At 48.0% G+C, this 67,591-nt stretch overlaps 1 protein-coding gene across 3 annotated transcripts; it reads right to left on the reverse strand.

Moving 5' to 3' along the window:
* Positions 1 to 28,094: 28,094 nt before the first annotated feature.
* On the reverse strand, positions 28,095 to 59,958 carry LOC140902546 (nuclear receptor subfamily 2 group F member 5). 3 transcript variants are annotated; one of them, XM_073322722.2, is made up of 3 exons: positions 59,559 to 59,958; positions 37,719 to 38,243; positions 28,095 to 29,430 (listed from the first exon to the last, which is right to left on the reverse strand). In XM_073322722.2, the coding sequence occupies exons 1-3, from the start codon at positions 59,953 to 59,955 to the stop codon at positions 29,156 to 29,158; spliced, it is 1,197 nt and encodes a 398-aa protein (XP_073178823.1). In that variant the 5' UTR covers positions 59,956 to 59,958; the 3' UTR covers positions 28,095 to 29,155. The 3 variants fall into 3 exon arrangements, with proteins under 3 accessions (XP_073178823.1, XP_073178825.1, XP_073178824.1); XM_073322724.2 differs by lacking the exon at positions 59,559 to 59,958 and adding an exon at positions 45,776 to 46,428; XM_073322723.2 differs by lacking the exon at positions 59,559 to 59,958 and adding an exon at positions 40,105 to 40,196.
* Positions 59,959 to 67,591: the final 7,633 nt, after the last annotated feature.

The raw sequence follows: 67,591 nt of genomic DNA on the forward strand, positions 1-67,591 counted from the left end.
CCTGTTCTTAAAACCCTCCGGTGACGGGGATTCCTCAACCTCCCTTGGAAGCCAGTTCCAGAGCTGAACTCACCTGAGAGTTGGAAAGTTTTTCCTAACATCAAACCAAAATCACCCTTGCTGCAGATTGAGCCCATTGCTTCTTGTCCTGCCTTCAGTGGCCAAGGAGAACAACTGATCGTGGTCCTCCCTTAACACGTTGGAAGACTGTCATTAGGTCCTTCCTCAGTCTTCTTTTCTCAAGACTAAACATACCTGGTTTTTTAAACTTCTCCTCATTGGTCAGGTTCTCTAAACCTTTGGTCACTTTTGTTGTTCTCCTCTGATTTGTCCTCATCATTCCTAATGATCTCCTGTCTCTTACACACGACGCTCCTGTCAATACGCCCCAGAATGCTTTTCATCGGTTTTGCAACGGCATCACCTCGTTGACTCTAGTGATCCACTAGAACCCCCAGATCCTTTTTGCCCAGCCAGTTATCCCCCCTTTTTGAAGCTGTGCACTTGATTTTTTCCTTATAGAATCATAGAATATCAGGGTTGGAAAGGGAACTCAGGAGGTCATCTAGTCCAACCCCCTGCTCAAAGCAGGACCAACCCCCAACTAAGTCATCCCAGCCAGGGCTTTGTCAAGCCTGACCTTAAAAATATCTAAGGAAGGAGATTCCACCACCTCCCTAGGTAACGCATTCCAGTGTTTCACCACCCTCCGAGTGAAAAAGTTTTTCCTAATATCCAACCTAAACCGCCCCCACTGCAACTTGAGACCATTACTCCTTGTTCTGTCATCAGCTACCATTGAGAACAGTCTAGATCCATCCTCTTTGGAACCCCCTTTCAGGTAGTTGAAAGCAGCTATCAAATCCCCCCTCATTCTTCTCTTCCGCAGACTAAACCATCCCAGTTCCCTCAGCCTCTCCTCATAAGTCATGTGTCCCAGTCCTCTAATCATTTTTGTTGCCCTCCGATGGACGTTTTCCAATTTTTCCACATCCTTCTTGTAGTGTGGGGCCCAAAACTGGACACCGTACTCCAGATGAGGCCTCCCCAATGTCGAATAGAGGGGAACGATCCCGTCCCTCGATCTGCTGGCAATGCCCCTACGTATACATCCCAAAATGCCATTGGCCTTCTTGGCAACAAGGGCACCCTGCTGACTCATATTCTCATATCAAAGTAGTACTTTGCACTGAGGAAGGAAAGTCTTGGTTGTGAACACGTAGGTGTGAGCATGGGAGCGAGCACGAATCGGCATGAGTGCACGAATAAGTGTGAACATGCGGGCATGAGCGTGTGTCTGCGATTATGTTAGCCTGTGGGGGCGGGAGCTCCCAAGTGTGTAGGTGTGTTTGTGGGGGGGGAGGAATGGGATTCCAACCGGATTCCATTGGGCACTAGGAGTCCTGGAATATCACCGAGGCTGATGCAACGTCCTGCTACTGTGAGCTCGCACGGGGGTCATGGCCTTATGATACCGTGGCACTGCGGCACGACGGGTCTGCATCCTGATGGGATCGTGCTGGCTCTGCGGCGTGGCACGACACCGATGCAAAACCTCATAGTGCAAAGGCTGCTGACTTCGTGACACCTGCCACGTATAGGCCACTCCCGGGGAAACCTCTTGTGACATGATCAGTGGTGGCAGCAGGGGGTGTGTGGGAGGGGGTGTGTACGCACAGGGTTAGACCATGAGGTGCTGCTGACCCTCCAGCCAGTCTGCAGCATATTAACAGTGTGGCCCACAGCTTCCCCACAGAGAGGTGGCAGGGGTGGGTCAGCAGGGCCCCCCTGGAAACCCAAACAGCTCAGCCATCCAGCCCCATAGCGATTCCACTTATGGAACCTTTTAGGGATGAAATAGGATTTCCTTGCGGGAAGGCGTGGGGTGAGCTTGGAGCCCGCCATGGCAGGGGCCCCATGCTGCCCTATCCTGTTTCTGTTCAGTTTGGGTCTTTAAGATTCTTTGAAACCATTTAAAGAGGCTCCTTAGGGATGGTGAAAGGGGCCTTCATATATCTCACAATGCACAGTATGGGGCTGTACTGCCTTCAGAATAGGGGCAGGGAACGTGCAGTGCTTCCTAGAGTACCCTGTGATTTTCACCTGATCCCAGGTACCAGCAACCCATATCAGACCTGCTACTTAATGAACTACAGGAGCTAAAAATTCCTGCTCAACACCAGCAGCAAGGCCAGCATCCCAGCTTTCCAACGCTGCCAGGTGGCACCTTCTACCGCAGATGGTTCATGAGAAGTCAGACACCTCATTATACAGACTATGCTCCCACGCTGCATTTGTATAATGATACCACCACCTAGCTCTTACCTAGTGCTTTGCATGAGTCGATCTCAAAGCACTTTACCAAAGAGGTCAGTAATTATTATTTCCATTGTACAGATGGGGAAACTGAGGCACAGGGTCAGTCAGTGACTTGCCCAAGGTCACCCGCCAGCAGAGAAGGGTGTGAGGTCTCGTGAGTCCAGGTCTCGTGAGTCCACATCCAGTGCTCTGCCCACTAGATCACACTGCTCTGAAGACGAACCAACCATCCTACAAACCAGAGAAATATAGCTTTGCAGGAACTGTTTACAAGCAGGTGGCTGCATCTCAGTGCTGGGGGAATGATCTTTGTATAAAAAACAGCTGCCACCTCCCACCCCAGAGGTGACTGCATTGTAGCTTCAGAGGCATTGGTGCTGGAACTAGGTTGTGCAGCCACACCCCTCGTTGAAATGGTTTCCGTCATAGACAGGGGTTTACAGTTTGGTTCATTGGCTCTCAGCACCTCCACTACACACATTGTTCCAGCCCCTCTTGCTCAGGGACGCAATCCCTATGTAAACACCTGCCACATCCCACCCCAGAGGTGACTACATTTCAGCAAAGCGTTGACTGATCCTGTATCCCAAGGGTTTCTTTGGGATACAAAGCCCTACAGAAATGTGAGAGGGTTTCCAGAATCCCAATATTTCTGACCCCTCTTCTGAGCAGTACAAACATCTACTCCCTTGCTTAAAAACAACAACAAGCAACCCCACACAAACGATTAATCTGCACTCAAGTGCATCTACTTCTGGCCTGGAGCATGACCTGCTCGTTAAAATCCATCCAACCTAGCTGAAGACTAATTGTCAAGCAGTCCAGGTGTCAAGTGGGAGTGCAAATGGAAAGCTTGTTTGCAGAGCTCTCTGGAGAAGGAGTGAGAGGGGGGAGAAGAATCAAATTCCTAATTAAGAAGGAAGTAAAGTCAACAAATCAAAGGAAGTGTTTCAAGGGGAACTGAGGTTCCTCTAGCAGGACCGGCACAGGCGAATGCAGCTAGGTTGATAGGAAGCACCTGTGGGGTGGCAAAGCCAGGCATGCCCCTCTGACTTCCAGCACTTGTCTTTGCTTTGCTACTGTAATAGGACCGAGGAGGCATTTCACGAGGGATGAGGCCCAACGCGGACAATGGTTTTGGTGGAAGGGAATGATGGTCTTTCTGGCTGATGCACTGGAATGGGAGTTGGGATGTCTGGGGTCTGGGCCCAGCTTCGGGTGTGGGAATGGGGGTTAGACTAGTAGCCTGGAAGTCAGGAATCTTGGGTGCTAGAGGGAATGTGGGGCTAGTGGTTAGAGCGGGGAGGGCTGGGAGTCGAGACACCTGGATGCTGCTCTGGACTTGGTGAGGGAGTGTGGTTTAGTGACTGGAGTCAGACTCAGGGGGTATGTTTACACTGCATGCTAAGCCCAGGCTCTGACTCAGGTTTGAGCCCAAACCCTGTTTCGGTCCACACACAAATCAGTCTGACTTGGGTCAACAACCACTCAGGACTTGGGTCTTAGCGTCTTAGTAGGGGGTGAGTTAGAGCCCTTGTCCCACTGTGACTCGGGTCCAAGCCCTGTCAGTTTGCAGTGTGGACGCAGCTCAAGCCAAAGACCCAAGTCAGTAGGTCTACGTAGTGCCATTTGGATGTGTTAGCACGGCTGGGAAACAAAGGTCCAGCAATTGTAGCCCAGGTTTACAATGCAGTGTAGACCTCCCCATAGCGTCTAGGGAAAGCAGTCTACTGATCAAAGAAGGGACTAGGGAATCAGGACTTCTGGGTTCTACCACAGATTTGCATGCCTTGGTTTTCCCATCCATAAAATGGGAACAGGAACATGGCCCTATCCCACTGGGGGGTATGTGTGTGTGTGATGAATTCATACAATTAGACAAGCTGGAATTGGACAGGACACCCAAGCTAACAACCCTGACTCAGGCAAAAAAATGCCCTGGGATCTTTAGTGACCTACAAGCAGTTAGCGGCTTGTGTTTATGTCTCCGTCAGTGGTGCAGCCCCATAACTTCATTCTCAGAGGGAAGAGCGCCCTCCCCCCCCGCACCTTACCACCATCACCACTCCCCACAGCCACCAAGAGGTTGCAAAACGCTGGTGGATTGCAGCATATGGCTCCAACCTCTCCCGCTTTCTGTTTTCACTCCCCCTCCCCACCACCACACAACCAGCCAACCGTGCGTCACCGTGAGCGCGTCTTCATTCTGCATCAGCCGTTCTCATGGAAATGATCGCAGGGCCACAACCTCAGGGTGAGGAATTGTGTGCCTGAAAGAGAAACGTAGCAGATGGACTTTGAAGGGGGAACGGTTCCATTTAGCCCTGCATATGTTCAGCAATTAGTCCCAATTGCAGGGGGAATTCAAAAACCCCACAAATTATGTTACAAAGAGGCAGCCACCTCGCTTTGCTTTTCTTTCTCTCTTTCCACAAAGTTATTTTCTGTCTTACGAGCTTTGGATTGGTGCAAAAGTTTCCTCAGCTACAGGGCTTTCTCTTTCGCCATCACCAGGTGCTTTTACAATAGGGAAGGATTTAAGCCTTCTGGCTTCTGTGGCGAGGTGGTGGTTGGTGAGTCAATATTGTTATCCCCATTTTACAGCTGGGTAAACTGAGGCACCGAGACTTGGCCAAGATCAGTGGCAAGGGTGAGGAAGAGAACCCAGGAGTCCTGAGGACCGGCACTTGGATGTAGTGGTGTTAGAAGTATTAGAATTCCTGATTCCATGATTCCATCTCCTGTGCTAACCCATCAAATCACACATCCCTCCCAGCTGCAGGAACAAAACCCAGGGATCTCTGACTCCCACCCTATCCTCTGCTCTAGCCACTGGAAAAGACTTCCATCCTAGAGCTGGAAATGGAACCCAGGAGTCCTGACCTGCTCTAACCAGTAGAGCACACTCCCCTCCCAGAGCTAGGAACATAACCCAGGAATCTTGACTCCCAGTCCTCTGTTCTAGCCCACTAGATCCCCAAAGCTGGATGCAGAACCCGGGTGTCCCAACTCCCAATCCTTTCTTCTAACCAGTACATAGCCCTTCTACCAGGCCTGAAAGTCTTGGTTTTAACCAAGCCCAGTTTAACAGGTTGCTTTCCAGTTTGGTGGGTGGCACTTGGCAAACGTTCCTCCGCTAGAGACGATCTTATGCCAGAAACAGTTGAACAACAAAGTTAATGGAGAGGTGGGAGAGGTCACCCTCTATCTGCATAGCCCCCTCTCCCCCCGCCTTAATGTAGGACATGACATGGTGTAATTTATAAACTGCATTATGGAGTCACTAATCTGCTAATGGAGAAGAGCCTCCCCCGGCTAATCCTTCGCTCACACATTAAGAGAGCTAATACCATCGCAGGTCATAAATATGAGACCCTCCCATCCCATTGCTCTCTGCTTTCCTTAGAAAGCTGGATCCGAAACAGAGCTGGTTTCAAATTTTCCATCAAAGCATTTCCCCCCCCCACTGGAAAACGCCATTTTGAGAAAACCTGACATTTTGTGGGGAAGGGGCAAAATCGGATCGCTTTTGACAATTCCTGGTGGAAAATAAGAGTTTTGAAAACATCCTATTTCAACGTTCTCGGAAGGGGGAGCGCAGATTTTTCATTTCCAAACGACTTTTTGTTTCGCAATCGACTTCATAGATATGAGGATCAACGTCAAAAGGAAATATTGGGAATGGATCAAAAAAGCAATGTTTTGATTGAAAAATTTCAAATTTTTGGCTTTTCGCCTCAACTTGGGACCAAAAAAAACCCTTTGAAATCTCAATATTTTTTGGGGGGAGGGAGGAAGAGCCATTTTCCAGCCAGCTCTAAGCCAACCCTAAAAAGGGCCCAATCCTGTGTTGTCTCCTTATGGAAATGCAGCCCAGAAGGTTCAGCCCAGGGGGAGCTGTGGATTCTGAGCAGCAAACAGCCTCCAGTGTAAAGTTAGAGCAGCCACGGGGCTGCTCTAACTTGCATCAGCCTCCCTTTGCCTAAATATGGACCCAGAACAACCCCACACAGTGTGCTGCCCCTTGCACCCACACTAGCATGCCCCCAACGCTAGGGCTATGAAGTGGGGTAGCATTGCGCCATTTACATCAGCCCTACACTGCTCCTACACCAGGGGAATTCTCCCAAGGCCCCTTGCAACTCATTTATAACCTTTAGATAGCACAGGAACATGATGGGATGCCCTTAAAGGGCCAGGATCTTTGACTCAGTTTGGATCAGCACCTGATGTTCAGCTGCCTCTCTGCCCCCCCTCCCACCCCTGTGTTCTTGGATCTACCCGAACGAGAATCCTGCAGGACAAGCCTTTCCTCTGAGATTTTCCCCTTCCAGATCCCAGCAGCTGCAAGGAAGAAAAATGAGGGTAGGGGGAAAAAATTCTCAAGTGACGTCAAACTTTTTCAAACCTCAGGAAAAGTTTTGGGGGCTGGGTGAAGATTTGCCAGCTGGTTCTTTATGTATTTGGCTGCTTTGACCTGGCCTAGTGTTATTTTCAGTGTTGTGGTTGCCTGAAGAGGCCTGAATTGAGATCAACGCTGGGCAGAGTTCTGCACAGACACCCTGGGTATGTCTACACTACAGTGGTCGCACTGCAGCTGGGCCCCTGTCGTAACAGGTGTAGCGTAGTCTAGTGAGCTGTAGGTGCTTCTTACATCAGTGGGAGGAGTTTTTTTCCATCAATGTCATGAATCCACCTCTGCATCTACACTGGGGATTAGGTCGAGCTAACTACATTGCACAGGGCAGGTATTAGCAAGAGCATTGGAAGCAAGATACGAGCAGTCATTTGCTTCCGCTCTACTCAGCACTGATCAGGCTGAGGAGGACTGTGTGTAGTTCTGGGCACCACGCTTCCGGAGAGACGTGGACAAATGGGAGAAAGTCCAGAGAAGAGCAACAAAAAGGATTAAAGGTCTGGAAAACGTGAACTTATGAGGAAAGATTGAAAAAGAATTGGGCTTGTTTAGTATGGAGCAGAGGAGACTGAGAAGGGACGTGACAACAGTCTTCAAGTAAGTAGCGAGTAAGTATTATAAAGAGGAGGGTGATAAATTGTTCTCCTTAACCTCGGAGGACAGGACAAGAAATAACAGGCTTAAATTGCAGCAAGGGAGATTTAGGTTGGACATTAGAAAAAACTTCCTAATTGTCAGGGGGGTTAAGCACTAGAACGAATTAGCTAGGGAGGTTGTGGAATCTGTGTCATTGGAGGCTTTTAGGAACAGGTTAGACAAGCACCTGTCAGCAATGATCTAGATAATACTTAGTCCTGTCTCAATGCAGGGGACTGGACTAGATGACCTCTCAAGGTCTCTTCCAGCCCGGCATTTGATGTAGCTATGTCAGCCTAAGTGTTAGGTGTGGACCAGGCCCTACAGAGAGACAGCCCCAGCCCTGAAGAGCTTGCCATCTAAATAGACAAAGTGTGGGGAAGGGAAACTGAGTCACAGAGTGGCAAAGTAAGCTGCCTGAAGTCACCCAGAAGATCAGCAGCAAAGGTAGAACCCCGATCTCCTGAAGCCTAGTGCAGCACGCTACCCACTGGGCCGGGCTGCCTCTGCTAACAGCACCGAGCAAAACCAGTGAGACTAGTCAGCGGCAAAGCTGGACGCGAGCAGAACAGACACGGCGGGAGACAACAAAGGAAGGGCGAAAAGGCATGCTACCGCCCGCATCTCAAAGGTGGGGAATGGAGGCGCAGACATTTTAAGTGACTCATGTAGAGTGAACCCAGCTGTGTGTGCTCACCGCATGGCCCCTCAAGCTCATCTTTATTCTGTATTAAAACACACCCCAGAGCTGGGATTCCCCCATCCCATGGAACAAGGAAATGAATCAAACAGGCTCTCCCCAGTGATGGGCAGCTCACCTCAAGGTCAGCTCTGCCTCTGGAAGAATCCATTTAGCCTGGGTGTCTCTAAGCACTCACAGCTATCCGCCGTCCCCACTTCCCTAGCAGTGACAAGCCGCTCTTAAACCTGACCCCAATTAAAAGCTGGGGTGACTCAGGTTCCAACCTCCAGCCCTGGCCCATTTGGCTAATGGGAGACTCAGGCTCTTTCTTCTCCTACCTCCCTGGGCATTCAGTCAGGGTGGGGCTGACATGGCTGGTCTCCCCGAGCAGCGGATGATAAATTCTAGTGTAATCTATAAGCCGCCTGGCACGCAGTTGCCAGATTTTGTCTGGTTCTTTAATGTCAGGACTGTAAATTAGCGGCTGGCAAAGAGGTGACCTTGGAGAATCCTCGGCGGGCCGGGTTTTAGTTTAGAATGAGGAGTCGGCCGTTGTTCCCACTCCTGTGATAGCAACAGAAGAGCACGACTACTTAATACTGGCAGTGTAGCTGGGTAGGTAGCATGCTGGCCTGGCCACCAGAAGAGCTGGATTCTAGTCCCAGCTCTGCTATTGGGGGATGCTGAGCAAATCACCGCCCCTTTCTGTGCCTCAGTTTCCCCAGCTGTAGCGCAGGGCCGGTGACGCTTGCCTGCTTGGATAACGTGTGCTGGATAAGATGAACTAAGCTGAGTTATTAATGGGCTGGGGAGATCACTGCAGAGTAGCTGCCTGGCTCAGGTGGGGCAAAATCCTGAGATGATTCCTGGCAACAAAGATGGCTCATGCTGGATGCTGTCACTGTGGTCTGAACAGCAGTTATCTCAGGTACTTGTCTGGGCCCCGTTACCACAGTGGCTGAGCACCTCAATATCTTAAATGCCATTATTCTCCCAACCCCTACCCCTGCCGGTGGGGCAGAGCACGGTTATTATCCCCATTGTAGAGATGGGGAAACTGAGGCACAGAGCGGCTAAGTGAGTTGACCAAGGTCTGACCCTCAGGTCGGTATGTCCTAGGCTGGTACCTAACCAGTAGGCTATCCTTCCTCAATGGAGCACCTGCTTTCTGCTCCCAAAGCGTGTGCTCTAGTGGTTAGCTCATTCAGGACTCCTGGGCTGTCTTTTGGTGCCTTGCTTTAGACAGATTTTCCAAAGCCCCGAAAAAACATAGAAGCGGGAGCCCGCTGGGTGGCCGGTGGGCCAGATTCTACTGGCGCTTTTGAGAATCTCCCCTTGGGGATGAACATGGCAGCCTCAGCCTCTCTGCGTCCCATCTGTAAGGTGGGGGAGTCAATAGAGACCCTCCCTTTGGGGCAGTACGCTGGGATCAGCTGGGAAAGGTGCTCAAAGTCATGCTGTTGGCACTGAAAGCAGGCCGGTGCCGCAGGCCTGCATGCTGAAGGCTCCATCAGACGGTCCCTGTAGCGAGCCAAGCGTTAGAGGAACTGACAAGGATTCAGTGGCTGGCACCGGTAGTTACCACAGATTTAGCTGAGCTGGAATGCACCAGACGGCACCTCTGACTCCTCTGACCTCTGCCGGCGGGGGATTTCCTCACTCCCCGTGGCGGCAGGTAAACACCGCGGCTGGCACGGGCTTCAGAGTGCAGCAGAGGAAGGATTGCCTGGCTCGAAGCATCATCCAGACGAATGGGCGAACACCATGGTCTCCGATTAAAGGCCGTCAGGTGCATACTTCCACAGAGACCGGCAATGGAGGGCTCAGGATCAACTGCAGTTATTGTGCGGTGGTTGATATTTTGGGGGAACAGGGATGGTGAGGGGGAGACCTGCCTGGGAAGTTCAGATTGAGGTTAGGATCCAGATCAAGGCTTGGATCCAGGTCCAGATCCAGATCGATACTTGGATCGTAGACTCATAGAATATCTGGTTTGGAAGGGACCTCAGGAGGTCATCTAGTCCAACCCCCTGCTCAAAGCAGGACCAATCCCCAATTTTTGCCCCAGATCCCTAAATGGCCCCCTCAAGGATTGAACTCACAACCCTGGGTTTAGCAGGCCAATGCTCAAACCACTGAGCTATCCCTCCTCTGGTGCCAGGGAGAGCACGGAGGACCAGAGAGGACCAAAAATGTTTTTCACTAGAATTGCAAATCTGTTGAAACCAGACCCCGTTGGTGGGAAAAGGCCAGGTTTGACAAATTTTCCAACATGAAAAAATATTGGAAAAAAAAAAAGGTTTTGGAATCGTCAAAAGGTCCCGTTTTGACATTCTCAAAAGGGAACATTTCGCTTTTCTGGGTCAAACTGACTTTTTGTTTGGAAATTGAACTTAGTTGATAGGAAAAGAAAGATTCAGAAAAGAATCCAAAGTGAAACAAAAGATCTCAGTTGACCCAAACTGGACTCTTTTGGTTGGTTGGTTGGTTGGTTGGCTGGTTGGTGACATTTTTTGAGATTTTGATATCTGTCTTGATTCAGGATGGGAATTTTTTTTGGAAATCTCAAAAATTTTTGCAGGACAGGAAAACCATCCCCCACCCAGCCCTGCTCAGGCCCCAGTAAATACGGGGGGTCGGATTCATCCCCAGTTCCGGCGGCAATCACTACATTGCTCTGTTAGTCGAGTCACTCACACTTTCGACAAGCTGTCCCAACCGTGACTGGAACGCATTTCCCCTCTGTTGCTTCTCTCAGCCCTGGCTCACAAAGAGTTAAGGGTCTTAGCTTTGATACCCTGGCGGTAGAAGAACCTTTCACATAGCATCTAGCTACTGACCGCAAACTTACCCCCAAATTATCGATTGTCTTCCAACACCCCGTGTAGCAACACCCTCACTCGCATTGCAACTGGCTCATTAAGACACAGAATCCCATTATCCAGCCGGTGCTGACACAAAGGAACCTTTGCATGGAGCTTATTCGATTTGTGTGTTATGAGTGTGTGTGTTGCATTGTGTGTCTGTGTGGGGTGCCAGTGGTGGTGTTGTGTGCATAAGTTTGGAGGGCTGTGACGGGTGGGGGAGTTGTGTGTCTGTGTGCGTTGTGAGTGAGTGTGTTGTGCGCACAAGGGAAAGGGGGTGTTGTGGGTGGGAGGGTGCGTGGTGAGTGGATGTGTTGTGTCCATGAATATGGAGGGCTGTTGTAGGCGAGGGATGTTGTGTGTTGTGTGCACGAGGGTAGAGGGGTGTTGTGGGTGTCTGTGTTGTGAGTGGGTGTGTTGTGTGCATGAGTATGGAGGACTGTTACGGGCAGGGGGTTGTGAGTCTGCGTGTGTTGTGAATGAGGGTTTTGTGGGCATGAGTGTGGAGGGGTATTGTGGGTGGGTATAATGCTTGTTTGTGTGAGTGTGTCATGTCAGTGAATATGGTGTGTATATGAGTGGGAGGTTTTGTGTGTGTACATGTGGAGTATTCGTTGCCCCTGTGAGTCTGTGCTGTGCGTTGGTGTGATGGGTATATGGACTGTCCCATGCCAATCCAGGCAGTGAGGCCCTGCATGAGGTGCAGCTATCATGTGCGAACATCAGGAGTCCATTGACAGTATCCTTGCCAGGACCCTGTATTACACAATCAGAGCTGACTCGATGCTTGCCCTCTCAGTGCCGAATCTGCGCAGAATCTCAGCTGGAGACACAGGGAATTTTATTTTTAAACTCTCTGAAACTTTGTCCAGCCAACACTGGGTCTCTCCTTTTCCTCCCCCAGTGCATCCTTCTCTAAAAAATGCCGTCATTTAGTTTTCCAGTGGGCTGCTTTCCACTTTTGCAGATGGCACTGTTAATTGTCCGCCCAAGCACGCCAGGACTCCCAAAATAAACTAGTAGGCCAGCATTTAAATGGCTGCATGGGCCAGCGATAGAGGTATTAAAGCGGTGATGAAATCCGCCAACAGTGGCCACAGACAGCTAGCCCTGGCTCGTGAAACAGAACATCCCCTTGCTGAGTTGACAAACCTGGAATCCACCAGGTTGCAAGATGCTCCCTCCTGGTCAATTTCTTGTGGGAAGAAGTAATGGGACTTGACAGTTCGTTGCTGATATCAGTGTCTTTACTGATTCCCTTTTGAAAATCTGGATGAGGGGGCCGGGAGAGAAGGGAAGATAACAATCTCATTAGGGAATCTTGCCATTTTCTTTTTTTTTTTTTTATACTGACATATAAATTTATTTTTAACAGATTTTACTGACAGGCAATTTTCACTCTCCCCCCACCCCTTAATTCCACTGACAGTAAACTTGCTGACAGATGGAAACCAGTCATCATGGGATGGGATAAATCAGTAAGGACTGGCGAGACGCTGGCTCTGGACAGAACTCTCTAATGTAATCGAACGGTCTAGCTAATCTATCGATCTAGATACTTTTCTGCCCTCCGCCCCATCAGCAAATTGTCGGAGCGACTCTCGAGTATCTAAAATTAGAAGTATCAACGATATGCTTCCTGCATCGCTTTCTTACTTGCCTGGAGGAGCAAAAGCTCCATGGTTTATAGGCTGTTTGTTTATGTTTGCATATGTGAGGGAGTGTTTTGTATGTCTGTGTGCGCGTGAGCTTTGTGAGTGGGAGTGTTGTGGGCGGGTGTGGATGTCTGTGTGGGTGTGTTTTGTGCGTGGAATTGTTGTGGGTGGATATGGATGTCTCTGTGTGTGTTCTGTGAGTGGTAGTGTTGTGGGTGGGTGTGGATGTCTGTGTGTGAGTGTGTTGGGTGGGCGTGGATGTCTGTGTGTATGTGTTTTGTGAGTGGGCATGTTGTGGGTGGGTGTGGGTGTCTGTGTGAGTGGGCTTGGCAATGGGGGAGCATTGTGTGTCTATATTGAACCTGTTTTGGGAGGAGGGGGTTGCTGTGGGTCTGCGAGTGTGTTTTGTGAGGGGGTGGGGTGTGTCTGTGTGAATTTATTTTGTAAATGGGTGGGCTGTGCCTTTCTCCAGATGTGTGTGTGTGAATCTGGGTTTGCTGTGTGAGGGAGTAAGCGAAGGGGCACCGTGTGTAGGAATCACTGATGGGAAGCTAACTCAGCCGCTTTAGTGGCAGGGCCCAGGCGAATGTGACACCTGGTCATGATTTGTGTCGTTTGAACCTTGGCGTTTTGCCCAGGATCACAGATTCTGCACCCGGAATCACAGATTCTCACAACTAGAGAAAGCCCCACACCAAACCCCTGAACCTGACTCCTTGCAACTTCAGGGAGTCAAAGCCCTGATCGAAGAGAGATGCCACGCCAGGGTTGTCTGGGAGAGCAGAGTACTGGACTCCATGACCCAGGCAGTCCTTCCCAGTCCTCTGCTCCTATGTAGCTGTGGCTCGGGCTCATCTCTCTGTGCCAAGCTCCTAAATCTTAATTTTGCAGCAAAAGCGGGGCCTCGGTTAATGGTCCCTGCTGGTTTTACAATCTGTTAGATCATCTGGTCTGACCTCCTGGATAACACAGGCCAGAGAAAGTCACCTGATTACCCTGGGCCCCGTGTAGAGCCCAGTATTTGTGTTTGACTAGAGCATCTTCCAGAGAGGTGTCTACTCTGGAATTCATCCACACTTCCGTCCTTTCCGTGTGCTGGCACCGGTAACCCCACTGAGTTATAGAAATCATATAAATGTAGGCCTGGAAGGGACCTTGAGAGATCATCTAGTCCAGTCCTCTGCCCTGAGGCCGGGCTAAGTATTATTTAGACCAGTGGTTCTCAACCAGGGATCTGGGACCCCCGGGCGGGCCACAAACAGGTGTCAGGGGGGTCCACCACGCAGGGCCAGCATCAGACTCCCTGGGGCCCAGGGTAGAAAGCCGAGGCTCTACTGCATGGGGCTGAAGCCCAGGGCCCTGAGCCCTGCCGCTGGGGGCTAAAGCCAAGGCCTGAGCACTGTACCTTTGTGAGGGCCCCTGTGGCATGGGGCCCCTGGCAATTGCTCTGCTTGCTACCCCCTAACGCCGGCCCTGGCTTTTATATGCAGAAACCCAGCTATTGTGGCACAGGGGGGCTGTGGAGTTTTTATAGCAGGGGCGGAGTGGGGGGGTGGGGGTTAGAAAGGAAAAGCTTGAGAACCCCAGATCTAGACCATCCCTGACAGGTGCTTGTCTGTTCTTAAAAACCTCCAGGGGAGAGCCCACAACCTCTTTAGCTAATTTGTTCCAGTGCTTCACCACCCTGACAGTTAGGGAGTTTTTCCTAATGTCCAACCTAACCCTCCCTTGCTGCAATTTAGGCCCATTGCTTCTTGTCCTGTCCTCAGGTGGTTAAGGAGAACAATTTATCGCCCTCCTTTTTATAACAACCTTGGACGTACTTGAAGACCGTTAGCATGTCCCCCATCAGTCTTTTCTCCAGACTGAACAAACCCAGTTTTTTCAATCTGTCCTAGGAGGCCATGGTTTCTGGACCTCTAATCCATTTTGTTGCTCTCCTCCGGACTCTCGCCAATTTGTTCACATGTCTACCAAAGTGTGGTGCCCAGAATTGGACACAGTCCTCCCGTTGAGGCCTTGTCAATGCTGAGGGGAGTGGAAGAATTACTTCTTGATTTATTGGGTCTCAGTCCAATTCCCAATCCACATGGGAATGTGTTGCATCCTGCAGAAGGCACTAGCAGGCACACACTCTAGGCAGGATAGTAATCTCAGGTGTAGGTCAAGACTACCTAGTTGGACTACATATGCCTTTATGCAGGATAGTCTACCATCTTGGATATGGGAGGTGGTGCCTCATGGGCGTTGTTGGTCATGGGCATCATGGGAGATGTAGTTTGGCCCCCAGGGGACATGAGACAACAGAACTACAGTTCCCATGAGGCACTGTAGCCACATTTCCAAACCAAACTATGCAGCTTTTAAGGCATTTTTGGTGTCTGATGAAAAATCAGAATCTCCATGTACATCTTCGTTTGATGAAAAACCCAATTCCCCATCAAAAAAGCAGTTTCTGTGGAAAAATTCCAATCAGCCCTAATCAGCTTTCATTTTTTTTAAAAATAGGAGTACATTTCTAGCCCTTGCATTTGCAGGGGAAAGCCCAAAAATGGAGCCCCTCAAGGCAACGACACCAGGAGACAAAGATCCCCAAATTACCTTTTTTTTTTTTTTTAAAAATCTCATGATCTTTAAGCCAATCTCATGATTTTGGCAGCAACACTGAATAAAGGCAATGCCAGCTAATCCCCCTCTTTTGGGGAAGGTTCTGCTGAGGCATCTCTGGACACTCACAGACCAAACCGAGCGTAACCTTCATCTAGGTCCTGAACCAGAGCTCAAGGAAGTTTGCAGGTCCCAGATCCACTGAAGCTCCAAAGTTCCATTCATGCATAATCACCTCTGAGGATCTGGTCTGTTGTGACTTGGTTCTCACTGTTTTTTCCACATTCTCTCTCTTGCTGTCCTTCTCTTGTTCCTCCCCCTGATCTAAGCTTCCCATGTCCCTGACTTTCCAGATTTAGAAACTCCCTCTCACTGCCCCAATATACTCCTGACCCCACATACATGGTGGCTGCTGCCGCTCAAGGGGGACTTTGGCATTTAAATCCCTTCAAAGATCTGAGCCTAGGAGCCGTTCTCTTTATTTCTAGCTAGCTTTTAGGGTTTGGATCAGGCCCTTAGGACTTTGAGGAAATCCCCTGATGTCCTTTGCTTAGCCGCACTCTGCTGTTCTCTCTCAGGGAATTGCTTCACCTGTGATCTTTAGCTCATCAGGGCAAACACTTCCCAGCCCAGGTGCACCTGGAGGTCTCCCCTCTGCCTCTTTGTCTCTCTCTCTCTGCTGAGCCCTGGAAATGCAACAGGTGTGAATGGCAGCCAGCAGCAGTGTTGTCCTCCTCTTGTAGCTGCAGTTTGAGAATGGGATTTCGGCTGAAGATCCAGAGAGCTGGGGCTGTAAAGTTCTGGCTGCCACGGGTCTGGGGGTTTGCTATTGTAGGGTTGCTCATGTGCTGTGCCAGCTCCCAGCAAGGGACAGTCAGTGCAGTCGTCCCAGGAAGCCCAGCCAATGTCCGCTCTCGCTGTTGCAGAGGCAGGTCTAGACAACACCTGCTGCTGCAGATGCCAATGGGGCTAAGTGTAGCCAGGCTTGCGACACCAGTGGCCGTGAATGGAGCAGCTCGGGAGCTTGGAGCATCAGCAGGAAGGGAAGCACCCATGGTGACCTGACCTAGCCAGAGCTGGTAAGTGTGGGGAGGAAAGCCCCATGGCAGGGGGCAGCTGTAAGAGGGGTGGGAATGGCCATGCAGGGGTGGTTCTGCTTTTACCTCTTTCTCTGGGCCCTGCAAAACTTGACTGCAGACCTGGGCTGCACCTAAGGGTTTGTTGTTGTAGCTGGGGCTCCCCCCACGGCATTGTTGTTGTAGGGTTGCTTGTGTGCACTGGGGTGCTGGGCTCTGGATTGTTGCTCCTGAGCGCTGGGGCTGCATGCGCTGGTCGAGCTGCTCATATCGCTTTGCTGTTGTACAGTTTGTGTGGATGCTAAGTTTTCTGACCTAGTTTGTTATTTTAGGGTTGCACATGGGTACAGGGCTCCATGCCCTGGTTCATTATTGTAGGTTTGCTCAGAGATGCTGGGACTGCTCATGTGAGTTTCTTGTTTTACAGTTGTCTGGAGGGGGCTGGGTTTGCTGACCTAGTTCGTTATGGTAGGGTTGCACTTGGGTGCCATGCACTGGTTTGTCATTGTAGCGTCACTCATGAACACTGGAGCTGCTTGTGAGTTCTGACCTTTTCTGTGGCCCACGGCAAATTTCTTCCCTGCCTTGTGCCTCAGTTTCCCCTTCTACCTTTTATCTATCTTACCTGGTTAGCTTTTAAGCTCTTTTGTGGGGGTGGGGGAGTCTCTCTCACTATGTATCTATGTAACAGCTGGCTGTGTGGACCTCTTGGCTTTACGTTAATACAAATACATATGTAGAGAAATGGGAGAGGATTCAGAGATGAGCCAGAAGAATGATTAAAGGATTAGAAAACCTGCCTTAGAATGAGAGACTTCAGGAGTTCAATCTGTTCCACTTACCAAAGAGAAGGTTCAGAGATGGTTTGATCACAGTTATAAGTACGCTCATGAGGAAGAACAGGATAATAATAGCGGGCTCTTCAATCTAGCAGCCAAAAGTCTAACTAGACCGTATGGAAGGTAAAGCTAGAAAAACTCAGACTTGGAAATAAGATGCAAATTTTTAACAGTGAGGGTAGTTGACCATTGAGACAACTTACCCAGGATTGTGCTTGAGTCTCCATCGCTGGAGTTTTTTAATCAAGACTGGATGCGTTTCTACGAGATCTTCTGTAGTGGAACCCTAGCTATTGGACTTGAAGCAGGAATTAATTCAAAAGTTGTGTTCTGCATAAAATCAGACTAGATTCTCATAATGATCCCTCCTGGCCTTAGCCATCTTTGAATCTGTGGGGATAAACATCCCTTGCACCTCCCCAAGCTCCTGTCTCAGTGAGTAACTCAGTCAGCAAAATGATTTCTCTCCCCAATCAGATTTCCTTTTTCCTCTTGACGGCATCCCGTTAAGGTGCGCAAGCGATCCGGATCCCGAAAGACATTGATGGGAAAATGTACAGTGGCAACGTGGCAACGTTATAAGAACTAAATGGTTGCTCTCGATTATGACTGAGTTAAAATAAAAGATACACTAATGGATTTAAAGCTGCCTCAAATTGATGTTGGAAATATTGTCACGTCTGTATTTACTGGATAAAGTGTTGCTTTAAAACCCGCTGAATTCCCAATGTAATGATTAGATAAAACCTTAAGTAACTTGGAATGTTGGAAGGGCTTTTACGGAATTGTGTGGTTTTTTTTTGTGTTCCCCTCTGCTGTAAACAACACGCAGGAGGAACTAGTGATAAAAGGAAGTAAGATGCTCAGGCCACTCACAGAGTGGGGTCAATACATTTCTAAGGCCTCATCTACACTTTTCATCTACACTTGAAAATTAATTTGGCTGTGAATTTTAAAGCACATTAGCTATTCGGGAATAACTCTGTACATAGACTCTCTAATTCTGCAGTAAAAGTGTCTTGAACACGGTTAGCTTAATCCACAGTCAAAGAGTAGCTCCATGGGTAGATGTAACCTACTGGTGATCGTGTATGAGAGAGTCTCCTGTGCTGATCTACGGAAGGTACGAGTTGGTACAGCCCCTTAGCTACAGCGTTCTGGCTCTTTGTCTCAAGCTATAGCAGCTCACACTTTGAGTTTTTCAATACTCGTCCTCCAAGGTACACAGATTTTTCCATTGTTCTAGTTCTTTGTCTCTGAGTTTGAGCTTTACCTCTTTCTCTTGTCCTCCAATCGCTGTAATTTTTTGTCTTCTCCGTGCTAATTTTCAATCGGAATGTTCCGCTTTCTCAGTCTACCAGGTCAGTTATTCTCTGTACAACCTCCTTGCCCAGTGCAGTGAGCTCGATAGCGTCCACAAATCTAAGGTCATGCACTTCCTGCCACATAACATGACACCTCCCATTTCATCTCTCAATGCTGCAGCCATTGTTGCTTCCGGGACCGAGCTGAACCAATCTGGTGACAGCGTGCGTCTTTGTCTCCCTCCTGCAGGCGTCCTGGGCCATCTTGTCAGCGTCTTCTCCACTCTCCCGGCACTTGCTACCAATATTTTCTATCAGCTTGATCGGGTTTTCGGGAATGCCAGATTGCCTCGCAGCTTGCCACAATTCTTTCTGCCGAATGCTATCAAAAGCCTGTAAAGTGGTCGTAACAGGGTCAGTTATGTTCTGTGCTCTTCTCTGAGACTTGTCTTATTACCAATAAACCTGATCTATTGTCCTTCATCCTCATCTAGATCTGGCCTGTTCCTCTGCAAATCCTGCTTCCACGTATCTCTTCATTCTCCTCTGCAACCTCTCGGGGAATGCTTTCCCCGGCACGCTCAATAAGCTGCGTCCTCTGGAGTCCTTTCCTTATCTCCTTTTTCTAGATCGGTGCTGTCAGTGTTTCCCCCTAGTTCTCTCGGCACTTGCTCTTGTTTCTAAATCTGGTCAAATAGCTTGCGCATCCCCTTTGGCATGCGTTCCCCGCCCGCTTGCAGCAGCTCCGCACATACGTGGTTACTTTCTGGCGCCTTGTTCCTTTTAAAACTTTCGATTGAGATGTTTATGTCTTCTGCTAAGAAGCCCGGCATTGCCTCTCCCTCATTTGTGGCCGGGAAGCTTCTCTGGAATCGTTTACTCGCCTGTGTTCTGCGCTTTGTACAGCTCTTCAAAATAGTCTTTCCATTTCTTAGTCTTTCTTTTTCATCTTCAATCATTTGCGCGCGCTTGTCTTTCACTGCTGACCTCTCCAGCTCATCTGTGCCATTCAGTTCTATTGTCTTGCCAAGGAACCCCTGTGTTGCATTGTTCTGCTTCTTTACGTTCTCAACTTATCCAGTTGTTTCTGTCTCTCTTCACTTTCTGTTTTATCTCTCTGGTCAGCCTATCGCCCAGCTTGTAGACTTATGTCTTCCTTTTTATTCTCCTTCAGCTTCCACACTCGTCATTCAGCTACAGCACTTATCCACCTTGACAACTTCGCTTTGGCCTTGTTCAGCCTCTCTCATAATCTCTCCTTTTTTTTACACCATTCCCCGTCTCATCAACATTCATTTCTTCTTCCAACAGAGACATGACGTTTTCCCACACGGCTTCTTTGTCTTCTTTGCTGATATCTGGCTCTTTCAGTTTGTCTGTGTCCTAGATATTAGTTATTGGCACTTTTTCTTAATTGCTTTCAGGCTCAACATCATTGATGCTGGCACTAACTTATGAGCTGCACGGCAACACATTTGATTTCCACCCGAGATTCACAAGCATAAAGTCTATTAGGTTAAATCCATGTCCACTTCCTCTGCTGACATAGCGTGTTCGTTATCACCAGGTTGTTGCTTAGGCTGCTAAATTTCTGACTTTCTCCTCTTTCGTTTTCTTCATCTCATCCAGATTTGCCTATTGCTCCAGCCCAGGAATTCCAGCCCAATCCTGCTTTTGCATTAAAATCTTCCACCACTCATTAACACTTCTTGCCTTGAAACATCTCACATTGTTCACTGTATAGAGTTGTAAAATTCATCCATTTCTTCCTTGGGCGCTACTGACATATGCTGTTGTAACTGCACTGGATTTGAATCTGGATTTGAGTCTGGCTCAGACCCACTCTCCACACGAATCCTATGATCCAGGTCCTGAGTGCTTCCACACCTGAATTGGACAGGTTTGTGCGTGTACAGAGGGCGGGGAGTGAAGGGGGTTGAGTTCAAACCTGAATCTGAGCTTGGGTTTACAATGCAGTGTAAATATACCCCCTCTGGCCTGCTGGGTCACCTTGGGCAAGTCACGGCCCCACTCTGTACCTCAGTTTCCCCATCTGTAAAATGGGGATGGTGATACCGACCTTCATTGTAAAGCACTTTGAGGTTGACCAATTAAAAAGCTCTATATAAGAGCTAGGGATTATTACTGGTATTGCAGTATCACATAGAGATCGCAACTGAAATCAGGGCCGCATGCACTGGGCACTAGGTATAGGGTGACCAGATGTCCTGATTGTTATTAGGGGCTTTGCCTTATATATGCAAGTGTACCCCCCCCCCAGAAAAAAACGTGTACTGATCTTTCACCCTAAGTAGATAGGCCCATATAAGGCCTGGTCTTTTATTCAAAGTTGCATTGGTTTAACTTTTATTGTTGCTATTATTATTATTATTTATTCATGTGTACTCCGGTACCACATAGAAACCCTAGTCAGGGCCCAGCACCCATTGTGTTAGGGGCTGTACAGACAAAGAACAAATAATGGCCCCTGCCTGAAAAAATTGACAACCCAAGTATCAGCTTCAAAACTGACTTAGCTAAATGAGTGCCAAGCTCTGTGTAGACACTTGGAATTCAATTTAAAATCAGCTTATATCAATGTATCTGAACTTGATATAGATAGACGTTAATTGGCTCCTTTTTATCCGAAGGCCCCGCTTTGGGGCCTGATCCCATTCCCTAATTCTCTACAGGGCTAGGTCACTACGGAAGAGATTCCCCCTCATAAATTACACAACCTTGTGCCTGAGTGAGATGGATAATGCAGCTTTAACACACACTTATTTGTCACCTAAGCAACTGGGGAAATCAAATCAAGGCTTTTTAAGCTCCTTCAAATTGCACACATTTATTATTGTCTCTCTCTCCCCGCTTCCCTTCTCTTCCTTTCTGATGTCCTGAAGATGTGCTAATTACAAGCTCAGGTTAGTCTATTATCATTTGGCACTGCGAGCCGGCTCCATAAAAGCATGACAGCGAACATTAGAACTAAGGGATGCAAAGTTTTGAGTTGACAACACCACGGGGAGAGTTTCGTTGCTTTTAGATGAGGCACGAGGGAGCTGACAATTCAAAATAGCCCCAGGTGGATAGCAAAAGACGGCAATTTTACACTTTTTCTGGACATATTATCGACTATTAAGGAAAAAAAATGTATTTTTATGTGCACTAAAGGGGGGGAGGGACATGTATTTTACTAATAGGTGCTTGAATATTTAAAAGTAGCATTCTTTTTATTTATTTTAATTTCTTTTCTGTTTGGTTCCCCATTTTTGTTTTGAAGGCCATCTCTCCGCTCCACTGTTTGACACTGATTGACAGCTGTACTGATCATTTTAAATGATGCATTCGTTGAAGTAACTTTTTTATTTAATATATATAATAATTATCATAAAGACTCTCTTTATGCACAATAATTATTATAAAGACTCTCTTTATGCACAGCCACCCCTTGATGGAAAGAAAGTTCTGATTTTAAATGGCAGGCACAGATAAATGCAGGCACAGGTAAATACGAAAACAGAAAACTCAGTAATAATGGGAAATTTCAACTATCCCCATATTTCAGAGTAGCAGCCGTGTTAGTCTGTATCCGCAAAAAGAAAAGGAGGACTTGTGGCACCTTAGAGACGAACCAATTTATTTGAGCATGAGCTTTCGTGAGCTACAGCTCACTTCATCAGATCATGAAGTGAGCTGTAGCTCACAAAAGCTTTTGCTCAAATAAATTGGTTTGTCTCTAAGGTGCCACTAGTCCTCCTTTTATCCCCATGTCACTTCTGGACAGGATGCAGAGATAAAATTTCGAGACACCCTTAATGACTTCTTGGAGCAGCTAGTCCTGGAAACCTCATGGGGAGAGACAATTCTTGATTCAGTCCTAAGTAGTGCACAGAATCTGGTCCAAGAGGTGAATATAGCTGAACCGCTTGGTAACATAATACATTTAAACATCCTTGTAAGGGGCAAAAAATACCAAAGAAACCCACCACTGTAGCATATAACTTTAGAAAGGGGAATGACACAAAAATGAGGAGGCTAGTTAAATGGAAATGAAAAGCAACAGTCACAAGAGTGAAATGCCTGCAAGCTGCATGGAAACTTTTTTAAAAAAATACTATAATAGAGGCTGAAGCTATATGTATATCCCAAATAATAAATAAAAACAGTACGAAGACCCCCCCCCAAAAAAAATGCCACCATAGCTAAACAACAGAGTAAAAGAGGCAGTTGGAGACAAAAAGACATCATCTAAAAATTGGAAGTAAAACCGTACTGAGGAAAATAGAACGGAACGTAAGCTCTGGCAAGTCAAATATAAAAGTATAATTTGGCAGGCCAAAAAAGAATTTGAAAAGCAACTAGCAAAAGACAGAGCAAAAATGTTTAGAAGCACCAGAAGCAGGAAGCCTGTCAAACATTCAGGGGGGCCACAGGACGATCGAGGTGCTAAAGGCACACTCAAGGAAGATAAGGCCATGGCAGAGAAGTTAAATGGATTCTTTACATTGGTCTTCGCTGCTGAGGATGGGAGGGAGATTCCCACACCTGAGCCATTCTTTTTTGTGACAAATCTGAGGAACTGTCCCAGACTGAGGTCAATAGGGGAGGTTTAGGAACAAATTGGTAAATTAATCTGTAATAAGGCACCAGGGCCAGATGGAATTCACCCAGAAGTTCTGAAGGAACTCCAGTGCGAAATTGCAGAACTAACTGTGGTATGTAACCTACCATTGAAATCAGGCTCTGTACCAGATGACTGGAGGATAGCTCTGTAACACCAATTTAAAAAAAGCTCAAGAGGCAATCCTTGCCGTTTCAGACCTGTAAGCCTAACTTCAGTACCAGGCAAATTGGTTAAAACTATAGTAAAGAACAGAAAGATCAGACACACAGATGAACACGATATGTTGGGGAAGAATCAACACGGGCTTTTGTAAAGGGAAATCATGCCTCACCAATCTACTAGAATTCTTTAGGGATGTCAGCAAACATGTGGACAAGGGTAATCTAGTGGTCATAGTGTACTTGAACTTTCAGAAAGCCTTTGACAAGCTCCCTCACCAACGGCTCTTCAGCAAAGTAAGCAGTCATGGGATAAGAGGGAAGGTCCTCTCATGGATCAGTAACTGGTTAAAAGATAGGAAATAAAGGGTAGGAATAAACAGCCAGTTTTTACAGTGGAGAAAGGTAAATAGCGGGGTCCCCCAGGGATCTGTACTGCGATCAGTGGTGTTCAACATGTTCATAAATGATCTGGAAAAAGGGGTAAACAATGAAGTGGCAAAGTTTACAGATGATAGAAAATTACTCAAGGTAGCAAAGTCCAAAGCAGACTGGGAAGAGTTACAAAGGGATCTCACAAAACTGCGTGACTGGGCAACAAAATGGCAGATGAAATTCAGTCTTGATAAATGCTAAGTGAGGCACATGGGAGAATATAATCCCAACTATCCATACAAAATGGTGGGGTCTAATTAGCACTCAAGAAAGAGTCGTTGTGGATAGTTCACTGAAAACATCTGTTCAGTGTGCAGCAGCCGTCAGAAAAGAGAACAGCATGTTGGGAACCATTAGGAAAGGGATAGGTAGGTAATAAGACATAAAATACCATCATGCCTCTCTATAAAGCCATGGTGCGCCCACACCTTGAATACTGCAGGCAGTTCTGGTCATGCCAGCTCAAAAATATATATTAGAACTTGAAAAAACAGAGAAAAGGGCAACAAAAATGATTAGGGGTATGGAACAGCTTCCGTATGCGGCGAGATTAATAAAACTGGGGCTGGTCAGCTTAGAAAAGAGACATCTCTCCCCTTAGTCAACACAGAGATCTATACAGTCATGAACGGTGTGGGGAAAGTGACGAGGGAAGTGTTATTTACCCCTTCACGTAACACAAGAACTAGGGATCACCCAATGAAATTAATAGGCAGTAAATTGAAAACAAAGAGAAGGAAGTACTTCTTCGCACAACGCACAGTCAACCTGTGGACAGAGGCGGATTAAGCTTTTGTGGGGTCCTGAGCCAGAGCAAGTGGGGGCCCCTCCCCATCCCTTCCACCTGCAGTTCCACCCGCCCCTCCCGTGCTCCTGCCAGGGAGCGTGGTTGAGGCGCAGGGGCTTCCCCCGCCTGCCTGGCGCTCTGCCAGGGAGCAGGGGAAGCCTCTGTGCCCCGACCCTGCTTCCCGGCAGGAGCACTGGGTGGGTGGGTCCCCCCAATTGACCGGGGCCCCTGGGCACAGGCCCTGTTGGCCCAGTGGCTAATCCACCACTGCCTGTGGAACTCATTATCAGGGGATGTTGCGAAGGCCAAAAGTATAATTGGATTTTAAAAAAGAATTAGACAAGCTCATTGAGGAAGATCCATCAATGGCTATTAACCAAGATAGGCAGGGCCACAACCCCATGCTCTGGGTGTTTCTAAACCTCTGACTGCCAGAAGCTGGGACTGGACGACAGGGGATGGATCACTTGATAAATTGCCCTGGTCTGGTCATTCCCTTGAAGCATCGGGCACGGACCACTCTCAGAAGGCAGGATGCTGGGCTAGATGGACCATTGGTCTGACCCAATATGGCCGTTCTTATGTCTTATGTTCTTAAATCATTATTGGAACTAGGTAGAAACTTTCTAGCTCTTGATTCTTTGCGTCTGATGCTCATTTACACTAAGGACTCCTCTGCACGGCTCAAAGGGGCCTTTGAGTAGGCGTATATAGCTAGAGAGGTGTAAGAGCCTGAGCATGAAGCCTTTTTCTTTCTTTTCTTCTTTCATGCAGATAGGTTTGATTATTGAGTATCATCTCCCCAAGTGCTAACTTTTCTCGTGGCCTTTCCAGATTGTCCTTGAATTAATTCCAGAGGACGCCCTCCTGTTGATGTGTGTAACATATGTAATTCAACTTCCCGAATGTTTGTTTAAAATATTTCCCCTAGACGTTATTTATAGAAGGGTCAAACGAAGCCGCACCAATGTCCTTTGGTTTGAAAAGGCCATTTTTGACTTTTCTCTAATGGGCTCTTAAAAACCTGTAATAAAACATCGCTGCCTTCTGTGTGGCGATTTCCCCCCGCCTGCTCCTCCCAGCCTTTGATTTCTAAGAAGGCTGTGGGTCCTTTCTGCTCGAAACATAGTCTGGGCAGACAGGCTGTGGAGGGGAAGGATGGTCCAGTGGTTATCGCCTACTGGAGACAGTGAGAGCTTGATCTATCCCAAAGCTATCTATACTTCTAAGGCAGGGAGTGCCAGACTGGCTCAGACCTAGGGTCCATCTGACGGAGTGTCCCATCCCCACCATCTGCTTCAGAGGATTGCGCAATAGCCTCTGCAGTGATGGGATAATCTGCACCCAGGGGATGTCTTCCTCCTGACCCCATCAATTCGAGGTTGGCTTTATGCCCTGAAGCATGAGGGTTTACAGCCTTTGGGGGCTTTTTAAATCCCTGTGATCATACCCCTGGATCGTCCTGTGTGTCCTAACACTGTCCCATCACTCTGGAGTTCAGGCTGCTCAGCATCTTGCTAAATTAGGTCCTAACAGAACAGCCCGAGGCCTATATTGGCCGATAATTGTTTGGTGGGGCGTGGGTGTGTCATCAGTTCCCTGGCTCTCGGTCCAGCCAGTACCTAGTAGCACAGTAGGTCTGAATTACTGCAGAGACGACACCGGTGACACAGCATCCAAGTCCGTGGAACTGGCCACGGGAGCAGCTAGGTCAGACCTTGGCTGAGTCCAGGGGTTGCAGTCGATTGCAGGGTCGAAGCAATCTGTTGGTTTGGTGGAATGCAAATAGGCCTGCATCTGCGGACTTGCATCCTCTGCTGGGCAAAGGTTTTGTACTGAATCCAGCTGCTACGCTTTTCTCTCTTCTCTTCTCTCTGGGTTCTTGTACCGTCCCTCAGCACCACTCTATCTCCACTCCTTCCAGTTGCGCATTAAACAACCGGTCTAACGTTGGCCTTGTGTCGTTCATTCTCTCATCCTCACACCAGCAGGAGAGTTTTGTGTGCGTGGTGGGGTGATTTGTTTTGGTAGGGTCTCCTGTTTTAGAATGCACTGCTGTGTGTTTATATTAGAAAAGGCAGGTCAGAGACGTGCCCTGTGCACTTAGATCAGCCCTCATCCCATGACTTGAGGCTTTTATAGATATGCAGGGTGACCCCAGGACCCCGGGCACGTATGAGACAGGCCGCCGGGTGATCCCAGCAGACAAGATCTCTGAATCTCCCTTGGCTAAAATGGCTTCTCTCTTACTGTTCATCTCCGCTGCATCTCACCCAGACGTCCTCGGGCTTCCTGGCTCAGGACACCTGTGTTCCGGCTGCCCCCCCGGCCGGTGCCCGAATCGTGCTCTGGGGAGGTTTTTTAAGCCTCATTCAAGTGCTCAGGAGATGGAGAATAACAGATAAACAAACAATTAGGCTATTGTGGCTCCCGGCTGACAACAGGCACGAGGGGTGGAAGATTGCTGCGTTCGGCTTGATTGTTCCCAGTGGAGCCTGCCCCTGGCAGCAGTTGCTGAACAGATGGATAATAAGATGATGAGTTCCTAATGGGTTACGCTTGGTACAGAGAGAAGTGTTTGCAAACCCCACATTGTTCCCCTATTAGGAACCTAAAATGGAGGCCTTGGGCTGTCAGTTTTGCAGCCCCCAGAGGCGATGGATTCAGCCGGAGCTGCGACACCGGCTTGAGGACTCAGCTGCGCTGCTGCAGCGTCTTTGGGAGGGGCAGCGTGGCCTTGTGGTTACAGTGCTAGACAGGGACCTGGGTTCTCGTCTGGGCTGTGCGGTCCCATAGCTCTTGATTTTGTTTAGCAGAGTGAAATGTGCAGGGAAGACAGCATGGTTTAGTGGGTAGGGGACGCGGTGACCTTGGGCAAAGCTCATCACTCCTCTGTGCCTCAGTTTCCCCTCCCACCTTTTGTCTACTTAGCTTGTAAGCTTTTCAGAGCAGGACCTGTCTCTCACTTTCTGTCTGTGCAGTGCCTAGCACAATGGGCCCTGATCTCGGTTGGGCTTTCTAGATGCTATAATATTTCTTTTTGTAGTCCCTGTATCACTGTCCCACTCAATGGGGCTGGCTAATCGGGATCTGTCATCTGCATAATGGGACACCTGGTCCAAGAGTTGACGACACCACTCATTGTTATATGCTCAGCACTGAACCCTGTAACCAATGCATTGAATGAAAGGTGGTAATTCCTTGGTCCCCAAAACAGCCAGATCTGGGGTTCTGGTTCAGGCCACGCTAAAGAAAAGATCCAGTGATGCAGCTGAGACCCAAACCTCCCCAAGGGTCAGTGGCGTTCAGAGCTATGGGTTTAGTTTGAGTACATCTCAGTGTGAAGCCGGTTCAGTGAAGCATGAGCATGCAGGATTCAGGAATGACACTTACACGCTTGCTTAAAGTTAAGCACGTGCTTAAGTGCTCTCCTACAGCAGCACCTGGAATAAGTCTCACTCCCTGAATCTGCATCACCGGCCCTGTCTCCTTTACATTCTTTCCACCAAGGTAACATGTAACAGTCGCGGTTGGGCTCGATTTCCTGAGACATGTGCCCCATCTCACTAGGTGGGACCATCTGTCTCCGCCGCCGGTGGCTGGCGAACCGACAGCTCGGCTTCCCAAATGCGCAGAGCCCCGGGGCGCTCTAGCAAGAAGAAGAAGAAAACCTGGAATGAGTTCAGCAATCATCAGTTTTAATTATAATGCCAGCTCCACCAAAAAAAAAAAAAAACTGGTTTTTTTGTTTTGTTTTGTTTTGTTTGTTTCCAAAGAGAAATCCACAATCCACAGCAAAATATCTTTACAAAGGAGAAGGGGGAAATTAAAAACAAAAGGAGATGAGAGGGGGGATATACACTTTCATTTTCAAGGGGAGAACAGAAGAATTTAGGATATAATATAGGTTTATTTTATTTATAAATAGTCCATGCCTCAGGCCTCTCTTATTCCAAGGGGAATGGTAAACTTTACCCCTCCCCTCCCCATCCCACCACACCCACACACGGGCAATGAGATTGCAGGCTCGGCTTTGTGTGTGTCTTACCCTCCCCCCGCTTTTTTGACAACCCTGCTGCCCCCACCAAAAAGGGAGAGAGCAATTTGTCGCGTGATCAAGGCCACTCCGGTAATGAGTCCTCAGTTCTCAGCTGCCGGATACCAAATGCTGATATAGTCAAAGCCCGAGACAGGCTCGTGTGGTCTCAGGTGCCCAGCCATAGGATTCGGTACGTGCAGGCTGCCAGGAAGTGGCAAGTCGTTGGGCATTTGGAAGCAGAGCAAAGTCCCACAGATAGGGTGCAGATTGTCCCTGGTTTGCAGAGTCCCCTCGCAGGCCGGGAGAGGAGGAAGGTCCAGATTTTTTCAGTGCGTACAGGTCAAACAGAAGCAAACGGGTAAAGGTAGCTGCATGATTAAATGTGGTTATGTCAGTGTCACGCTGGTAGAGTAGATCGGGGATGGGAGGGGGGCAAGTGGGAATTCCTGCCCCATTGGAAAGGGAACAGGAAGGGCCTTTTGAGAATCAACCCCTTCAAGAATCAGTTCCACTCCCCTTTTGTTCTCCGGAGTCCAGACGCTGGGCCTCACGCCCCATGCCCCAACGTCATGGGACCGTCAACCCGTCCCGGTGAGTCCTGCCTGTTCCTCCAAAGCAGGGAGGGCTCACAGCGATCCTTCCTGCTCCGGATGGAATCCAGGGGTGCGTCTCCGCTGCCCTGGAAAGCCCAGCTCCTCCTGCCGCCCTCCTCACTGCATGGGGATGTAGGGCCAGTTGAAGCTAGATCCCGACAGCAGCATGTCCCGGATTAAGGTCTCGATGGGCGTCTTGCCCACCAGGCGGACGAAGAACAGCTGCTCGATGACGGGCGCGGAGACGATGCGCAGGGAGGGCATGCGGAGCAGCAGCCTTCCAAAACGGCTGGGCTGGTTGGGGTACTGATTCCGGACGTACTCCTCCAGGGCGCACTGCGACTTCTCCTGGATACTCTCCACGGGGCCCAGATCCGAAAGGCCCACTGCGTCTGCAAGGAGAGCAAGGGAGGAGGCAGGTGAGGGAACATGGCTCTCAGCTGCAGCCTGTACGGGACAGTTCTGCAGGGCAGGGGCAGGGTTAATCTGCGGAACTCCCTGCCACAGGTCACAGTTGGGGCTAATTTAGAAACATAGAATATTGGCTTGGAAGAGACCTCAGGAGGTCATCTAGTCCAACCCCCTGCTCAAAACAGGACCAACCCCAACTAAATCATCCCAGCCAGGGCTTTGTCAAGCCAGGCCTTAAAAACCTCTAAGGATGGAGATTCCACCGCCTCCCTAGGTAACCCATTCCAGTGCTTCACCACCCTCCTAGCGAAATAGTGTTTCCTAATAGCCAACCTAGACCTCCCCAACTGCAATTTGAGACCATTACTCCTCTTCTGTCATCTGCCACCACTGAGAACAGCTGAGCTCCATCCTCTTTGAAACCCCTCTTCAGGTATCAAAACCCCCCTCACTCTTTTCTTCTACAGACTAAATAACCCCAGTTCCCTCAGCCTCTCCTCGTAAGTCATGTGCCCCAGGCCCCTAATAATTTTCGTTGCCCTCCGCTGGATTTTCTCCAATTTGTTCAAATCTCTTCTGTAGTGGGGGGCCCAAACTGGATGCAGATCTCCAGCTGTGGCCTGACCAGTGCCAAATAGAGGGGAATAATCTCTTCCCTCGACCTGCTGGCAATGCTCCTACTAATACTAATAACTTGTAGGACTCCCTGCAACAGCAAAGGTTAACCTGTGGGTCTCCCTAGCACAGTCAATTAACCTGTGGGACTCCCTGGCAATGGGGATCAAATCGATGACCAGAAGCTTGTTAGGCACATTACAGGCTGATCAAACAGACACAGTACCTGCCTCCAAGCAGTTCCCAACCCAGTTATGCACGTGATGTAACAAACAACAGAGAGGGGCTGGATGTGGAGAGACCAGAGAACATGGGAAACTGAGGCACTGATAAGTCAATTGACTGCCACAAGATCTCAGGTGGAACTAGAACCCAGAGAGGCCTGAATCTCAGTCCCCAATTTTAGCTGCACGCTGGTTGTGGTAAATGAACGGGTTTTACAGTTTGTATAATTCCTGAACCAAACTGCTAGCCACCTGGGCTCATTAGTTCCGTGACCTTTGGCCGAGGAAGGCAATTCGCATCAGAGTCTTGTTTAAACTGCAATATGCTACACAATGTCCTGCCAAAAGTCCTGCCCCCCAGCATCAGCTGGACACCAGCGCTAAGGGAAAGGTTCTAAATGAAAACTCTTTGGGGGCTTAAAAATGGCCATTTTTGCAGTAACGAAATCCATGGCTACAGATTCTGGGCTTTTCTTTCTCCGTGGCACAGTTTTACCAAAAGCCAGATTCTTTCATAAAGGAAAATCTTCAGTGATGATTTCAATTGTTAAACGACCCTGGGGAACATCATTTTCCGGGTGAGAAATGGGTCTGTTTCAAACCCGGCCCAACGGAAACAGCGGGCACTTCGGTTTGAGGTTTTCAACTCTCTGTGCTGCGTACGCTAGTTTTCCCTTCCGGCCCTAAAACGTGCGCAGCGTTTTTGTGTGCTGTTCCAAAAACTGCCACGTCCCACCCCAGCAGTGGCTGCATCGTAGCAGCGATTGCCGCAATTTCCTTTCTCGAGACCCTTTGGGATGGAAGGTGCCGATAAACATCTCCATGATCAAAGAGAAGCGAGCTTTCCATTCCTCACCTTTCCAAACCCCTTCGCCCAGTGCAGCCTCATCCTCAATCCCCAGGAGGCTAGATTCGCAAACTCCTCCCTGCCTTGCCCTCTACATCTCCCATTGGCCTATTCTCTCTAGAGCAATGCTCACCCCCAGGCTCCTTCCAAACACATCTCCCCAATCCCAGCCATTCATCCTCAAAGGAGGAGCGGTTCCCCTAGAGCCCAGTGTGTGAGGAGCAGGGTGAAGATTGGTGTTTCCCACCCTGCAATAAAGGATGCCCCCAGCCCAGCTGAGTTTGCTCAATTCACGGCCTGAATTGAGGCAAAGGAGAAGGGGCTCCTTTCACGGCCCTGAATGAGTTCTCGCCATTCAGTCGGGGGCCATAACCACTATTGACAGCTCTGAAAGGGGGCTCGGAGCTAAGACATTCACACCCGCAGCCTTTCAAACGCAGCCCAGCTATTACACAGACATTTAGCCCGGGCTGAAAGAATGGCTCCAACGCTGCTGACAATAGCTGGCTCCTAAAAACGCTCAGCATGCCAACCTTCCTCCAAAGGCCACCAAGGGGCTGGGCGGGTGGGGTGCCTGGGAGGTGCAGTGAGGGAGAGGGGCCGGGCGGTTTGTGCCTCAGTCCGTTGGCTGCCCTAGGGGTGTCTTGCAAAAATCTCCCCAGTGCGGTGGCTTCGTTATTATGGCAGCTCCTAGAGATCCCAGCTGAGATCAGGGCCCTACGGTGCCAGGCGCTGCACATCCAGCCTCTGCTCTGCAGAGCTTAAGTCTCAATTGACAAACCCGACCAAATGTTGGAGTGGAAGCAGAGGCATAGGGACCCGTCCCCCAACGCATCCCTCCCCCGTCTGAGATCATGGCCCCATCGTGCCAGGTGCTATACATACACTTAGCAAGAGACGGATCCTACCCCCAAGAACTTGTCATCAAAATTGACCAGACAGACCAAGAGTGGGTGGGGAAACGGAGGCAGGGAGTGGCAAAGTGACTTACCCAAGATCACACAGCAGGTCAGTGGCAGAGCCAGGAATAAAACCTAGGTCTCGTGAGAGCCCTGCCTGACCTTAGCCACTAGTCCACGCTGCCTCCTTCTTACTGGTGTGAGCCACCTCAGGAGCCCTAGCCTAGATGAGTCACCTGCTCAGAGCTGTTGAGCTGTCGCCTGTCTACACTAGAGCGCCCAGCGGCGCTACCGTGGCTGGAGCTGATGTTGGCCAGGGTGGGAAATGTCGGCTCAGTTTCCCTCGTGGCAGGGTAGGGGCTGTTGGGATCTGAGCTGATGACAGGAGAGGGTTAAGAGGAGTTATTTTTACAGTCCAGACTAGCCGGAGAGCCGCAGAGCAAAGTCTCTCACGTCGCACGCTGCCTGGACTCACGGCCCAAGGGAAGTGGCGAAAGCAGCAGGCCAGGCTCCAGGTTACTCATGCCATTTGGCTCTGCGGATGCAGCTTAGTCCTGTTCCGCGTCCCACCCTGCTTCCCCCACAGAGCTCCACTGATGGCCCTTAGTGCAAACAACAGCTCTTGCTATTCCACCCCTAGGACCCCCTCTCCCCACAGTTCTGCCAATGCACCTCACTCCTGACCACACCCCATCCTGCTCTACCAGCCATGATGTTCCCCTTGATGCCCCTCAATTGCAACATGCAGCCCCCTGCTATTCCAGCCCTCGTCCCCCCCACAGCTTGACTGATGTCCCTCAAGCCTGACCCGCTTCCTCTTCTCTTCCAGACCAGGCCCCTCTGACTCTAGCACAGAGACAGCCAGGCCAATGACTGGCAGCAACGGTTTTACAACGGGGCGGGGGGGGGGGCAGGAACTTAGCTGTGATCCCCAAGCTTGCTGGCCCGGAGATGTAAAAAAATAAATAAATCTGAGGCTGTTTTTTTATTTCCCTTCCACTTTTCATCCTTTAGGGGAGTCACATTTTCAAGCTTTGCTATGCTCCCACAAGGGCTAGAAACTTTGTGGTTTTGGTAATTGAAAGCCGAGACTTATACATTGTCACATGACTCCAGGAGCTGGGGCTTCAAAAACCAGATGAAATATCAGGAGACTTGCGATAAAACCACAAGAGCTAGCAGCACTGGGGGAAAACTCATTGTGTGTGTGTGGGGGGGGGGCGTCCCTGAAAATGAATCCCACACTAGGAATTGCTTGACAGTGAAAATTTATTTGGGAGGAAAGTGGGGATGAGGGAAGCCTGGGAAGTTCCCCTTCTAAAAACCAATCCACGTTCTGGCCCTAAATGGTTAGGGGAATTAACTCGAGTTGAGTAAGACCGGCTGGCTCAGGGGATGGAAAAGGGGGTACATGCAGCCTGGCCCAGATGGGGTCGAGACCAAATGTCACTGGTCAGTGGCCTGGAAACGGAGCTCTCTTCTCGGCTCGTCTGCCAGTCAGGGCTGGCAGCGTGCCAGGGCAGAGGGCAGTGTACGGCTGCTGAGGCCGCTTGCCCTGCTGCACGCTCTGCCTTGACCGGAAAAAGGGGTCGATTCTCTGTGTGCCCTGCATGGTGCTATCTATCAGGCTGGAACTTGGCCCTGGTGTGAGCGGTTGTGCACAGCGTGGGACAAATGGCGAATCGGATCGAGACAGGAGATGGGATCTGTGAAGTGGCACACAGATGGAGCACAAAGAGTTGCCCTGGGGCAGCAAAACGCATGGTCACTGAGGCTGGGGGGCAGAGGCCAGTAAAGGCAGTGTGGTCTAGTGGTGAGGGACGTGGTCTAGCAGACCTGGGTTCTATTGCTGGTTTTGCTGGGTGGCCTTGGGTAAATCATGAGGTTATAAGCTCTTTGGGGCAGGATCTTTTACTAGGCATGGTACAGCACCTAGCACGATGGGGCAGCAAGAGCAGCTGTGGCCTCTGGGTGCTACTGTAATAACTGGCCCCTGGGAGGCTGGCATCAAAGGATGACAGGGCCCCCATGAAGCAAACCTGCCCATATTTCACACTGAGATGAGCCTGATCAATGACATTTGATGCAGGTGCTCCAAAGTCCTCTCTCTAGCTGTCTTCGTATGGCTCCCATGGGGATTGCCCGGGGTCAGGCATGGTGTGATCGCTTGCGTAAGGGGCACACTGGTGGCTATTCCCTGATGGAGGGGCAACCATGCCAGCCCTGAGCTTCAGCTCTCAAGGCTTCGCCATTCCTCTCGCGACAACAGCTGGTTTTCCTTAAAGCTCCAGCTCCTGGCATCAGAGGATGATGGGAGAATCTCAGCTTTCATTCTTTCTTCTGCTTTTTAATTTTTTTTTTTTTAAGTACCTTTCTCACCCTGCCGGTTGCAGTTAGAAGCTTGAAAACATGAAGCCCACATTTGCCATTGAAAAAGAAATCACCACGAGGGAGAGGAAAGCGGGGCGGGGGGGGAATGTTCATTTCTGTTTTTTCTTTGCCGGGTTTTTGACTTCCCTGATTCAATGAACCGCCTTAGTGTCACGGTCTGTTTTTAATCAGCTTTGCTTTCTCCTGAACTCGCAAAATGCTGGCATTCTGTCAGGTTTCCAGCACTGCAAGAGAATTGTGTAAAACCCCTCATGGTTTTTTAGCCAATCTTGTAATTTAGGCAGAGGGGATTTGACTCAAGATTTTCAGTGATTCCTACCTGTCAGTAATAGAACAGACCTATAGATCACTAATCCACCCAGTGGATATCATCCCTTCCTGATTAGAATCAGATGGGGGATTTTAACCTTAATTTAGAAGGGCTGATTCTTCACTGGGTTTCTGCTCTAAAACCCCATCCGTAGGTGATCAGGGGTCAATCTATCCGCCGACTCGAATGTCGCAGCTGACTCTTGGAAATGCAGGCCTGAATTGAGTGCAAATGTCTAGACTTTTTTAAGGACATCTGCTCTCAGATTAATTTCCCTGTGTGGTTAGGAATACCAGACTTGCCAGGTCTATTGATCCATTGATCCTGCTTTTTGCCAGACCGGAACAAATGTCTAAGCTCTCCAGTCTGCAGGTCACCTGCCTACCGTGTCCTCAGAGACTTATGATCCAGCCCTCTTCTGCTGGAATAGACCAATAACCCATCCATATTTCTCCATCTACAACCAGTGCTGGAAGACCCAACCTAATTATATGCCTCGCTGTGCAGTTCAGTACAAAGGGAGCGTATGCCAGATTCCACCCTGACCCCAGCTAGCACGTCCATGTGGATTTTCCCGCACCAGAGTGAGCGTGGAAAATCAGAACAAGGAAACGCCCCCGCCCTCTTGTGCTGCTGTGGGTAGTCGTTTTTTCTAACGACTGCTCCTCATTGAACGCCAAGACGCACTCCTGGTTCTCCCACGCAGCACGGCAGTGAAGTCATACCTCTCTGTGCTTGTGACCTCACAACCCCCTGCGTCGGCAACGGCTGATGTCACAAGCCCAGCACAGTGACTTTGCTGCAGGTTCCGCGCGGGGCAAACCTCCGAGTTCAAGGAGAGTCGCCTAGCGAAGAGGAAACCAGAGCTAAGCCCTGGATTCCTGTGTGGATTGAGGCCCCTGAGAAAAGAGTCATCAGTGCAAAGTGAGTGTAAGAGGCTCCTGGATCAGAACGGTAGTGGTCTGCATTCACTGTGCATCAGCCTAAATAACTGCGCAAGATGCAGGGCAACGGAGAATGCCCAAAGTCATGGTATTAGCTATAATCCATCCTATGCTCACAGCGGGGCCAGAAAGAGTTTTCCTGAGCCACGCAAATTTTTGAGATATCAAAAAAAAAAAAAATCGCATACCCTGAATCAGGATGTAAAATCGAAATCTCAAAAATGTTTGCAAACCAAAAGCTTGGGGTGGGGGGGAAATTGGGTCAGGTCAGTTGAAACATTTTCCTTTGATCATTTTGAAATGTTTTATTTCCACGCCAACCTTTTTATTAAAACATTTAAAAACAAACAATTGTTTCGTCTCGGAAAACGGACTCTTTTTGGTTTTGCAAATGTCAGAAATGAAATATTTTGACAATCTCATCGGTTTCTTTCCCTAGTAATTGTTTGAGTTGGGATAGGATGACCAGATGTTCCGTTTTTATAGGAACAGTCCCATTTGGGGGGATTTTTTCTTATATAGGCACCTATTACCCCCACACCCCCGACCCCCGTCCCGTTTTTTCACAGTTGCTATCTGGTCACCCTAAGTTGGGAGGTTCATCGAAACAGACCCCATTCTGATAACAATTTGGGTTTTGATGAATTGCCGTTTTTTTAATCAAATAAATCGTGTGTCTCAAAATTCCGCCTGATGAATGTTAATTAAGGCGAAAACTACCAAGAGCCAGATTTTCAAACAGACTCAGCCACCAGCAGCGTCTATTGAGAATTATAATCCAGTAGTTTCCATAGAGAACAATGCAAGCTACTGGGTGCTCAGCGCAGTCTTGGAAATCTGGCCCCTTTATTGGTGTTTAGGTGCCTCAATGAGAGCTGCTGGATGTTAAATATTTCTGAAAATCTGGAGGAAGGATTGAGAGAAATGAACTACAGCTGATTTCACTGCTGGATGCAGCTCATGGCCTGATCCATGGAGATGGGGCACTGAACACACAAATCAGGGTTTAACTTTTTTTTTTAATTTTTTTTTTTGCTTTGAAGTTCACCTTTAGAAAGACTGTTAGAACCCCATGTGTCCAAAAATCATAAGTCAGATTCCCCCCACCCCCACCTAACCATGAGATTGGCTTCAAAATAAGATTTTTTAAAAGAGAATTAATTTGGGTTTCTTTGCATTCACCCTTTGTGCTTTGGTTTTTGTCTTTTGGGGCTTTTTACCCTTTAGAGGTCGTGGTTTCCAAGCTTTTTTTCTGCTACGACAAAAGAAAAGCTGAGAAAGAATAAAGCGAAGAGTCTCACATAGTCACATGAGTCCAGGAGCTGGGGCTTTAAGAAAACTAGCAAAAATTGTGAAACTCGCGATAAAATCAAGAGCGTTGGCAACACCGCACTGTCACTTTAGTTCCAACCTCTGCAAATTAGGCTTGTGTTTTAAAAAGGAGGAGATTTAACAAAACCTGATATTAATGGAAACATTTCATGACTTTTTTTGGTGCAATTCTCTTGTGATCCTGAAAACCCTAAGGAGCACCAGCATTTTGCTCTAGCAGGCAAAAGTGAAACTGACCAAAACAGCAGAACGTGAAACAAACGCGGCCAAACAAGGTGAACGTCACCAGCCAAGTAAAATCCTGACACTGAAAACAGAAATGAACATTTTTTCCACCTTTCCTGCCCCACCCTGTTCTCTCCCTGGAGGTGAAGGGACTCCTCAAAGCCAAAAGGTGACGGATCCCATTGAGAAAATGTCAAACGAGGTGAAAAATTTGTGCTGAAAGCCACAATGAAAGATTTGTCACCAGCCCTAAGGATAGGGAGGAGGCAGCTACAAACGGGAGACAGACCTGCCCCCGTCCCCCAGCACAACGCCCCTGGCATGCACAAGGTGACAGCTTTCAAAGACACAGGTCACCTGCTCTAGCCCCGTCCCTGCCCCTTGCTGCAACTCACCTGGTGCGAACAAGGGGAGGGGCTTGAGACAGGAATCACCAATGGGGGGAGAGATCTGCCCCAGCCCCGCCCCTGAGCCCCGCTCACCTGGTGTGAACAGAGCGATGGCTTTGAGGCAGGAGTACTCCGCCGAGTCGACGTGCAGGGCCTTGAGCTTCTCCACCTGCTCCTGGAAGACCCGGATGTGGTCCATGAAGGCCACCACCCGGTCGGCTGACATGGGCGAGGCGTGGAGGCCGGCGGCCGCCAGCAGCGGGGCCACGTGCAGCGGCATAGAGCACTGGGCGGCATTGAGCACAAAGAGCTCACTCCAGGTCATGCGCAGCAGGGACACCTGGTCGGAGAGCTGGAAGTCGGGGAAGAAGGGGATGTTCTTGGCCCACTCGATGGCGCTGAAGAGCAGGCGGGCGGCCAGCTCGCAGATGTTCTCGATGCCCATGATGTTGGACTGCAGGCACTGGGCCCCGTAGCGGGAGGTTGGATAGGGCTCAGCCCTCAGCAGCAGGGAGATGAAGCCGGTCAGGTAGGAGTGGCCATTGTATGGGTCTCCGTTGTTCAGCAGGTACTGGCCGGGGCTGGTCTGCGTGTGGGCCATGCGTCCCCGTTGCACGGCTGCGGTGGGTGGGAGGGAAGAGAAGAGACGGGATCACCATAGGAACAGCGGCAGGGAAAGCAGGGGGCTAGCAGAGGTGCTCTGGTTCTATCTGTAGCCACCTGGCCTGAGACTCGGATAACTTGGTTCTAATCCCAGTTCTGCCCCTGATCGGAGCCAAATCACTTCCCTTCTCTGGGGACTTGCAAGACACCACGGCTGCAATGATTCCCCGTCAAAGAATTGGGCCTTGTGACTGTCCTGGCCCAGGCAAATTGCTTCTCCGCTCTGTGCCTCTGTTTCCCTCGCCCACCCTTTGACCACCTTGCCTATCTAGATTAGAAGCTCTTTGGGGGCAGAGGCATCTAGCTGGGATTCTGATCTTGGCTGGGGGCCTCTAATCTAATACCAATAAAGAAAGAAAGAATCACTGGGTTGCGGGGGCATTAAGACAGGTTTCAGAGTAACAGCCGTGTTAGTCTGTATTCGCACCTTGATTATCATGCACATTGTAGGGAGAGTGGTCACTTTGGATGAGCTTTTACCAGCAGGAGAGTGAGTTTGTGTGTGTGGTTTTTGGAGGGGGGTGAGGGGGTGAGAGAACCTGGATTTGTGCAGGAAATGGCCCACCTTGATTATCATGCACATTGTGAAGAGAGTTGTCACTTTGGATGGGCTATTGCCAGCAGGAGAGTGAGTTTGTGTGTAGGGGGGTGGAGGGTGAGAAAACCTGGATTTGTGCTGGAAATGGCCCAACTTGATGATCACTTTAGATAAGCTATTACCAGCAGGACAGTGGGGTGGGAGGAGGTATTGTTTCATGATCTCTGTGTGTATATAAAGTCTGCTGCAGTTTCCACGGTATGCATCCGATGAAGTGAGCTGTAGCTCACGAAAGCTCATGCTCAAATAAATTGGTTAGTCTCTAAGGTGCCACAAGTCCTCCTTTTCTATTTGGGGGCATTAAATGGGCTTTGAACGAAAGGCGACTGGGGGAGGGGGCCGAGATGCAGATGACACTTAGGGCAGGGCTGGCTGGAAAGTAAGGCCAGGGACTCGGACCTTGGTCTCCCACATCTCAGATGAGCTCCCTCCCCACATGGCTACCTGGGGTGGGTCACTCTCTTGGAATTTTCCGTATTTATTCCCTCCCCCACAAAATAATCAGAAAACAAGCAAAAGAACAGCACAGTAAAGGGCTGGGCTGGGCTGGGAGGGGAAGGGGGCTGGGAGAGGGAAGGTGAGTGACATCTTGGTTTCCATTTACTAGGGATCAACCAAAGCTTCCTAAAAAGTCAGACTAAATCTTTGCTGCTTTGTCTAAGGTCTCTTTTCTCCAGCATGTTCCCAGCTTTTTAGCTGCGGGGTCGGCCGAGTCTCAGGGCCAAGCTCCTGTCCCTGGAGGCAATGGGCTTTTTCCTCCCTCTGCATTTTCTGATGCAAATCGTTTGGCCGGGAAGTTCCCAACCAGCTCTAGTTTAGGATTCGGGAGTTGTGTTCAGTGAGGAAGCTTGTGAGATTTGGGCCCAAGCTGCCAAGGGCAGGTAATAATGAGGTTGCTGAAACTCTGTATAATCAGAGGCCTGTTCCTACAACCTTCGCAATGTCTCAGGCATTCATGTCGTGAGATTTCAGCGACCTCTGAATCCTCTGTGCCCTAAGGGGTGAGATTTAATCACCCTGGCACAGGTACGACACGTCTTTCTGAAACAGGCCAGGCCACCGATCAAAAGAGAATTAAGTCAGGGAGAAATCAACTCATTAAAAGCAACTAATCAATCAAATGAGTCTAGAGGGAGAAAAGAAAAGAAGGTCACGAAGACGATAAGAACCACAGTGGGGAGGGGGGGAATCTGACTGCTGAGGTGGGTAGATTTATACCTGGTTTAGATGGTGGTAAATTTATAAGGGCTATAAACTCTCCGGCTTCAGGGCGTGAGCTAGCCACTCCCTGATGAGGTCAGGAAGGAACTTCCTCCAGGAGTAGGTTATTCCACCGATGTCCACTAGGGGGTGTCCTCTGAGGCATCTAGCCCCAGATGCTTTCGGAGACAGGATACCAGACCAGAGGGACTCAGGATTCCTGTGTTTAAGGTCTGAGTTTTTTTCAAGAGTGCTGAGCACACACAGTCCCTGCTGAGGCCTCTGGGACCTGCAGGTGCCATTGCTGTAAACGTGGCCGTTGATCTTTATTGCCCAAGCTCTGAGTTCAGGGCACCACCGCAGTCTAGCATTCCCTGCTGCCGCCCCTAGGAAAATGAGAACAGCCGAGTCTGGTCACAGCAGTGTACCTCTGTGGGCTTCCTTGGAGTTGCTCCAGATTGACACCAGCCTGGGGGGAGAGCTGGGTCCAGACTGGCGTGTTAATTAGAAAAGCAAAAAGCAAATCTTGTCTGATTAGGAACACAGGCATTGCCAGACTGCATCAGACCCGAGGTCCATCTAGCCCAGTGGTCTGTCTCCCGCAGTGCCCAGCACCTGCTGCTTTAGAGGAAGGTATAGAACCCTGTAGAAGGCAGAAGTGGGAAAATCTGCCCCCATGAAGGTCTCATTCTGATTCTTAATAGTTAGAGCTTCGTTTGAACCCTGAAGCCTGGGGTTTAATCATTATTATTATTATTATCCTCATCCCTAGCTGTTGTACAGCACTTTTCATCCATAGGTCTCAAAGTGCTTCACAAAGGAGGATCAATAGCATTATTCCCATTTTGCAGATGGGGAAACTGAGGCACAGAGCAAGGCAGTGACTTGCCCACGGTCACCCACCCAGGCCAGTTGCAGAGCTAGGAACAGAACCCAGGGCTGCTGAGGGCCCCGTCTTCCATATACTCAGCCACACTGCCTTCTAGATGGCTTGCTAGCAATAAACATTTAAAACTCAGATTCTCCCCTGCCCTGCACCTTGTGCTGTCCTTGCCCCTGGTGCAAAATGCTACCACACCAGAATGGCAGAGTTTCACATCGGCGTTGCACTAGTGGAAATGACTGCACAAGGTGTAGGGCAAATGGAGAACTAGGCTCCTTCTACAGGAGACAAAAAAAATCTTTTGTTGACTAAGACCTGAGATGATTCAGACTGAAAGAACTTTTAAAATTAAATTTACTTTTCACTATTGATCCTGTTTTATTTTCTGGCATTTCTCCCAGCTCTCACAGGAACATTATACTGTAATGGAGGGGGGTTGGGGGAGAATCTGGCTATGGAACAAACTCCCTGGGGAGATCAGTCAAATCCAGAGGCTGACTGTCTTAGCACTGCCTCTTCACACTTGCAACGCTGACGCCCCATCTACCCCGGAACCCCAACACAGACACCCCATCTACCCCTAATACTGACCCCCAGTCTGTCCCTGAATCTCAATGCAGACACTCCATCTACCCCGAACCAACACAGACACCCTGTCTGCACTCAAACACATACAAACCAAACAAAAATAGGAAATTAATAAAATCTGAAAAAACTCTAACCCCTAAAAGCAGCCTGCCCCAAGTGGAGTTTTGACCCCTAAAAGGGAAAAGTGCCAGGGACTCCATGAAATCCATTAGGGGATTTTGCTCTTGCTATAGATTTTAAATGGAATGTGCCCAGATATTGCGATGATGCGCAGCCGTGTAAAACCCTGAGCTAGACAGAGTGACACTGGTCAATTTAACTTTGTTACGAGTCAGTTTCACCCTCAAATACCCCTGTAGTAGCCCAAGGATCTTGGCTTTGAGATTCCAGCTAGAGCTGTGTATGACAGGTCTTTTGGTTTGCTGGCAGGTCTGAAAAGTTGGGGGGAGAGGAGGGGGAATTGTTTTAGCTTGACACGCACATGACATTTTTCAGCATTTTCAGCAAATCGGAAAAAAATTCTTTTCAGATTGAACAAAATGTTTTGTTTGACTCGAACCAAAATGTTTCCTTTCAATTGCTACCTTTCTAAGAATGGCTTTGCCCTTTTAAGTAAAAATCTGAAAAATGGAAACATTGAGTTACCAAAAGATCAAAAAATGAAACCTTTTGACTCTTTCACCAGAGGAGACAGGCCTTGTAGATGTGGCTTTGAAATCCCACGTGTCACTTAGCAGTTAAGAGAGCCTGCCTGTGCCTCTTAATCGGGCGAGTTTGCCAGGATTCAAAGATTCTAGTAGCCGGAGAGCTGCAGCGTCCACTGTGGCCAGATGTACCATGGTGCGGTCCTTTAAAGGAGGCAGTGTAGGACAGCAGGTAAGGTACCGGCGTGGGGCTCAGGAGATCTAGGTTCTAGTCGTGACGGCTGGGTACCCTGGCTGAGTCGCTTCTGAGTCTCCTTCCACCTTTTGTCTCGGTCAGTGGTTCTCCACCTGAGGCCCCCGGGCCGCTTGCGGCCCAATCAGCACAGAGCTGTGGCCCATGTGACCTCCTCAGGGCCATACAGGTAGTATGGGATGCGGCCCACGGTGGTAAATAGGTTGAGAACCACTGGAGTTAGATCATGAGCCCTTTGGGGTCGGGGCTGGCTGGCTCTCCCTGTGTCTGTGCGGCATCTGGCATGACGGGGGCCCTGATCTCAGGGCCTGTAGGAGCTACTTCAGCGATGGTGGCCAATTCCCCGCAGCAATTTGACCATTTACAGCACTAAATGGGAGGTGCGATGCCATGATATTGAGTGGGACAGATGGTTTCATCCTAGGAGAGGTGCAAATGCCCCCTCCCACCCATTCTGGGGTTTGGTTTTAATGGCAGCAGGCTCCACCCATGGGTCAAGTGCAGCTGAGTGGGGCGGGAGGGTAACTTGGGCAAAGAGGTTTGTGAATGAAAAAGTCGTTCCTTGGCAATAGGAAGGTGAAAATATTTGACACTGTGATAACACTTGGCATTTCTATCGCTGCTGCCCTCTAAGGGCCTGAAACCACTGACGTCAATGGGTTTGGGACCCAGTCATAAATAATGTCTGAGTGTTAATCTGTACCATGTCATGGTGATGTATTACCAATAGGGAGACTAAGGCACAGCGGTGGCATGTTCTAATCACGCACATTAGGGACAGCGGTAGGAAGCCCTGCCTCCTAGCGGCCTGCTTTTACCCCCTTCCCTTCCAGGAGCAGGACTAGAACCCACGTGTCTTCGCGCCCACTCTGCTCCCTAGAAAACAGCCTGGGCTCCCTGTTTGCTAGGAAGAAATTCTCCCCTGCCATCTCGAAGCTCTGCAAATCACTGATGATGCTTTCGCTAAGCAGCTAAATCTGTCTTTCGAAACCATATGGGCACAGGTCACAAACCTGCAGCTGAAGACCATTGGTGCAGGAGCGGTTTGCTATAGAGATCCACAGCTGACAAGCTCTTTATAGATGGTCACTCTCATGAGGCATTCTTGTTGTTATTAGTGTTTCTATAGTTAAAGCTAAAAGTAGAGCTGGATGGGAAAAAGCATAAGAACGGCCAGACTGGGTCAGACCAAAGGTCCATCCTGTCTTCCGACAATGGCCAAAGCCAGGTGCCCCAGAGGGAATGAACAGAATAGGTCATCACCGAGTGATCCATCCCCTGTCACCCATTCCCAGCTTCTGGCAAATGATTTTCCCATCGTGGGAAAATGGCTGAGATTTTGGCATTTTTTCCCATCCTGAATCAGGAGGAAAAGTTGAAATTCCAAAAAATAAAAATTGCTGACTGAAAAAAAAAATCTTTAGATCGGGTCAGTAGAAACATTTTGCTTTGATGATTTAGACGTTTCATTCTGATTTCAACCATCTTTAATTTGTTTTAATTGTGCTATCTTTAGTTTGAATTGGAAAACAAAATGTCATTTCAAACCAGGAAAAAAAAATGAAATTTTTCCTTTGGAAAATGTCAAAGGGTCCTGTTTTGACAAAAAAAAATTCAAGTCAAAAACTTTGTCCAAACCCACCTTTTGCTGCAAAAAGTTTCAGCTTTTCCCAACAAAAAACATATCCTCGAGACCTCAGAAAATTCCCTACCAGCTCGAATGCCTTTTGTGCCTAATTCCTACCCCTTTCCTCTGATAAAACACTCCCTCTCCGTTGGCCAGGAACATGTCCTCCACAGTCCTGGAGTGATTTAATTCAGCTAGACAAGGTGGGTGAGGCACTGTCTCTTATTGGACCAACTTCTGTTGGTGAGAGAGACGAGCTTTCAAGCTTACACGGAGCTCTTCTTCAGGTCTGGGAAAGGTCACCGCTCCATTCAGGGTGGAACAGATTGTTAAGCGTAAGGAGTTAACACGTGCTGCAAGAGACCATTAATTTAGCTAGTCAGAAGCAAATCAGCCAAGCCATTTCTGACATGAGGTGGGGAAGGGGCAGATTTTCAAAAGCTCTCATCACCCGAGAACTGCCTGGCTCTCAGAGAAAGCTCTTGGAAATCTTATCTGGCCACTTTAAGTAGGTGCCTATGGGGAGCTAAGATGTTAGCCAGATTTCCAGATATTAGTCACCTCCCTTAGTGCATGGCTGGAAGGCGCTTGGCCAGTACAGTGAGGGCAGGATTAGAACCCAGAGCAAATGGATGGAGCTTTTTCAAAAAATCAGTCCCCAGTTGTCGGTGTTTTAGCCGTTGGAATTCTGGCCCTGTGGTCCTCACGGGAGAAGAGATTTGATTTATTTTAAACGAGTCTCCTCTACCCTGTTTTCTAAGAGACAGGATCTAATGCAAGCCCCACAACCCTGATCTCTCTTGCTCTGCAGGAGTTCACAGAGAGATTTTTCTCTGCCTCTTACTCAAATAAGTTCTTCCCGCTCCCGCACTGTGAAATCCGGGTTCAAACGAACTCCAACTTGCTAAGCAACAACCCAGCATCTGCTGGTTTGGAGTCTGAGTGACAGGATGTTTGCATGTCTCCCGTGGGCCAAAGGAAAAGCTGTAGATCAGCCCAGAGGCAGCTGGGCCTGGGCTCTGGAGAGGAAGGGTGGACCAGTGCTAGCCAGGAAAGCTGCCTTTGGGTCCCTGCTCTGCTACAGCTTACCTGTGAGACCTTGGGAAAGTCACTTAGTCACTCTAGCAGGATTATAGCACTTCCCTGCCTCACAGAGGGGTTGTGAGGGCAAATGCAGTGTGAAATGCTCAGACACAATGGAGATGGGGGCCAGGTAAGTACCACAGACAGGCTTAAAACAGTAGGAGAATAAACTTTTTGCCCAGCACCTCTGATGAGGATTGGGGCCCCATTGTGTTGGGTGCTGTATAGACAAAGATCCACAGGGAGGAAGGCCAAAAGGGACCACTGTGATCATCTAGTCTGGCTTTCTGCATAGTAGGGGGCCATAGGACTTCCCTGAACTAATTCCTGCTGCAAGTCCAATGGCTGTTCTTGAACCAAATCATGTCTTTTAGGAAAGCACAGATAATAACAACAATGCCTCCTGGCTCTATCATCAGTGGATCTCACAGTGCTTTATAAAGGAGGTCAGAAGCATTGTCCCCATTTTACTGATGGGGAAACTGAGGCACAGAGAGGGGATGTGATTTGCCCATGGCCATCCAGTAGGCCAATGGCAGAGCTCAGTTGGGTCTCCTGCATCCTAGTCCAGTGCACGATGCACAACGCCTCCTTTCCCACCATCTACGTACCCGCTCAAAGACACCGACCAGGTGAAGCTGAAGGGGTGGGGCACGAATTGGCCTCGCTTCGTCAGTGACGCGCTTTTTCGTTTTGTTGAGTAATTGGAGGGAGGGTGGGGAACGGTCCCACTGATCTTTGTTGTTGTTCTCCGGGTCCCAGCTCCCAGAATCATGGGAGAATCTCAGCTTTCATTATAAACAAGCAAAAAACCCGAATGGTCCGGTCCCTGTGGCTGCAAAGAAAGGGCTGGAAACCTGACCCCTGAAAGGCTCAGAGAAACCAGAAGGCAAACAAAAAGAACCCCAAGGTTGATTGGCTTAAAAAGCATGACATTTTATAAAATAACCTCAGTTTTAGTGGAGCCCTGACTCCTGATTTCTGAACCCTTTGGATCCGCAATACTGAATTAGTGAGAGTGGTCTGTTCGTCCCCTTGTACAGTCCAAGATGGGAGCTCCTAGATGCTACCATAATACACCTAATGGCAATAAAAATCTACAGCCCATAGCACAATGAGGTCCTGGTCCATGACTTGGGGCACCAAGGCAGTACCGTAATGCACCTAATAGCAATAAAAAATGTATGTCGCCTAGCACAATGGGTTTCAGGTTTCTGGTTCCATGCCTAGGGCTGGTAGGTACTACCAGGAGACGATGACATCAGAATCATAGCAGAGCAATGACGCACGCCATAGATTTTTTGGCTCCAGACCCAAAGCTGAAGGGTGTTTTGGATCTGGGGATGCTCTGTGCTTTGCGGTTTCTCTTGCCATAGAGATCCGAGCAGACGGCACCCCATGAGTCCAGCTGCAGCACAGTGGCTAAAACAGCCTGCAATAGCAAACACAGCAGCCTTGTCTGCTGCATGTCGTACTGAATTCTGCTGCCCCGTAGCTAGTTGGGTGGATCTGAGAGTGATAGATTCCTAGGACTGTTGTGATCAGCTAGCCTGAACTCCTGTGTAGCCCAGGCCCGAGAACTTCCCCACAATAATCCCTAGAGCAGAGCGTTTAGAAAACCAGCCGATTTTGATTTCAAAATTGTCAGCGATGGAGACTCTGCCGTGATCCTTGGGACGTTGGGCCAGTGCTTAATGACACTGGCTGTTAAAAATGTACACCTTATTTCTCGTCTGAATTCATCTCGCTTCAACGTCCAGCCATTGGATCATGACATACCTTTCTCTGCTACGTGGACGAGCCCGTTATTAAATATTTGCCCCTCTTGTATGTACGTACGTACATACAGACGGTAATCCGCTCACCTGCTCTTTCTTAAGAAAATGGATTGAGCCCTTTGAGTCTGTCACTCTAAGGCAGATTTTCTAATGGCTCCTCTTGGCTCCCTCTCCAACTGATCAACACTCTTCTCGAATGATGCGCACCACAACCGGACGCAGGAGTCCAGCAGCAGTGGGGCTTGCGATAGCTTGATGTGATCAGTTTAATTTGATGGGGCAGCTTCACAGGAAACTGCCTCGCGCCTGGCTGTGGTTGTCATCGCCCGGCCGTGCATTAAACGGTGAAGGAGACATGCATGGAATATACCATTGACCGATCCTGAGCGCACCCCAAACACCTGTTAGCACGACAGGTGCCCTCAGGATCAGGCCATTTGGTCTTAAACACCCCAACTGAAAGGGTGCAAATCTGGGCCTTGTTGTACAGGTAGAACCCTATCCCCCATCTCGTTCAGAGCAGCAGGTTGCTGGAGGGCTGAATACGATGCCCAGATGCAGCTACTGGCCCTATAGCAAAGCAGGGGGGAAGTTTAGCAAAGGATGGCAGAGGGCTGAGACAGTACGTATGCAACCCACTGGGGAGCGTGTATGACAAGCAATGGAGTCTTTGGTTTGGTGGCCAAACCAAAAATTCCAGAAAAAATATTATTTTCCAGTCAATTGGAAACAAAAATTTTCATTTTTTTCCTCACCAAAATTTTGTTTCATTCACTGCTCCTGAACTCACAGGGAGCCGTCCACTTGGATCACCGGGCAAAGAGAAACCACAAGACACGGGATACCCCTCGATCCAAAACACCCTTCGGCTTTGGATCTGCAGCCAAAATTTGCAGCTTGTCATTTCCCTGCTAACTATTTGTTATTTATCATTTTATCTGACCAGAAAAAGAAAAAATTGCATTTTGTTTTCTGGTTTTTTTTTTAAATCCTTGTTTGTTCGTTTAAAATAAATCTAGCTAAATTTCCAAATGAAATGACAGTTTGAAATGAAAAGTCCATTGTAAACAGCCATTTTCTATTTACAGGTTTCAGAGTAACAGCCGTATTAGTCTGTATTCGCAAAAAGAAAAGGAGGACTTGTGGCACCTTAGAGACTAACCAATTTATTTGAGCATGAGCTTTCTCCGATGAAGTGAGCTGTAGCTCACGAAAGCTCATGCTCAAATAAATTGGTTAGTCTCTAAGGTGCCACAAGTCCTCCTTTTCTTTTTGCGAATACAGACTAATACGGCTGTTACTCTGAAACCTGTAAATAGAAAATGGCTGTTTACAATGGACTTTTCATTTCAAACTGTCATTTCATTTGGAAATTTAGCTAGATTTATTTTAAACGAACAAACAAGGATTTAAAAAAAAACCCCGAAAAGTCCATTGTAAACAGCCATTTTCTATTTACAGGTTTCAGAGTAACAGCCGTATTAGTCTGTATTCGCAAAAAGAAAAGGAGGACTTGTGGCACCTTAGAGACTAACCAATTTATTTGAGCATGAGCTTTCGTGAGCTACAGCTCACTTCATCGGAGAAAGCTCATGCTCAAATAAATTGGTTAGTCTCTAAGGTGCCACAAGTCCTCCTTTTCTATTTTCTATTTAGTTTTTCCTGGCTGGAACTATTTGCTGAATTCGACCCAGATTTGGAATAGTTTCATTGACCCGAAACTGCATTTTGCAGTGAATAAACTATTTGACTGAAAAATATGGCCCAACTCCTGAATAGATCCTGATCTACTGAGGATCTGAATTCTCACTCCTTGCCGTGGAGTTTTAGCTTGAGCTGCCGCAGCTCCTGGTTTTAGCTGTGTAGAAGGTCCCCAGTTTGATCCCCAGTGCATTGGCCAAGAGGGAAACCATCACACATGCACGCCTGTGAAATGTCCCTATGCAATGGATAGCAGGGCAGGCAGCTATAACAGTGGGTGCATGGCTGTTTTGTGCATCTGCCCTTCTTATTAGCATATGGGAGCAGAGAGACTGGTTCAATGAGCTCAGCCTTGCAAATAAAAAAAAAAAAAAAAAAAATCACCCTACCAGCGCAGACACAAGATCTGCTCATCCACCTTCCCACCAGTGATGGAAAAATTAGTGAGACTTTGCTAACTTGTCAAAAAACTAGCTCCTGACCCACCTGCCTCGGTGAGTAGGCGCAGAGAATATTTTGCAAAGCTGGGTTAGCTAATCTATCCTGCCGGAAAGGAACGACTGAAAGGGGTTCCTGGGGACCTGAGAGCCAAAACAGCTGGGATGGGGAAATTCAGCCTCTTTTTCCCCCCCTAAACAACCAGTATCTATTGCCTGCCGTAAGGTTTAACCCGCACTCTAGCGTCGTACAGTCGCTCTCTAGAACAATCTCTGCTAGCACCTTTCCTCCGACGCACCCAAAGCGTCCCCTAAATACAAATGCCGCCTTCCTACACCATTCCACAAGGCAGGGAGCTGTCTACCCATTGCACAAGCAGGTAAACTGAAGCACCGAGAGGAAATAACTTGCAGCCAGTTGCGTAGCATATCTGTGGTAGCACTCAGAATAGAACCCAGGAGTCCTGACTCTAACCACTAGGCTCCAGTCTCCTTCCAGAGCTGGGAACAGAAGCCAGGTGTCCTGACCCCCACTCCCTGCTCTAACAATTAGCTCAGACATCTTCCCTAAGGTTCACATGTGGCTCAGTTTTTCAAAGACCTTGACTGCTATTTAGGCAACTCAGTAAAGGCCAGATTTTCCAAAGAATGCAACATTTGCGGTGCTGGGCTCTCTGGATTATTTTGGTGGCTATATGGGAGCTAAGCTGTTGTGAAGAGCTGGTCCTTAGGTAGCACCTGGCTCTGATGGAGCCCCCATGCAAGAACTGCAAATGTGACATCCCACCATATCGAGCAGGGTTGCTGTAACAAGGACACTTCAATCCTGGGTTGTTTCTTTGGCCAAAACAATTGTTGTGTTTGTTCCGCTGTTCCCCAAAGAACAAACAACACGTTTTACCCCAATCGCGCTGGCCGGGGATGCCTGGACGTGTTGCACCTTTGAGAATATGCGGAGGGTTTCCCTCCCTGACTTATCCACCCGCCAGGCTTATCACAAAACAAATGTTTGTCCTTCTTCCACTGAGCATCAAATAGCCCCAGTCTGGTGGACAAGGGCCAGATCCTCAGCTGGTGTAAATCAGCATGGCTCAAAGGAACTCCATTAAACTAGATGAGACTCTGACCCAGATGTTTTTTTTGCCCTCTGGTCCAGGATCAAATTGATGAAGTTCGCTCATGTCTCGTTTGGAATGCTGTCTGAAAGCCAAGACCTGCTCTGATCTGCCAGGATAAAACCGAGGTGTTTTTCCACTCTCCATTGCTAGGCATATTGGAAAGGTGGGGGTCAATAGATTCTTCCATTTTTTGGTGTATTAATTAAAAGAGCTGTGAGAATAATTGAGAGATTGGTTCACTGGCCATTCTGAAAGGAATTTTGGGTCAAATTGAAAAGTAAATTTCAAAACAAAAAGTCACTTCAAATTGAAACATTTCATTTCAAAAGCATCAAAATGAAACTTTTCGATTTTTTTTCTTTGTTTTTCGGCCAAAAGAATTGGACAAACGTGAGACGAATTTACGCAACGTTTTGGTCAACCTGCACCTGCGTTTTGGTCAACCTGCACCTGCATTTTGGAGGGGTTGGGGAAGGTTTCCGCCAGCCCTAGATTTAACAGAAAAGATAGAACCCAGGACTTGGATCACGGAAAACTTTCGAGGCCACCGTCAGCTGACACTGGTTGATTCTCATGCCCACTTTGCTTTGGGGTGTACAGCCGCAGAAGGTGCAGGAGAATCTTGACTCTGTGGATCTGGGATTTGGAGTGCGGGTAATAATGTATTTGTGAAATTCCTAGAGGGAGGTGTTTATGTATGTGTGAAAAGGGGTGGGGGGGAATATGGGACAAAGCCCCTGCTGCTGCTGACAGAGGAACCGATCAGCTTGCAATTTATTTAGCAAATGATCATGCAAACCATCAGAAAAATGGGGGTGGGGAAGGGAATTTGTTTCCGTGACTTGGCAGAGATGGTGTTTAGAACTAGGGAGGAGTTTAGAGGGAGCCATTTGACTTTAGCACCCATAGTTTAGATTTTTGTATTCAAAAGAAACTGATTTGGTCGTGCAGCTCTAGGGGCAAGTAAAGGAGATGGGGGATTTTTCTTGCTCTCGGCCAGCCTGCTCCGCATCCCAGCAACAAACGTCCAAACCCAGTAAGGGCCTGAAAAGCTGGAAGCTGGTTTTAGACTGGTGGAAAACACCAAAAAAGTAGCTTTTCTGTTGGGCCCCCGCCCTTGTGCTATCATTACACCAAGCGCTAAGTGGATAGAAAAAGCAACCGGGGCAGAATGGGTGGACCTGGTTTTCACTTACTCAAAAGTGTTGTCTTCATGGGAAAGTTTTTTCAGGATAACCTCAGGTCAGGTCTAGGCTACAGACTTCTTCCAGCATAGCTCTGTCAGTCAGAGAGGTGTGATCCCTGACCAACAGACCCAAGCTGGCACAAGCCGCTGGCGTAGCAATGATGAGTTTTTACCAGTATCACTTGTTTCGCTCGGACTAAGAGATACTGTTTTGCTGGTCCACACTAGGAGGGCTTTGCCCGTCTAGTATACTCTAGTGTTCCTAGATTAGCCCTGGCCTAAAGCAGATGAGAACTTTTCCTCCAGTATCTGAAGGCCTTGTTTTGGTTTAGTTCACATCCCTTGGGACGGGGGGTTAAACTGAACTGAAAAATCCCACTCTTATACCAGAATATGGGATTATCTGAACACGGAATAGCTAGCCCCATACGAAGCCCTTGTAATATGGACACGATTATACTGGCATACCTCCATAAGGGATGGGGCATAGACCACACTGGTATAAGGCACCTTGGTACTGATCTCCACTAGGGATTGCATTGGAACGATTATACTGGTAGAAAATCACCGCCTAATCGTTTTAGCCCGAGAATGCACACACCGAGGGCACGCCATTGGTGAAAGACGCAGCCTCACAGGCCTGATTTGGACAAGTCTCCCTGAACAACCCATTGGCACTATGCCCTCCTAAGGAGGGCAGAATCAGACCCTTGCATCGTCCAGTGGATTGTGACTCAGCGAGGTCTCGATAAGGGCTCTCATCCCAGTTCTAGCACCAGCGTGCTGCGTGATGCAAGTCAAGTAGTCATGTCCCGTCTCTGTGCCTCAGTTTCCCCTCCACGCCTTTGTTTATCCGGTCTACTTAGCCTGTAAATCCTTTGGAACAAGGATTCTCTTCAACAACACCCAGCGCCATCAGGCCCTGATCTCATGTACAGCCTTCAGGTGCTACCATAACACACGTAATAACAACTCTTCTCCCAATGACCACCCTCCCTCTGAGGATCTCCAAGCCCTTTACAAACACTAACCCCCGTGGGGTTGTCATGGGGAAAACCGAGGCATGGAAAGGAGAATTAACCCATCCACGTTCACAAAGCCAGGAAGCAAAACCTTTTCCCCAGCTCAGTCCTCGGGATTGCGAGGGAACGGACTAACTTGACCGCTTCTGTATTTGAATCCTTTTCGGGTCAAAGCCTAAAGCTCCTGCCGTGAACTACAGCGCAGGCTGAGGGTCCAGCGAGCTGTTGCACCAAATGCTGTGAAGTTAGGTGGAAAAAATAGAAAGGATTTGTTCTTTTTTTATGTACCAAAAATGATATATACACGTCCGAAAACTCTTCCGTAGCAGAGAGCAACTACAATTCATTAGATACTAGTCGCTGAGGCACTGGGGATCTTAGAAATTGGGGAGGATACAGGTTTCATTGGATAGACAAGAGACAGAACTGGAGAGAGAGAGACAAGATGGAATTGGAATTGACTAAAAACAACCAGTGTCTTTCCTTCCGCGGCACTGTAAACGGGTTTTTGCTCTAAGCATGTACAGACCAGTCATGTTGTGCCAGGCACGCTTCCCCATAAAGCCATGAGAGTAATGCAGGAGGGGGAGAGAGGGGCTTTGTTTAATGAAAACGTGAGTGGTTTCTCTACCACCGCTGCCTCAAAAACAAGGGGCCCAATCTCCCAACCCTTACTTCCACGAGCAGTCCTATGCAAATCAATGACGTTGCTCAAGTGAATGAGAGTGGCCTTTGCATTTCAGGGGCCCGAGACCTGTGGTCAATAGCTGTCTTTGCCGCGTGAAAGGATTCCTAGCACTGGGTTTTTCCAACCAGCTAACAGGGCGACAAGGGAAGTTTAGGCACTCAGGGGCCCGATGGTCAGTCAATGTAAATTGTCAGTATGTAACACCAGAAAGAGAGGCTGACCGCTGCTGGCATTGAAGTCAATGGAGTGATGACAATAAACACCCGCTGAAAATCTGCCCCTCAGTTTAGAAGGCTGCTTCCCCTTGCCAAAGTCTCACTGTCTCGGGATTTCATAGAAGAAGAAGAAGAACGCATACACTGTTATACTATGGCGCAGATCTGCCGCTGGTATCAATTGTGATAGCTGAGTGGAACCATGACAGCTTAGACCAGCTGAAGAGATGCCTAAATCTACTATAAGACCTTGCACCTAAAAGGACCTCACAGACATTAACAAATTAAGCCTAACAACATTCCTGGGAGGTCGGGGACATGCAATACCAGGATATATCAGAGTTCCATGAACCGTCTACCTTCCACGAGTACCAAAGAGTCTCATAATTGATTTGTTTGCAGCTGTAGTAGTAACAGTTTAAAAATCCACCCGTGTCTCAGCAGTAAGGGTAAGCCCAGTTATCAACACGCTGGCTGAGAAAATACATGTCCCATGGAGAGCAATATTTTGTGGACAGCTTCTTCCACACAGGGAAAGAGAAAAAAAAAAAAAAAAAGGGCAGATTCTGATCTAAATGACACCGGCCTAAATCAGGAGTTGAGTTCAGCAGTGGATTTACACAAGTAATGCAACTCAGATCAGAATCTAGGCAGAAGCTCTACGTAAGTAGATGGGGAGTGCGGAAGTTCGCTTAGAAAACAAAACATGGCTCTGTGTCTATTGATCAGAAACAAGGAAGGCACCTTTCTCTTTGTCATGAAATACCATGTAAATTTAGGGGGATACAGCAATTAGTAATAGCAGTAATACAAAGAAGAGATATCTAAGAACTGAAAAAGAGGTGATTTCTCTGCCGTGTATTTCCTAGGCCCTGAGGGAATTGTTTCTAATCTTTGGTGATTGTTAGCAAAATACTGGTGACCACCCAAAAAATTGCTGATTTTTTATGCCTAAAATAATTCCTGTTTTATTTAAAAAAAAATCAAATGGCTTTGAAAAAAATCAAAGGGCTACACAGACACTCAAATTTAAAAAATCGAACTTATTTTTAAAATAAATGCCCCCTCTCTCTCCTCCCTAATATTACTCAGCTTTACAGACCAACTTTTCGAAAGAGCTCAGTTCCCATTTCGGAACCTACCTAAACCATCCAGGTTTCCACCAGTGCATCTCAATAGATGCCCGGCACTTCTTAAAATTCTACTCCCTCGATTATTTGTAAGCCAGAGAGAATTGTGACATTCTAATTCACTTTTTTGGGGCAGTGACCTCCAGTGTCACTAGTTTCTAGTCAATTTCACTTTCAGGCCCTGATGCACAGTGCTGCAAAGGGGAAGCCAGCAAGCCAAGGAAATGGTTGCTTGGTTAAAAAGAAAAAAAAAATTCCTATTCTCTCTGGAATTAAACAAACAAACAAATAAATAAATAAATCACAGAAACATTTCCATTATTTTGGGCCAAATTTGGTAGATTATCGCCGCGGTAGATTATTGCATAAATGCAATGTACCTAGTGAGCATGTAAAATCAGCCAGATACTGTGAGGGCAGATGCTTTAGAAATGCATTTAACAATAACAAACCTTCCTTATGACCCTGGTGGCAAATCCTTTAAACTGGGCGGTTAAACTTCAGTGAGATGGCTAATAGATTGCTAGCCGTTTGCCCACCAAAAGTGACAGAGGTGTTTAAATGGCGAAAGGGGATTTCTCCTAATCGTTATAATAATTAACAAAAGACCTAATCTGCGGGGAACGCAACGTGACCCGTTTCCAATGCCAAGTGCGAGGGGCAGAAAAGCAAAAATTCAGACTATTCTATTGCTGGGAAATGGATTGGGGAATAGAGCTATTGAAAGTTCACTCAGTGCCACTATATTCGGAGTGAATTCACCCCAATCAAATAATACTGATGAAACTAAAAAAAAATGAAACGTAACGTTCTGAAAATCAGCACATATACTGGACCATTCCCATACCCTTGTTCAATCTATTTGTTTCCATGTGCCCCTTTTTAAAGTTAAATGACTTTCCAGATGAAGTCATCACTCGCTACCAAACCTTTATGCAAGTCTATTTGTAATTAAATTTCCCTTAAATATTCTTGATCTGAGGAAGAAGGCTGCAATAAGAAACATCCCTTGTAAGATACAATTTGAATTCTATGTTTGGAATTCATTAATACACTCCAGAATTGTTCCGTAGAGCCCAGTTTTTGTAAATTGCATTTAAGGATTTGGATGGAAATTTGATTTTTTGTTTTTTGAGTGGGGTTTTGTGGGCTTTCTCCAGCTATCATTCCCAGCCTACAATAACTGGCAAAGAATTAAAATATCATTTCTGAACCTACGCTCAATAATTTCAGCTGCATGTGTGTGTTCTGCATAGAAGCAAGGGAATCATTCAAACAACTCCTGAAATCCTTTGAATCAAAAAATTATCCCAAATTTAAATTGGTATGGAACAAATTATATAATGTAGCATTACATAATCAGAAAAAGATAAGTAGATGTATCTTGATAGAGAGATGTCTTTGTTTATGTTCACCTAATAGTTGAAGCTTACTTGACAATGTAAATATTTACCTGGTATAAAATTCCAAGTAAAATGGATATTAAAAAATCAAAAGGAATACAGAGAAGAGAGCTGTTTAAAAATGCTTTTGAATCTCTCAACATAGATGTTTCAAATGTTGAGTAACCACTAAAAAAATTTAGTGTCCGCTCAACCAGAATTGTAGTGATCTAAGCTCACCTTGGGCTATAAAGACATGTTTGTTAATGAACACAGGCCAACAATTTTCTTATTATGCTACCTAATGCTGTGTAGGGTTATGACAGACGTCATGTTTAGCTCAGCAGTTCAATAAGTTACCTGACTCAGCTTCTCTCTCTATTTACAAAAAAAAAAAGAAAAAGAAAAAAAGACTTTGTCAAATCCTCAGCACATGTTGATTTCAGCCTAGCTGGACCAATTTACACCCAGTGAGAATCTGACCACTGTATGATGCGTGCATTTGGACAGCAGGCATCTTTTTGCATTAGCCCAGGGGTCCCTGCCTAACCACCACTAGAACGTCAATTTTATTTTAAAGAGATGACTTTTAAGGCAGAGGTTTCTGGGTGTGAATATGGCTCCAGACTGCAAGAACTTTTGCCCTGTGAAACTCTCCAACATAGCGTTTTGCCGGGTGCCTAGCACCATGTCACCCAAATGCATTATAAGGGCCTCAGTAAAGGGAATAATAGAGGTAAAACTGTCCCCTTTCTAACTTCCTTTTCTCAAAGCCATGCCCATGATCTGAGAAGCATTAATCGCCAGATTTGACAGAGGGCTTAATAAAGAAATTAACACACACAACTGAAAAGAAAATAAGGAGGGAAGGAAATAGATTGAGCTATCCCAGCTCCCAGCTGGATCAGGGATAAATCATAAGGATTTTATGCTGATGATTTGAATGGTCATTTATGCAGAATAAATTTATTAGCAGCTTTCTTGTGTATATATAAGTATATATAAACAAACGAGAGTAGCAAGAGTTGCTAAGATCTGCTACTAGTACCCATTGGAGATATGCAGTAATCATCTCACCAAAAGAAGATTAAATGCCATGAATGCATTATTGCAGCCAAATTACTGGGCATGTTCACAGAAAGGGAGGGGGCAAAGTTTTCAAAGAAAAATCTTACTCTGGAGAGTGGGGAGGGAAGGGATTTGCCTTGATGTTTTCTTAAATATGTCCCATCATGGGAGAGAAACTTTACCACTTTTTCCAACTCATTCCTTAACTGAGAAAATTAAATGTACAAGAGAAGTCTTTAATAGTATGGTTGAAATGCTGATCATTTGTGCAAAGTTCAAAAATAATGTGATTCCTATTTAAGTTGTATGGATTCTTGATTGTTACTAGTTAAAGAAGGTAGTTCGCATTATGAAGGAATTACCATACATACTGAGTATTATTGTTATACGTGTATCTTATACTGAGAGACTCCCATGCTGTCGCATGCTTTCTGCAATCCTACATTTGCGCGAGTGTAACTTAATAAAAAAATTTCTCCAGGGCTTTGAGATCTGATGAAAGATGCTATCTGAATGCTAGGTATGTTGTTGTTTCCGCTCAATATATTTGTGTGAGGAAACCATGCATGTTGCATCACTGCTAAATTCTAGTTTAATTTTAAACCCTGATAATGGTTAATATAAGGATGGTGAATTCAGTGTAATCAGCTTTGGCCCTTTTTTTTTTATTCCTATCACAGACATACAGATGCATTTTTTAAAAAAGAATATTTCTATTCCTACTGGTTTTCACTGCCTACCTAGTTCTAAATAAAATGAATATGGGCACAGTGAAAATTCCTACCTCTGCAGAGAAACTCTCTCTAAATCAAGCCCTATTTAAAAACCCAAGAGAAACTATAAGGTTCACTGGTTCGAAGGATTAATTTCACTGATCAGATAGTCAAGTTAAATATGAATTAGGGTTATTTCCCATGATCCTTTTGTTGTAATCTACAAGCAAAGGGTCTTGGGGAAATTTAGCCTTTTAAGGATTCTGCTTTTCTCTTGCTAAAGAACAATCAACAAATATCCAGGCTTTACTTTCTCAGGCCCAAATGGGGAAGTACAGTAGACAACACTGGGGAATCAGTATGCAGGAATGTTAAGGGGGAGGCTGATGAATTTGGGATTGGCAAAAAGGACAAACCATCTGATTTTGTGTAGATCAGAAATTTCAGCCAAAGGCTGGTGCAATGTTTAATTCAGTTGAATGAAAGTTCCCTGATATTTGCCCTGCAACAGGTATCTGAAGTTTGCCCTTCATTTAAAAAACAAAATAGCTACATGGAACAGGAAGGAAAACCAGTCTGAAATGCAGGGGGGCAGCAAATAAAACAGAGATGAGTTGAGAACTCGTCAAAAGCAATTCTGACACATTTCTAGCCTGTGGGTTTCCACTTTACCAGGATCCCTGTTAAGAAATGGTATCTGGAATTCTCTTGGCACTGGGGAGTATTTAGGATGGGAATGATACTAAGAACATACCAAGTCCCTAAGACGGCAGCGTAGCAACTGTAAACTCGCAGCTAGAGAGGAAGAACCCTGGCTAGGGCTTTGGGGGATAGATAGCAGGGTTGCAAGGAAGGAAGGAAGAGAATACATAGGGAACCACAGGGCTCCTGCAAGGAGGACTGTCAAGTGGAAGGGTGATGCCTGGTACACATGACCCTGTTGCCTTCAGTGAGGGGGAAGCTGATCAGACAGTTCCGCATAGGTGGGCATCCTGTCTAGAGAGCAGAGAAAGGATGGGATAGGAGAGAGTGAGAAAATAGAGGGAAAGAAATAAAAGAGAGATGTCATTAGAGAGGGGAGGGAGAGAGACATTTAGGGAAATAGAAAAGGGGATGGAGAGAGAGGAGGAGGGAATCGGAAGGGAAGAAAGATTTAGAGAAGGAAAAGGAAAGTAGTGAGAAAAGAGAAAGTGGATGAATGAGAAAATGGTAGAGACGTAGAAAAGAAAGGCATGAAGACATTCAAGAGTGAGAACGGGGAGAGATAAAAGAAAAAGAATTTAAAAAGAGAGATTTTCTTGCTCTTTTTCATTTCTCTGTCTTCGGAATGAGAGAGAGGAATGACCAGAGAAAGAAAAGCTTTCATTCTTTCTCCCCTTTTGCATTCCTTTTTTCCCCTCTGTCACTCCTCTTCCTGAGAAAGAAAGAAAGAACAGAGAGAGAGGAGAGAGAGATCCAGAGAACACAGAGAGAGAGAGAGACTAGGGAAGGAACATCGAAAGAAACCAGGGGAAAGAAAGCAAGATAACAGAGAGAGAGAGAAATGAAAGAGAAACACAGAAGGGATGAAAAGAGAGAACAAAAAGAAAGAGAAGAAAGACAGGGAGAAAGGGAGAGCAGAGAGGGGGAAGGGAACCCAGGAAGAGACAGAGAGAAGAGAAGAGAACCCAGAAAGAAAAAGACAGAAAGAGAAGCGAGAGGGAAGAACAGAAAGAAGGAGAAGACGGAGAAAGGGAACCCAGAGGCAGAGAGAAGAGCACACAGAGAGAAAGACAGGGAGGTCAGAGGGACGCAAGGGACCCCAGGAAGAGACAGAGAGGAGGGGACACGGACAGGGAGACCCCGGAGGAAAGGCGAGGCAGCCAGGCGAGGCTGGAGAGCGAAGGAGCGGCGGGGCCAGGGCCGGGCCGAGCCGAGCCGAGCCGGGCCGGGCCGGGCCGGGCGGGGGGCGCTCACCTTCCCGGCGCATGCCGACCTTGAGGCACTTCTTGAGGCGGCAGAACTGGCACTGGTTGCGGTGATGCTGGTCGATGGGGCACTCCCGGTTGCTGCGGCAGGTGTAGCTGAGGTTGCGGCGCACCGAGCGCTTGAAGAAGCTCTTGCAGCCCTCGCAGGTGAACTGCCCGTAGTGCTTCCCGCTGGACTTGTCCCCGCACACCATGCAGTCCACGCTCGGCGGGGCGCCCCCCTTCTCCCCCGCCTCCGGCGCGCCCGCGGCCACCGCGCCCTTCGGGGGGCCCGGCGGCGGAGGGGCCACGCCGGGCTCCGGAGCGCACGGCAGGCCCGGCGGGGGCTGGGCGCCGGGCGGGCCCCCGGGGATCTCCTCCTGCCAAGGGTTCACGACCATGGCCATACTAGCGGGGGGAGGGGCAGGGGCAGGAGGAGAGGGGGGGGAGAGGAGTCAGGATGGGAGGAAGGAGGAAGGAGCGGTGGAGGAGAGGAGTCGGGACGGGGGGAAGGAGGAAGGAGCGGTGGAGGAGAGGAGTCGGGATGGGAGGAAGGAGGAAGGAGCGGTGGAGGAGAGGAGTCGGGAAGGGGGGATGGAGGAAGGAGCGGTGGAGGAGAGGAGTCGGGACGGGGGGAAGGAGGAAGGAGCGGTGGAGGAGAGGAGTCGGGAAGGGGGGATGGAGGAAGGAGCGGTGGAGGAGAGGAGTCGGGACGGGGGGAAGGAGGAAGGAGCGGTGGAGGAGAGGAGTCGGGATGGGAGGAAGGAGGAAGGAGCGGTGGAGGAGAGGAGTCGGGATGGGAGGAAGGAGGAAGGAGCGGTGGAGGAGAGGAGTCGGGACGGGGGGAAGGAGGAAGGAGCGGTGGAGGAGAGGAGTCGGGAAGGGGGGATGGAGGAAGGAGCGGTGGAGGAGAGGAGTCGGGACGGGGGGAAGGAGGAAGGAGCGGTGGAGGAGAGGAGTCGGGACGGGGGGAAGGAGGAAGAAGCGGTGGAGGAGAGGAGTCAGGATGGGGGGATGAGGAAGGAGCGGTGGAGGAGAGGACTCGGGACGTGGGGAAGGAGGAAGGAGCGGTGGAGGAGAGGACTCGGGACGGCGGGATGGAGGAAGGAGAGAAGGAGGAGAGGACTCGGGACGGGGGGAAGGAGAGATGGAGGCGAGAACTCGGGATGGGGGGAAGGAGGAAGGGGCGGTAGAGGAGAAGACTCGGGATGAGGGGAGGGAGGAAGGAGCGGTGGAGGAGAGAACTCGGGATGGGGGGAGGGAGGAAGGCGAGATGGAGGAGAGAACTCGGGATGGGGGGAAGGGGAGGTAGAGGAGAGGAGTCGGGATGGGGGGAAGGAGGGAAGGAGAGGTGGAGGAGAGCCGGAGAGTCGGGATCGGGGAGAGGGTAGGAAGAAGGGAAGAGGGAGCAGATAAATCGACGGCGGAGGAGAGAAAGAAAGTTAATCCACCCAGCAAGGAAAGGAATCAATAAGAAGGGGGTGGTATTTTGAAGTCTCTCCCCTATGATCGCAATGGAATTCGTTCAGTTTCTTCGTGGCTCCCAAATTCTCCAGCAACCGAGAGAGAGAGAGACAATCAGCTCCTTTCTAAAAACACCCTCTCTTGCCCCCTTCTGTCCTGGCGTGGGGGACACGGGAGAAGAGAGGTTTGTTTAGATTAAATTCTCTCTCCCTGTTGGGTGTGTATCTAGAATAACAGATAATTAATATTTGCAATGTCGATTTGGTATTTGCAAAGAGCAGAATTATAATCGGGGGGGGGGGAGGGGGGGAGGAAAAAGAGAGCTAAAATGACGAAGCCAGATTCCTGGAGGGTTTTATTGTCATTTCAGCCACTCCAAAAATCCACCGCTCTCGTCTTCCCCACCCCATTAAAACAACCCCAACAAAACTTTGCTGGACGCAGAAACTCCCAAGGGACTTCCGATTCCTTACGGATCTGGTATGGGGCGGGAGGGAAGACAGAGAAAGGGAGAAAAGGGGGAAGAGGGAAAAAAATCCATCAAAATGCTATCAAGCGTTAAGTATTTCACAATAAACTCTCAGCCAATTTGGACCCTGGCTTCTCTTCCAAACCCATCTGAATGACATGCCAGAGGCCGAACACACACCGCGCAGGTTGGCAACAGATCTAAAAAAAAAAAAAAAAGATTCTCCCCAGATCCCCCTCACGTGCATCCAAATTTAAAAGCGATTAATTCCTAATCAACCCCAGAGAACCCTAATTACAAACACAACCGGTCGCCAAGATCTCAAATAAAACCACACGCCCTCCCCACGCACCGAGGGATCCTGCATACATTGGGAGAGCGGATGGTTCCTCGCTTGTCCTCAGTTAATGCAAACACAGGAATCCAGATAGCCCACCAAATTCGCAGACTAGGCTCGGGTCCGCGCTTTGTTTCTCTAGTCAATTTCACTGCCTCTGATCAGGCGGAAAAGTTGGGCGTAAAAGGGTAAGGGAACAAATAAAAATAACGTACAAAATAAGGCAGCGTTTAAATCATCTTGGGTTTTGCAGAGTTTATCCGTCTCCGATTCTCCCTTCCCTTTATAGGAGGGACTATCCCCGCGTCTCTTTCACACACGCGATTATCTGCCAATACTTCTGTGCAAGTATCGGGGTGTGCGTGTTTTGTTTGGTCTGAATCGGAATATTTCCCTTCGTTTTCCCTTCTCGCTTCGATTTCTAGCCGGCAACCAGACGGGCTTCTTTCTACTTTGCACCCCCCTGGCAATTTTGTTTAAAGTGATTTTATTTTGAAGGGGGATAAAGGTGTACCAAAATATGTAAATCGGAAAAGAAACGCGTCCAGAAGAGGCAAAAGTGGGGTGTGGGGGGGGGGGGAACAATGGGAGCAGAGCTAAATAGAGATCATTTAAAAGAAACGTACTGTACCTTGGGAAAGGCAGTGTCTTTTCTCTTCTGTCTCAGCCTTGGGGGGATGATGCTCTACAGTGTAGCTGCTGGTTTGTGTCTTTTAAAAGCTAGATTATTAATCACACGCACATTTCACAAGATTTTCTCTCCCCCCCCCCCCCCCCTTGGTGTGTGTGTGTGTCTGCGTATGACTTGCAGGCTCATAAAAGTCAAGATCTGAAATGAGATGGAGACAGATTCCACCTTTTGAATTTTCCTCTGTCTTCTCTTCCCCCTCCTTGGACAGAAGCAAGGGGGGGGTTGGGGGGGGAAGGTGGGGCTGGGGAAGAAGGGGGGGGGAAATCGCAACACACACAAACTTTTAAAGTGAAAGAATGGCCCTTTTGCTTGTCAATTCCCCCCCCCCCGGCCCCTCCCCCCGAAGATGTTCCCTGGGAGGATCACGTGGCGAGCGGCTGAACTCTGACAGTGGAATTCATTGACAATGTGGCCATGGAGACACGTTCCTTATAAGGCCCAACATTCCAAGTAGGGGAGGGGGCTGGGGATGGAACCAGCCCTTGCAACGCCGCGGAGCCCTCCCTCAATCAACGTTGCAGAGGGCCCTGATTGGTGCAGCCCTCGGGAGGCGGTGGGTGGGCGTGGCTGGCCCTGGTCAATGGGTGTAAAGTCAGCGCGGGGAGCGATTTAAAAGGGCGTGGGGACGCCACTGGCGAGGGTCCCTCCTCCTGCTGTCACTTGGTCCCCACTTGCGAGAGGGCAGGGCGGTCTGGCACTTGGTGGGAGAGAAAGTGACACAGTGGTGGCGGCGGCTTGTTGCTGCGGCTTAATGCATGCCCCTGGGGCTAAGTGCCACCTTGCATCGCTCACGTCTCACAGCCTTGCATAAGTCTAATGACTAAACCCTGGCCTGGCTTTGCTCCCTGTTAACGCAGAAGGCTCTGATTTAACCTGGAGAGTGGGATCGGAGAAGTTAGAGCTGGGGGAGACAAGTAGAGGAATGTCCCCCTGCAAAGGCAAGATCTGCAGCATGCCAGTAGATCAGTTATTCGACAGACCGATTAGTGAATGTTTGAAGAGGTAAAGCCCTGGATGTTATGATGATGCTTCCCTAGATACCAGGGTGATATAGGTAGGTAGCTTAGTTCAGGTATTATTAATTCATTATTATTATTTTATATATTCTGTGCGTCAGCACCCTAATGGTGCTACACTTTTTATTTTTTACAGTCAAATAAAATATACAAGATTTCTTCACTGAGTGTACAATCTAGCGCACTGGTTTTCAACCTTTTTTTTTTTCCATTTGCTGGCTGCCTAAAGAATTTCAAATGGAGGTGCAGACACAGAAATCGTAGACATAGTCTGCGGACGGCAGGGGTCTGCAGACCACAGGTCGAAAAACCTCTGTTCTAAGGTTTGGACAACCTTTCGTGGAATCCTTAGACATAAACTGCGGGCCCACGGGGGTCCCTGGACCACAGGTTGAAAATCACTGATCCAGCACAATGCTATTACTATACAAATAATGCAAGTTCCGCCTTAGCTAGAGCAGGGTCGTTTCAAAGATTTAAAAGCTAAAACTCCTGATGCATTTACTTACCTTAATATTTCTAGCATGCACTTATCTATGTTTGTAAAGAGCAGCCTAAATATATAGCCTAATAGAAATTATTTTAATTGTTTTTTAAATAGATTACAAAAATAGTTTAGATAGGGTAGCCATATAACTCCCACTGTTGCAGATTTGGTTGATAATATAATATAATTAATATAAATTTCAATTACTTAACCCTTATATTTTTGTTTATATTTTTAGATTTTTGACAAATTAAATTAAAAGAGAGAACTGAAAAGAACCAAAAAATTAATGTAAGGATGAGATTAAAAAAGCAACCAACTGGTGGGAAAACACATTTCCACAATAATACTCACAGCAGGTAATGCTATATTACTTGAACCATTTGTTAGGTTGATTTAAAACACAGATTTAACACTCAAAACAGAAAGAACAATTGGCAAGATTAAATAGCTGAATGAAAAACAGCTAATGTTTGCACCACGTTTTGAAAAGGTAAAGCGCTATCTAAGTGCTAAATATTTTTAATAAGGAAACGAACTCATATGAATTAATCATAAAGTTCCGAAAAAGGCTGACCACATGCCTAATAATAATAATAATAATTAATAATAATAAAGTGACCTATTGTTCAGCTGATGGGAATACATCTGCACAGAGCTGTCAAGACGTGACAATTTGAATGAGTGAAAAAAAAATCCATGTGAGATTTTTAAGTGTCTAATTGAAGCTACACATTACACGCGGGCACACACAGCATCCTTCCTTCTTGAACAATCCTTACAAATGTGCTTTAAAACACATCCAGAAGTCTGGGGGGGGGGTCTCCCCTCCCAGATGAGCTATTGGGAGAAAAAATGGGGGTTTCTTGCCCAGAAAGAAATGTGACTTTGTTAACAGAGTTGTCCCAGGTACCACCTTCAAAATCACATGCTCTCACTACCTAACCTGGCCTACCCATGACCCAGAAAATGAGTGGGGCACGGGGATCGTTATTTTAAAATAAAGATTACTGGGAGAATGATTGACTGTAAGTCGGCCGATTCCTATCTCATCAGCATGCAGCTCCAGCGCTGTGCCGTGAAAGGTAGAACGGAGTGGTTGGTGGGGGGGGGGGGGGGGAGGTTGCAAAATTAAAACTCCACAGAAACAGAAGACTAAAAGGAGAGAGTGAAAGAAACTGACGGATTCTCAACCAAACCAGGGAGGACGGCGAAGGCATGGCGGCGACATAAAGCCGCTCGGCTCTTTGTCTGCCAGAGCTGAGAACCTCCTTCCTACAAACTGCCGTGGTGCCTCTCCTTAAATAGAGTTCCTACATTCCAGATCACCCTGTGGCAAAGGAATGAACGAGCAGAGTCGCATCCTGATCCCTTTGCCACAGGTGCTGAATTGGTGCCATTCTCTGTGCGGCCCACTGTCTTGCTTTCAATGGATTTCCCTTCCCTCCCGTAAGAAAAGGGACTGCCATGAATGGTGAATTTAACTGGGGCACATACAGCTAGCTATAGGTAGCAATGCCCTCTTGAGGATATAGTATTGATCATACTCATCTTTTACCTTGTGCCCTCTTTGTTGGAGCTGCTTGTTGTCTCTTGCTTTGTATTGTTATGGCAGGCATCACCAGGTGGTGCTGTTACAAAGAGTCTTTGTCTTAGCATGCAAGCAACATACAGTCTTACAAGAAATGCCCCGTTGTTTTTAGTGTTGTGATGGAAATCTTGGCAGGGGAGCTTTGGCAAGCAGCAAGAGAGTTTGCTCTCTGTCTCTCTTTCTCTCTCTCCCCTAATGTATTTAACTGGGGTTAATTCTTGAGACAGAATTGCTGCCTGGGAGCCTGGAACTGCTAGTTGGACTGAGATTCCTATAAGGGGCTTGCTTTCATGCCATTTGTGACCATCTCTGTTCCAGGACTGGTGTAAATAAAACAAATCACACCAAGAAAATACCCAGATTTTACATCACTAATTTCTCCTCCAGTAAGAAACCAACCTGCCAGGCCCCAACATCTGCTTCCCTTTGATAGAAGAGGGAAAATATTTTAGATCAGAGCAGGGATGGCAAAACTCCCATTGACTTCACTGGGGCAGGATTTCACCCATAGATTTTTAAGGGCAGAAGGGATTATCTAGCTCAGTGATACTCAGACCTCAGTAGTTCAGGAGCTAAATTAGCAACCAACAGTACCCAACAGAGCCACAGGAGTGTGAATTCATTGTTTAATTTACTATAGTACTATATATTCATATTTAGTTGAGAGAGAGAGAGAGAGATTATTCTCACAGCAAAATGACTGACCAAGTATTATTATCAACTACAATTGGTTAATAACATAGTAAATACATTCTGATTGGTTAATGACTTAGACTGGTTAATAATTAAATTACCCAGTGTTTTAATATTGTGTCCTTCAAAGAGCCGCAGGAGACGGATTAAAGAGCAACTTGCGAGCCACCTGCTTCACATACAGGCCATTTCTTGCACCTTGCTTTGCAGCAACTGGTACTTGAGCTAGACTGTCTGATGCAGTTTAATTTGTATAATACTGATACCAGATGCCATGGTGATAGGCACATTAGAGTTTCTTGTTCTTATGGTCCAAAATGCTACAGTCCTCAGTAGTGTTGCCACAGTGTAACTTGTCGTATTATTTGATACACACACCCAGCTGAGACTGTCTTTCTTACCAGATTGCTGTTAGGTTAGCGGAAGAAGATGCAAACAGTTTACACTCTTGTAAGGAGGTATCCACTCTCTGTCACACCTGTTCACTGGATTCTTCCAATTCCACGCCGACCTTCATGAGACATCCCTTCCCTTTCCTGCCTGTCAGCAGAGGCTACCTGCAGGCTCCTCACAGCTCAGGTGTCTTGGATGAACTAGTCAAACCGGCGTAGCCTGTGACACTGGGGCTTGGAGAATGCACCTCTGGGCCCTTGATACAGAATGCAACGTGCAGCTCAGAAACCACTGGCTGCAAATCCCTTGTGGAGCAAACCTTTGGTCTGAGGAGCTCAAAGCACTTGCATTAATCGGTGAAGATCCCCACTGCCCTTTGGAGTTTTACAGACTGGAAAACAGGCATAGAAATAAAGTGACTTTCCCAAGGCCGTGCAGCATATGTGAGACCTGGGAATATGCCCTAGGAATTTCAGCTGCCAGCCTCTCGCTCACAGCCCACCCTCCCTCACTAGCGGCAGGAATAGAACCCAAGAGTCCAGTCACTAGACCCATGCTCTGTGCCAGAAACAGGGATAGAACCCAGGAGTCCTGACTCCCTGTCCCCCCCGAGCTGTAATCATTAGTCCACACTCCCTGACCCATTCGGCATGATATGTTCTTTGTATTTTTCACCCCCACTTGCATGAAAATAGGGTCTTTGTTGCTTGGAGATTCAGCCTCCCTCTGCCTATTCCCCGTCTGAGGTCATAATCCTCTGACATCATTTCTGTCTTCATGGCAACCAAGTGATGCATCAGAGGGGAGGGAGGACTAGCAGGAATGAGTGAAATTCCTAAAGCAATGAAGAAGACACCCTGCTTTCGTGTGTCTGTTAGGAAAAGCGGAGGAAAGACAAACCG

Source organism: Lepidochelys kempii, chromosome 24, assembly GCF_965140285.1.
Source record: "Lepidochelys kempii isolate rLepKem1 chromosome 24, rLepKem1.hap1, whole genome shotgun sequence".
NCBI classification, from domain to species: Eukaryota; Metazoa; Chordata; order Testudines; family Cheloniidae; genus Lepidochelys; species Lepidochelys kempii.

Excerpts from the sequence above, each read along its gene's own strand:
- LOC140902546 (XM_073322722.2), bottom strand. The coding sequence starts at position 59,955 with ATGGCCATGGTCGTGAACCCTTGGCAGGAGGAGATCCCCGGGGGCCCG. Across the intron at positions 38,244-59,558 it reads GGTCGGCATGCGCCGGGAAG|CCGTGCAACGGGGACGCATG; the intron begins GTGAGCGCCCCC and ends CACCCACCGCAG. Across the intron at positions 29,431-37,718 it reads CATCGCTCTGTTCACACCAG|ACGCAGTGGGCCTTTCGGAT; the intron begins GTGAGCGGGGCT and ends CTCTCCTTGCAG.